Source organism: Musca domestica, unplaced genomic scaffold (assembly GCF_030504385.1).
Source record: "Musca domestica strain aabys unplaced genomic scaffold, Musca_domestica.polishedcontigs.V.1.1 43, whole genome shotgun sequence".
Taxonomy (NCBI): Eukaryota; Metazoa; Arthropoda; class Insecta; order Diptera; family Muscidae; genus Musca; species Musca domestica.
This window is the reverse complement of record NW_026712332.1, coordinates 1281214-1353302: the sequence shown is the minus strand read 5'-3', so window position 1 is coordinate 1353302 and position 72089 is coordinate 1281214. Positions and strand designations below refer to the sequence as shown.

General features: G+C 33.6%; 7 protein-coding genes and 2 long non-coding RNA genes across 10 annotated transcripts; 3 read left to right on the top strand and 6 right to left on the bottom strand.

The window, feature by feature from the left end:
• Positions 1-12189: 12189 nt before the first annotated feature.
• LOC131804426 (bifunctional phosphoribosylaminoimidazole carboxylase/phosphoribosylaminoimidazole succinocarboxamide synthetase-like) lies at positions 12190-28141 on the bottom strand. Its single transcript, XM_059127281.1, has 6 exons — positions 27981-28141; positions 27707-27910; positions 27484-27628; positions 20043-20155; positions 19847-19972; positions 12190-13022 (listed from the first exon to the last, which is right to left on the bottom strand). Exons 1-6 carry the CDS (start codon positions 27988-27990, stop codon positions 12334-12336), a joined length of 1287 nt encoding a protein of 428 aa, XP_058983264.1. The 5' UTR covers positions 27991-28141; the 3' UTR covers positions 12190-12333.
• On the top strand, positions 15413-17250 carry LOC131804425 (neuronal acetylcholine receptor subunit alpha-4-like). The gene has a single exon (XM_059127280.1). It carries the CDS (start codon positions 15852-15854, stop codon positions 17148-17150), a length of 1299 nt encoding a protein of 432 aa, XP_058983263.1. The 5' UTR covers positions 15413-15851; the 3' UTR covers positions 17151-17250.
• A 2327-nt stretch (positions 28142-30468) lies between the features above and the next one.
• On the bottom strand, positions 30469-33035 carry LOC131804386 (N(G),N(G)-dimethylarginine dimethylaminohydrolase 1-like). The gene is made up of 6 exons (XM_059127223.1): positions 32723-33035; positions 31741-31960; positions 31570-31672; positions 31415-31512; positions 31128-31352; positions 30469-31063 (listed from the first exon to the last, which is right to left on the bottom strand). The coding sequence occupies exons 1-6, from the start codon at positions 32755-32757 to the stop codon at positions 30938-30940; spliced, it is 807 nt and encodes a 268-aa protein (XP_058983206.1). The 5' UTR covers positions 32758-33035; the 3' UTR covers positions 30469-30937.
• A 1448-nt stretch (positions 33036-34483) lies between these two features.
• Positions 34484-36534, bottom strand: LOC131804395 (uncharacterized). The gene is made up of 2 exons (XR_009343112.1): positions 34830-36534; positions 34484-34766 (listed from the first exon to the last, which is right to left on the bottom strand). It is a non-coding gene; the product is annotated as an uncharacterized LOC131804395 (long non-coding RNA).
• Positions 36535-37925: 1391 nt separating this feature from the next.
• LOC131804382 (eukaryotic peptide chain release factor subunit 1-like) lies at positions 37926-39919 on the top strand. The gene has a single exon (XM_059127220.1). It carries the CDS (start codon positions 38119-38121, stop codon positions 39430-39432), a length of 1314 nt encoding a protein of 437 aa, XP_058983203.1. The 5' UTR covers positions 37926-38118; the 3' UTR covers positions 39433-39919.
• A 3558-nt stretch (positions 39920-43477) lies between these two features.
• Positions 43478-44133, bottom strand: LOC109612912 (uncharacterized). The gene is made up of 2 exons (XR_002194733.2): positions 43784-44133; positions 43478-43721 (listed from the first exon to the last, which is right to left on the bottom strand). It is a non-coding gene; the product is annotated as an uncharacterized LOC109612912 (long non-coding RNA).
• Positions 44134-45967: 1834 nt separating this feature from the next.
• On the bottom strand, positions 45968-49327 carry LOC101895491 (transcription factor grauzone). 2 transcript variants are annotated; one of them, XM_011294967.3, is made up of 2 exons: positions 49069-49327; positions 45968-48999 (listed from the first exon to the last, which is right to left on the bottom strand). In XM_011294967.3, the coding sequence occupies exons 1-2, from the start codon at positions 49201-49203 to the stop codon at positions 47302-47304; spliced, it is 1833 nt and encodes a 610-aa protein (XP_011293269.2). In that variant the 5' UTR covers positions 49204-49327; the 3' UTR covers positions 45968-47301. The 2 variants fall into 2 exon arrangements, with proteins under 2 accessions (XP_011293269.2, XP_005185330.2); XM_005185273.4 differs by having other exon boundaries at positions 45969-48999; positions 49078-49326.
• A 5719-nt stretch (positions 49328-55046) lies between these two features.
• On the top strand, positions 55047-58084 carry LOC131804398 (zinc finger matrin-type protein 3-like). Its single transcript, XM_059127235.1, has 3 exons — positions 55047-55729; positions 56710-56778; positions 57012-58084. The coding sequence occupies exons 1-3, from the start codon at positions 55376-55378 to the stop codon at positions 57816-57818; spliced, it is 1230 nt and encodes a 409-aa protein (XP_058983218.1). The 5' UTR covers positions 55047-55375; the 3' UTR covers positions 57819-58084.
• A 2799-nt stretch (positions 58085-60883) lies between these two features.
• Positions 60884-62465, bottom strand: LOC101894436 (small ubiquitin-related modifier 3). Its single transcript, XM_005185266.4, has 3 exons — positions 62305-62465; positions 61485-61604; positions 60884-61402 (listed from the first exon to the last, which is right to left on the bottom strand). Exons 1-3 carry the CDS (start codon positions 62320-62322, stop codon positions 61259-61261), a joined length of 282 nt encoding a protein of 93 aa, XP_005185323.1. The 5' UTR covers positions 62323-62465; the 3' UTR covers positions 60884-61258.
• Positions 62466-72089: the final 9624 nt, after the last annotated feature.

Here is a 72089-nt window from a genome sequence, read left to right as displayed (position 1 = left end):
GCACGAAGGAACGGTACATATTAAGAGAAAAAAATCTGAAAATATATTTTCATGTTAATGGAGCGAACCGTGAGCAACACAGAGGGGATTAATTTAAACAATGCCGAACATTGTTGTTCGACATGGAACATTGCGTTTGTCTTGGCTGTTTCTGTTGCTGCCCCCCACCGACCGGTGTTGTTGATGAAAAATAACTTGCAACGACTTTGTCCCAAAGTGCAGTGGTAGGGGCTGGTTGGCAGGCAGGTAGGCTGGCAGGCAGGCAGGCAGGCTGACTGCATGGCATCGCATGTTGCAAAAGTTGGTGTCGGTGTTGCTGTTGTTATTGCAGCATAAAAATTACTCAAGTTACGTACCCAGATTTTATGCCGGCTTGTAATGCAAGTATGCCGAGAAACAGAGGACAAAGTGAAAGACACAAAAATAAAACCACAACAGAAACATGCAACCATCCCAGCCGGAGAGTCAGACAGTCAGTCAGTCGGAGAAGCAGCAGGCAAATACAACTGCAATGTTACTGGGAACATATGATAGTTATGGTTATTGCTGTTGTTGTTGCTTTATTGACTTTCAAAAGGTGTCGGAAACTATACACAGTGTAGTGATTCCATGGTCTCGTGGAAATTCTATTATTTTCTACTTTTTGGTAGATTTAGCCACAATTTTTCAGCCGAGAGAGCTTTAGTTTGACATTTTGGGTTCACGTCATATCTTTATTTATACCCTCCGCCATACTAGGGTATATTAACTTTGTCATTCCGTTTGTAACTCCTCCAAATAGTCATGTCAGACCCAACAATGTATATATATTCTTGATCACCGTAAAATTCTAAGTCGATTTAGCAATGTCCGTCTGTCTGTCTGTTGTAATCACGCTATCACGAATTGAGATAGAAGGTTAAAATTTTGCACACATGTTTATTTTGCCAGTAGGCAGGTTAAGTTCGTAAATGGATCATGTAGATCCACGTTTTCATATAGCCCTCATGTAACGGTACCTACCAATATTCGGTATTTTGATGATTTTAGCGTCATTATTCACCAAATACCAAATTTGGTATTTTAAGTTCGTAATGGATACTACAGCCTAAGACAGAAAATTGTCTGTGTAGGTTAACGTCTTCGTATAGCTCCTTCCGATATTCAGTCTTTTGATGATTTTAACATCATTATTCACCGGAATTGTTTCAAATTTGGCATTTTAAGTTCGTAATTGATACTACAATCTATGGCAGAAAACTGTCTGTGCAGGTCCACGTCTTTGTATGGCCCCCATATAACGGCACCTCCCGATATTCGGTATTTTGATGATCTTAGCGCCATTATTCACCGGAGTAGTTTTAAAATACGTATTTAGAGTTCGTAATGGGAACTACAGTCTGTGACTGAAAATTGTCTATGCAGGCCAAGGTCTTCGTATAGGCCCCATATATCAGTTCCTCCCTCTATTCCGTATTTTGACGATTTTAGGTATAATACTCACCGAAATAATTTGAATTGAAAATAAATTGAATTTGAAAATTGTCAAATGGTGGAGGATATTGAAAGTTCGGCCCAGCCGAACTTACTGCTTTTTAACTTTTTATACCCTACACCACAAGGTTGTCAGGGTATTATGTCTTTGTGCATTTGTTTGTAACAGGCAAAAGGAAACGAGATAGACCCATAGTTCCTTTTGATGATCTGCATAGAATCACATTCTGAGTCGATTTATGCATGTCCGTCCGTACGTCTGTCCGTCTGTCCATTTATTTTTGTAAACAAAGTACAGTTCGCATTTATTGCCCTATCCAGATGAAATTTTGCACAAATCATTTGTTTGGCCCAAGGACGAACCCTATTGAAATTGGAGATAATCGGTCATTTGTTTTTTTTTTGTCCTCCGCAGCCGTAATATGCACTCTGTAACAACAATATTTGGGGAAATATATCAAATACAGCTCAGAAATACATTTGCTAAATTTTATCGAGATCGGTTCCGATTTGGATATAGCTCCCATATATATATATTTTTATCCGATTTCAAATGAATTGTGCACCATATGGGCAATACAAGTCCGAATTTAAAAGATACAAATGCTTCGGCATATTTAGTCCTTTGAGCTTTAAATTATAATTATAATCATAGCGTGTATGATTGAATTCTCCCATAAAAACTTTTAACTGTTATGCGGAGCTCTACTAAATTAGCAAAGTGGTGTAGGGCATCATAAAGTCGGCACCGCCCGACTTTAAGACTTTCTTCACTGGTTTTTAGATATGTATAATATTTAATGTATTTGGAAGAGAAAATCGTTATATAGATAAATAGCCCCTCCAAACATAATCGCTAAAAATACTTCATGAAATGCCGTTATATGCGGATTATACCAAATATTGGACCTATGTTTTAGCTCTTCCCAAATTTAAAAGTTCGTTCCGCTTACATTAGAGTTACAAATCCCCACACTGTGCGATCGGGAATCTTGGCCGTTGATAGCTATTACATATATTGTCGATGCCGATGGTGGGGATGATTTTGAAAACCACAGCAGCTTGACTAAAGGTACTGCGGCCGGCAACAGAACCATGCCATACCAATGACGCTGTCACAGAAAACAAATATTGGTCGTTTTTTTTATCATCATAACCCATACAATCATATAATAACGGTTCCTCTCTTAATGAAATAAAGTGCAGTGGACTCTAAAGTGCTAGGGACAGGTTCAATGTTGACAATACATGACGCTATGCTTAATTTGGTATGTGTACGAAATCGACGATGCTGGCTTGCAACTGTAAGGCATATTAAGTGTATACGAGAACTTTTCCCGTAAATGTCTCTCAGTAACTTGCATTGAGAGAATTTTTTGTGTCCCGTTCATATATTGCAAAAAGCTATAGAACGACATTCAGGAAAATCTTGCGCGAAAACAGCTTTTTCGAACAATGAATACGTTATACATTTTTAATTGTTGAGAAAATGGAATCAAAATTGAAATTTTGAAAAAAAAAAAAACAAGTAAAAAAGCAGTAAGTTCGGCCGGGCCGAACTTTGAATTCCCTCCACCATTGGAAATTTTCAAAAAATAATATTCACCAAAAATTCTGTTAAAATCTTAAACATAACGAATGTAGCTTCTATATTGGGGTCTATACGAAGGCGTGGACCTGCGTAGGAAAGTTTTGTCAAAAGCCATTACAATATTGAAATACGAAACTTCAAAAAAAAAAATCGGTGAATAATGTAGCAAAAATTTTCAAAATACCGATATTCCTCTTCCAGGGAATAAAGTGCTTGGAAAGAACTTCTAATATGGATTTTTAGACAATTCCATTGAAAAAATTATCTAAAATCATCAAAATACCGAATATAGGGAGGTACCGTTATATTGGGGATAAACGATATCGTGGACCTATATAGACAGTATTCTTCCAGGAAATGAAGTACTCAAAAGGAACTCTTTGTGTGGATTTTTAGACAATTCCATTGGAAAATGTGTCTAAAATCATTAAAATATGGAATATCGGGGGTACCGTTGTATGGGGGCATACGATAGCGTGGACTTATATTAACAATTCTCTTCCAGAGGGTAAAGTACTCAGAAAGAACTACTTGTGTGGATTTTCAGGCAATTCCATTCAAAAATGTGTCTAAAATCATCAAAATACCGAATATCGGGGGTACCGTTGTATGGGGGCGATATCGTGGACCTACATGGCCCATTTACGAACTTAGCCTGCCTACTCGAAAAATAAACATGTGTGCAAAATTTTAGCCTTCTATCTCAATTCGTTCGAAAGATAGTGTGATTACAACAGACGGACATCGCTAAATCGACTTAGAATATTACGCTGATCAAGAAAATATGTACTTTGTTGGGTATTTCGAGGAGTTACAAACGGAATGACAAAGTTAATATACCCTCCATAGTATGGTGGAGGGTATAAAATTGTGCATCCGTGGAACACCACTGCCCATTGCCGATATCAATTGAAGATGCTGGAGTAATGGATATTTTTTGTAAACGGTATATTTGTGCATTTTTATACCCTCAGCCATTTGGCTAGAGGATATATAAATCTTTGATACGGCCAAAACGTGCCTCATCGAAATAACCGTTTTAGACCTTCGGTCTCTTTGGAGCAAATCCGTTTCAGGATATTTATAGTCGATCTAGCGATGTCCGTCCATCCGTCCGTCTGTCTGACTAGCTGGTGCGAAGGAAATATCCAATTTGATTCAAATTTGGTGCAACGTAATATTTTTTATCAAACTTACATCGAGTTCGAAGATGTGGAATGTGGACATTTTCAAAGAAAATAATTTACTTTTTGTTGTTGCAAAGTATTTTGTTGTTGCAAAAATCGTCAGGCTTAATCCCATTATTGTTATTTTTATAAAACAACATTTGTTCATTAGTGGTGAACGATGGTAATGTTTACCAGGCAGGGAATACCTAGGTTTCGGAAACAGCCACCAATCCTCATCAGTTCCCTTGTTTTTTCTCCACTAATAAACAAATGTTGTTTTATAAAAACAACAATAATGGGATTAGGCCTGACGATTTTTGCAACAACAAAATACTACGGTATCCCAAACCAAAATGCCAACACTGTTCTGAAAATAATTTACTTCACAGAAAGAGAAAGGATAATCTGATTGTGCTCCAACTTTGCAAATCTTAATATTTGCACAGTGCTAGTTAGGTGCGAAAATAAACAATATCGGTCTACTCCATCAAGTACTTCCCCCACAAAGGGTCTAAATTTTGAATAATTATAACTCTTATAAAATGTGGTGTAAGAGTCCGATTGTTACACAATATGCAATATTTTTATTAACCCAAAGTCTGGTGTGAAGATGGGATGTATCGGTCCACTCCTTCTGGTACCTCCCCCACAAAGGGTCAAATTTTTAAAAAATCATGAAGATCATAAAACACGAAATTAAAATCCTTTCCATTCAGACTTCAGAGACATCTCAATACTTCTATCAACACAAGATCTGTCAAAAATATCGTAGAGATCTGACCATTACTTCTGGTATCTCCGCCACAAAAGGATAATATTTTGAATAACAACATTTACATTTTTTACAGTAAAAAAATAGATATTTTAACGGTTGCTGATTGCTTATTATGTGAAAAATAATTTAAAAGAAATAAACATAAAAGAATAATAATAAACCTATTGTTCCCAGGATTATTGATACTGTGGAATGTGTCGCTAGTAGCGACTCTTTACCCGTTTAGATATGCTCTCCATATTTCGGTATGCTTATGTCACACTTTCCTGTCAAATTTGCTGGAATTTGATATTTCGCGCTATCTTTAGGTAAATTTAGTCCTCCTCAATATTATTCAATATAGACCCCATATCCTGATTTGTAATCATTTTCCTGCCAAATCAACTGACTTTTTTATTTTGGGTTTCATGTTGGATGATTGACTGATCTCAAAAATAATTCACTTCCGAATAAGGGATTACAGGGACCGAACCGATTTTAACTTACTAGTATTTATTGAATTTATAAAGGCCGACAAATCGTTCTGTTCGATTTAAAGTTTATTAACAGAATAAAATATGAAAAACAGAAATACAATTTTCATTACATTAAACAAAATTCAAAACCTACTAAGGATGAAATTTAACAAGTGAATGTATTCAAAGTATAATCCAATACTCCTCCTCATTCACTTTAAATTGCATTTCTCGCGTAAAGTTACATGTTTAGGTGCTGTTAGTGGTTTCGTTAATATATCGGCAATCATCTCCTCCGTTGGACAATATGTGCATCTAATTATTCCTTTCTTGACTAGGTCTTTTGTTAATTTATATTTTGTATCGATGTGTTTAGTTCGAAAAGAAAATTTGTCATCATTTACTAGACGCAAACAGCTTTGGTTGTCATTATAAATAAGAGTTGGTTCATTAATAGGATAATGAATTTCTTCTAATAGTTGCCTTAACCACTTTGCGTCTTTAGAAGCTTCAGATAATGAAATAAATTCAGCCTCGCATGTCGATGTTGCCACAATTGATTGTTTCTGGCAAGACCATCCTATCGTACCTCCATTATAAAAGTAAATTCTACCACTATTAGATTTCCTTTCGGTTCTTTCTTCTGCCCAATTTGCATCTGCATATCCAACAAGACTTTGTTCATTTTCATCATTGCTCAAATTAAGTTTTAACTGTGAAGTAGACTTAAGATATTTCAGAACCCTTTTACATTGAGACCAATCCTCCATTGTAGGGTTGGCAACCTTCTGAGCCAATATATTTACTGCAGCTGAAATGTCTGGTCGAGAATTGACAGAAATATATAAAAGTTGTCCAATTAATTTTCTATACTTCATATTTGTTTCAAGAAGTGTTGAATCTTCTGATTTTCCGTAACTAACATCCATTGGCGTTCTTACATTCTTAGAGTCCTGCATACCATATTCGTTTACAACTTTTCCAATATACGAAGATTGAAAGAGTTGAAAATTTCCTTTGTAATCTTGTGTTATTTCGATTCCCAGATAATGTTTAATTTTTCCTAAATTAACTATAGTGATATTCTTTGACAAAGTATTACCAATATAATTCATCTGCGTCGATGTATTGCATGCTACAATTATGTCATCAACATAAACAAGAATGTAGCTCAATTTCCCAGAAATATTACCATAGTAGAAACATAAATCATTTATACACTGTTTGAAACCCATTTTTTCAAGCGCTTCGTGTAAAACCATATTCCATGATCTAGCAGCCTGCTTGAGGCCATATATACTTTTCTTCAATAGACAAACCTGCTCATTGTTATCTTGAAATCCTGGAGGTTGTTGCATAAAAATGGTTTCAGACAGCTTACCATTTAAAAATGCAGTCTTTACATCAAAATGATTAACCATCATTTTTTCTTTTCCAGCAATTGACAGCAGAATTCGAAACGAGGTATGTGTTGCAACAGGTGCAAAAACTTCATCGTAATCTACGCCGAATTTTTGAGAAAATCCTTGAGCAACGAGTCGGGCTTTAAATCTATTTACTTGTCCATCAACATCACGTTTCACTTTATATACCCATTTACTTCCGATTGCTGTTCTACCTTCGGGTAAACTGACAAGTTCCCATGTTTGATTTCCCTGTAGAGATTCTAGTTCATCTTGCATAGCTTCCAACCACTGCGCACGCTCGGTACTGTTAATTGCATCGTGGTATGATTTCGGTTCTCTAATTTCATTCGCTGACCATATTTCTTCAATTAGTCTTTTCGGTGCAGAACCTTTGTTGCATCTTTTGGATGTTCTAATATGTTGCTCACAAATATTGCTGTCTTGTGTTGAGTTAGTGCTTTCTTCATTTGGAATATTTATTGAATTTTCCTCTATATTATTTTCATCCGGTAAATTATTTCGGCCCTCAATTGGAATATTGATTGTATTTTCTTTTACTGAATTATTTTCGGGTATCTCCTCCTCAATCAATAATTCCTTAATCCTTGGATTTAAAGAAATGGAAACATTTTCAGCATCTATCTTGATAAAATCTGTGAATATCACATCGCGACTAATAACAACCTTCTTAGCATATTGATCATAACAACGAAAAGCCTTTGACTTCTCATCATAACCAAGGAAAATCATTTCGGTTGCTTTGCTGTCAAGTTTACGCCTTTTTTCAGTCGGAATATGTACAAAACATTTAGATCCAAAAACGTGAAACTTATCTACACTTGGTTTTATTCCGTACCATAGTTCATATGGAGTAGCATTGGTTGTTCTGGTTAAAACTCTGTTTTGTATAAAATTTGCTGTTGCAACTGCTTCTCCCCAAAATGTGTATGGTAAATCTGCCTCTGATAACATACACCTTGCCATTTCTATTAAAGTCCTATTCTTTCGTTCCGCCTTTCCATTCTGTTGTGGGGAATAGGGAGCAGTGAGTTGGTTTTCAATACCCTCACACTTGAGATAATCTTCGAATGCTTTTCCTGTGTATTCTCCACCTCTATCAGATCGAATTTTCTTAGGAATCTTACCGAATTTAGTACGACACAACATTACAAAATCTTTGAATGTCTGCAAAACTTCCGACTTTTGTGATATTAATCTTATTACAGTGAACCTAGAGAAATCATCTATAAATGTCACTATGAACCTTTTTCCAGATGGTGTAGTGGTTTGCATTGGACCGCATACGTCACTATGGATTAATTCCAAGGGAGCTGTAGATTTCGTCATTGATTGCCTTGGAAATGACAAGCGAGTCATTTTGCCTTTAACACAACTTTCGCAAATTTCCTTTATACCACAACCCACAATGTTTAAACCTTCAACCAATTTCTCATTACACATTTTTCTAATTGCTTCTGGATCACGGTGTCCAAGCCTCCGATGCCATTGATGTATGCAATTCTCGTTGTGCTGCAATACTGCATGAACAAAATCTGGTTGTCGCAAAATATACATTTCACCGTCAATATCCGCAATTCCGATATTATTATTTCCAGAATTTATGCAGCAATTATTATCTTTAAATGCAACGTTGTAGCCAGATTTCGTTAGTTGCCTTACCGAGAGAATGTTACCAACTAATAGCATGTTTCCATTGGAAACCGAACAAAGTTGTTCGCTCTCAGAATTAGGTACACGAATTAACCCGTTCATACGGCACGATTCGTAATTCATAGTAAAACAATTCCCTTTTTCAAAAATTTTGTTTGTAGATTTTAATGGGAATTTATACGAAAATACATTAAATTCACACTAATATGAATAGAAGAATTATTGTTTTCCTCCCAAAGATTTATTATATCATTAATTTTACAATTTTCATTCATGTTTTCAACTTTTTGTGTAAATGTTGACATTTTGGACATATTTTAGTATTTTTCTATTTTTAAATTTTGCTGGAGAGACACTTGTCAAACATTTTTTCTGCCGACACAAACATTTTGAAAATATTGCATCTTTTGTTTCCAGTTTTCTGTGGAAATTTCAACTCGTGGACAAAATGCGCACCTCGGATGAGAGAGAAAACAAAATGTACTTTCGTTTGAATGTACATACGCCATTCAACATTGTAGTTTTCATTCATAATTTTCAGTCTTCCCAAAAATTTTTAAAATTTCATTAAATTGTTCTATTTTTAATTTTAAAATGTCATAATTTATTTTTTCGATAAATGCTCTCATTTGTTAGGGATGGGACATATTTTTTCGTTGTTCTGAGAGTGATTTGATTTGAACAACGTACAAATATGAGTGTTCGCTCAGGGAATTTTGTGTGAAGAATTAAGTAGTTTTTTCATAGTTAAGGGTCAAACAACGAATAGAGAGCGAATCAAGTGCAGTGGAAACGCCACATAAACAAGGAGCATATAGTACCTCTCTTAACGTTATTTTATGTTGGTTACCAAATTCATCATTCGTAATAATCTCACCCTCACCAATACCTTCAATAGCAATGGTTTGACCATTTGCTAATTCGATCGAACTCTTGTAATTGTGATTGAGATTCTTGAAAAACTTTCTTTCATTTACTGTATGTCGTGTTGCTCCAGAATCCACAAGCCAACAAAACTTCTTAGTATTGCCAATCTTGAATAAAAAATCTTCACTTTTGTTTTCTTCATTTACCTTTTCTTCGATTGAATTGATTTTATTGGGATTCTTTCCAGAATTTTGCTTTGTTTTCCAATATTTGTACTTGGTGCAATTCTTCTTTTGATGTCCGGACTTCTTACAAAAATAACATACACCATTTGTCCCAGCCACCACTTTTAAAATTGAGTCGTTTCCCTCATTGACTGAGTGTTGTTTCCTTTCAAATTCTGCAATTACACGTTGCTGCACTAATGCGAAGGTAATCTCTTCTTCCTTGCGAGATTCAAGCGATGTAATTAAGGCATCATATCCTTCCGGAAGACTGCTTAAGAGCATGGCAGCACTCCATTTATCTGACAAACCTTCTTCGCCGACATCCCGTAGTTTAGTAAATAAATCGTTCATTGCATTTATGTGACTAATTGCGTTACCTCCTTCTTGAAGTTTTAGACTACATATTGACCTCATCAAATATACCTTATTGGTGAGTGTGTTCTTTTCATGGTAGTCTTTAAGAGCGCTCCAGGTAGCTTTAGCCGTTTTCGCACTTCGGATGTGCCCAAGCTGGTCATCCATAACGAGCAATCCAATTGTTCCCCGTGCCTCGTCATCTTTCATATCCCATGCGTCAAGTTCTGATTGATTCACAACTTCATTACCTTGGTTTCTTTTGGGTTCGGGACGAGATCCTTCTATTACCTGCTTCCATATATTATTCTTTCGCAACAATAATTCCATCTTGAATTTCCAGTTTGCATAGTTTTCGTTATTGAGTATTGCGAAATTTGGTTTTGAATCCGACATCGTATCCTTTTAGTTATCCGTTTTAAATCTTCCTGAAATCCGTGCAAATATTTCCTGATTTCTTTAAATTCAACTTGAAATCCTTTGATTATCCTTTAGATTTATTGAAAATATCCTTTATGTCCTTGATCCTTTATCCTTTACACAAAAAGAAGGCCCATAACCTATTGAATTTATAAAGGCCGACAAATCGTTCTGTTCGATTTAAAGTTTATTAACAGAATAAAATATGAAAAACAGAAATACAATTTTCATTACATTAAACAAAATTCAAAACCTACTAAGGATGAAATTCAACAAGTGAATGTATTCAAAGTATAATCCAATAGTATTCTCATTGTGTAATTTAAAAAAATCTATCTTTAAAATTAACCTTTTTTTAAATTAAGGCGATATCAGTAGATAACTAGAATAGAAAATCGCGTAATAAAACATTTTTTACGTGATTATAGGAAGAGAGATTAGCAGATACAATTTACAATTTGCTGTATACATTTCAAATTGTATTAGGATTGGCCTCAACACGCATAAAACTCTAGTTAAGTTTTGGGCTATTGAACAAGATTTTGTAATATTTTACAAATTATTACAGACTATCGAGCCATAGTACACACCTGTTATCCTAGCTTTAATATATGTATACTTTATTTACCTGTCTTATAACGTACATTTGCATCGATATGCCCAAACCCACTGCCAAAACATTTCTTTGGAAATTCTGCCAAGACATTCATCCCGAAAGTCATGCCCACGTCTTACATAATCTCTAACAGTAGAAAATCCACATAAAGGAACTTCACATTGGAATGGCATTGAATCTGCTATCTGCAAGGGATTACCTTGATTATATTATTATTTTCAATTTATTGCTCTTGCTGGAATCAATAATTCTTGATGGGGTTTTGTGTGTTCCATTTGGGAAGTGACTCCAATATTCCTCTTTTTCATAATTATCCAGGAAATGTTGGTAAGAAAAATTTGAATTAAAATGTTTGTGCAATTTAAAAACAAAATGAAAAATATGACTTGATATGCTTAGTTTACTGGGTAATTTTGATAGTTTATCATATTCTCTACAGTATTTTTGGTTTATTGTTAAAGAACTCAAGGTTTTCGAGCTGCTTTGGAGTTTATCCGTTATCGTTATTAGTATATTTATGACAAATGTCTAAAATGTTATAACAATATGTCTAAAACAACCAAAGCACCTTAAATCTGGCGGTACAGTTATATGGGGCTCTATTAAAGCTAGTCCACAGACGGACATGGTTTAATCAACATAGAATATTTTACTGATCAAGAATGACAAATTTAATGTACCCTCCATACTATGATGGCGAGCACAAAAAGAGAATATACCACAGCCTGGAAAGTCTGTCAATATTAAGGGAATCAACACAATGAAATCCAAATAGAAGAAATGAAGAGAGGGGATTTCATGGTCTGTATGGCATTCAACCATTTAATTTCAACTCAAAGAAAAATTTATTATCGGACGGATATTATGGCTTTAGTTCAGAATAATTAAGAATGATTTGGCACATAGAATAACTTGTAGAATAGCTTTGTTCTTCTTTAAAAGAGCATGACTCTAACAAGTTGGCAAAGTTTGAATTTTTAAACATTGGGCTGATAGGTCTGGAGATGGTGAAATGTTTCTTGCCAATCCGTCAGTTGTTTCATCCATTTTCAATCCATTCCAAAACAATTGAATTATATTATATTGAATAATAATTGAATCATTAAGCGGAGCGAAATCTGAAGACATTATCGATTCTGAAGCATTTCAATAAAATACCCATAAATTTATTTGAGATTTTATGTAAAAACAATTTAATTATATTGAAATATTGTCTTTTTTAACAAAACACAGGAATATACATATTTGTTTGAAAATCAGAATCAACGAATTCATCAATATGTGAATAACATGGCAATATACGATCCGATCACTTGCTTTCATCGGCATTACGGACACCGCGCATTTTCTTGTCGGCCACCTTCAACGAAGTGTAGTTCAACAGTTGTTTTGTGCGCAATTTGGCCCAAATCATAAAGTTGTGAAGACCCAAAATTTGAGCAGCATGCAGGGCAGCAGTTTCGGGATACACAACTGTGGGACAACCCAATCCTGAGGGTACATTTAAACTGGACCACACATCCAACGATTTATCTTCGGCCTTAAGGGGTGGACAATTGATGACGGGGTATGGAGTGTTGGCCGACAAAACTGGACCCAAACCATTTGAACGTCCTGCTACAGCAATGAATATCAGATTGCTCAGACGACCTTCATATTCACGTAAGATGCGCAATGTTTCTTCGGTTCCTTTGTGGGCTGAGGTGACGCGCAATTCGGTGTTCAGGCCAAATGATTTGCAATGTTTGGCGATTTTTTCACAGTGCTCACTGTCTGAGGCACTGCCCATTAAAATGACAACCAAATGATCGGATTTTGGCATAATCTGTTTCAGTTGATCATTTGTCCAGGTGTAGTTGCGTATTACTGTGTCCAGGGATTCATCTGTGACAGTGGCACATTTACGATAGACATCTTTGTCGACCATAAGACGTTTATCGCCGGAAGGCCACAAACGCCAAGAATCCGAGTCGATAATGTCAGCCAGTATAATTTGACCTACAATGAGAAAGAAACGAATGGAGAATTAGTGTTGAGAAATGAGCATCGAGGTTTTAAAATAGGATTGAGAAAAAGGAAGTCTAATAAAAAAGACGAAATCATAAATTTATTGAAACATATACATATTATTAAGACTTTCAGATACGATAAACATAAGGTAAAATTGTCTTTTCATATAAATTTTGGACAAAATTTTGTATGATGAAAATCTCCACCATTATGCGAAAAAGGGTTAAATTATAAAAGTCAAGTAAAAAACGACGGGCCGAAGTATTATATCCTCTACCATGTGAAAACTTATATTAAGGTCTAAACTGAATGAGCGCTTGCGTACAAAAATATCGACAAAACAACAGCAACATAACTGACTGACTGAGAATCAATGCAGCACGGCTGCAGCTAGAATCTTAACCTTAATCTTGGAGCGTAGGTGTTGGATAAGGCTGGGTTTTTGAACATTCGTACTAAGAGGTTACGTCAGACTGAACTAATCGCACATTTTGAGTACTAACAAGTAAAAAGCAGCTAAGTTCGGCCGGGCCGAGCTTTAAATACCCTCCACCATTTGGAAGGAACTTGAAAAATTAAAAAAATGACAAAAAACAACTGAAATCTTCTAAATACAGAATCTAAATACCGTTATATGGGGGCTATACGAAGACGTGGACCTGCATACAAACATTTTTTGTCGTAGGCTGTAGTACCCATTACAAACTTTAAATATGAAATTTGAATTAATTCCGGTAAATACTGTCGTTAAAATCATAAAAAAACGAATGTTGGGAGGTACCGTTATATTGGGGCTATACGAAAACATGGACCGACATGGCCCATCTAGGAACTTTACCTAAACTATGAATTTATGCAAAATTTCAGCCTTCTATCTCAATTTGTTTGAAAGAAAGCGTGTTTACAACAGACGGATATCGGAAATTCGGCAATGCGCATTTCAATCGATAATTTAAAATAACCTTAACACCAATTTTTATACCCTCAATCACGTGGCTACAGAGGGTATATATCATTTAATACGGCCAAAACGATTTCATCCAAACTTGGTACATCATAACATTATTATCAAACTTAGATCAAGTTCGGAAATGTGCAATATCGAGCCGGTCCTTCCGGTACATCCCCCACAAAAGGTCGAAATTTTCAAAGCAAAAAAAATATTTTACTGCACAGAAAGAGAAAGGATAATCCAATTTTGCTTCAATTTTGCAAATCCTAATATTTAGTGCTAGGTCTGGTGTAAAGATGGGATATATCGGTTCACTCCTTCTGGTACCTCAACTACAAAGGGTCAACATTTTTAATAATTTTAAAAATTTTAACCGAGTAAAAATTTTAATAATTTTAACTGTTATAACATGTGAAATATCCGAGTCCGATTGTCTTCTGGTACCTCCCCCACAAAGGGTAAATATTTTGAATATCCTTGAAGTTCTTTAAACGCTAAATTAACATCATCCAGGCTTGGTCTGAATATTCTCAATTTTCCTATCAACACAAGATCTGTTATAAAGATGGTAGAGATCGGATCATTTGTCCTGAGTTCAAGGTTTTAAAAAACAAAACGCTTAAAGAAAACGAAATAAGCATCCAACTCTCTTCAAATTTCACAAATATAATCTCTTTTTTAAAACAAGATCTGTTGTGAAGAGGATATACATATCTGCGAACCCCCTCTGGTAACTCACCCACAAAGGGTCACAGTTTCCAATACTTTTTCTGTCATAACTCGCAAAACTAGTCAGCGATTCTTCTTTACAACTTACCATATCAAAATATTTCTCTCAACCAGGAACCTGAGATGAATGTAAAATTTATGATTTCGCATTATATTGGATATAAATGTTCGATTTCCTTGTAATTTTGCGCAAGTCAATATTTTTATCTGTATTAGATGAAAATATGAAAACAGAATACTTCGGTCGCCCATATCTGGTACCTCACGCACATTTTAACATTTTCTAAAAATTATCACATATCTCATATAAAGTGAAGAAAATAACCAATATAATCCAAACCTTGCACGTCGCAACATTTATATCGCATCGGAACCTACTCCACAGATGGTCAACAATTTGAAAATCATAAAACAAGTCAAAATATACTTAAGTAATCGAAAATTGGCTGAGAGTATACATCTGTCGGCCAAACCGACTGATACTTTTTAATTAGTTTAATTCTAAGAAATGTTTACAAGAAATACCCTCTACCCCTATTTGGAATTAAATAAACAACTACGAATTTTATATTTTTAGGCTCATCAAATCGTGAAATTGGAATATTTTTGCCATTTAGTTTTTTGTCCAAGTCACACCGATTGCTCTAACCACCTTCACACATTCGATGAGGAAATCAGTGGCTCGGGCCCAAGCATAATCCCCAGAGAATTACTTCGCCACCATACACAAATACAAAACCTCAATTTCTAAATTCTTAAAAGAAAGAACAATAACAAAAAAAAAACGAAAGATAAATTTAATAAACACAACTCATACAAATGCGCTCAAATCTGGACAAAGAATTTAATTCGATATGTGCATATGCCCAGATGTACATACGACAATAATCTACGGCAGTCGGGTCTCAACGCCACCAGTTTCATAATTCACTTTCTGAAAGTGGACTCGCAGTTTTAGTTTGAATCTCCTACACTCAGCACCGTATTTTTCGTGGATATTGTGCGGCGTTTAAAAACTTGCCGCAAACAATTGTGGATTTAATTTTTGTCGCCACGTTTTCTTAGAGAAAGAAAAAAAACATAAAAAGAAATTAATTTGTTATTGTGATAAGAACAACGAAATCCCTCAACGAAAGATGTTTACTTCCTGCCGTCACCGCGCCACCATCACAGTCGCTCTGTTCGTGGTGGCAGCAATTCAGCTGGCTGCCTGCACTGAGGACGGAAATGCCTCATGGAATATCAGCACAATGGACCGTCTGCGTGTACAACTGTTTACGAACTATGATAAGAGCTCGCACCCCATGGTTACACCCACGCAGCGGACGAACATAACATTGGGCATAGCCGTCAACTACATCGATATCGATGAATTGAAGGGCAGAATGACGCTGCATGGCTGGGTCAACATGCGCTGGCGCGATGGAGGAAGGACATGGAAGCCGGAATATTTCGACAACATAACCACCTTGCATATACGTTCCAAGGAGGTATGGAAGCCGGACATTACTCTGTTCAACAGCGCCGGCAGCGAGGGCGATTATGTTGGTGATACACAGACTATGCTCTCCTACGATGGTAGCTTCATGTGGGTGCCTCCCGTGGTTTATACGGCCTACTGTAATCTGAATCTCAAAATGTGGCCATACGACCAGCAAACGTGCAAACTCAAAGTGGGCACATGGACTTTGACAACAATCGATCCAAAATTCCTTGACTTCAAGGAAAGCATCGATTACAAGGATTTGATTAAATCCACCGAATGGGACATCATCGACGCCAAGGCCACATACAACAGTGAGGAATTCTACAACTATATAGAGTACACGTTCCAACTTCAACGCTACTCTTCGATGTACACAACGGTTATTTTCACGCCAGCATCCTGCATTATACTAATGTGTCTATCCATATTCTGGCTACCACCCCAAATGGGAGAGAAAATTTTGCTCAATGCCGTTTTGATTGTAATTATTGCTGCATTCCTGATGTACTTTGCCCAAATGTTGCCCATATTGGCGGAAAATACCCCACTAGTGGTACTCTTCTACAGCGCCAGTTTGTTGCTTTTGAGCATATCGACAATCGTTTCGGTAACCGTCCTCTATTTGTCCACAGCCAAACATAAGCAACGTGTACCGGCATTTTTGAGAAACCTTCTCAATGGCGGCTTGGGTCGTGTTTTACTGCTAAGCGAGTTTTCCCTAGAAGCCGAACCGCAAACCCTGCTCAATAATGGCACCAAGGAGATGGGCGAACACGTCTATGACGAACCAATTGAGACAACAAACGAAAATACAATGTTCAATGCATCGAATCAAACACCGAGATCATTGCAATTCGATTGGATCCTATTGGCAACAGCCATTGATCGCATCTTCTTCCTGGTGTACTGTTTCATTTTCATTATTTTGGCCATTGTCTATTCGGTGTAGGATGCAGGATTGAAATTTCACCATTAGAAAACCAAAAATATGTCATTTTTGTATTGCAAATTTAATATGTAAATAAAAAAATTGTACTGATATATAATAAGTTCAAGATTTTTGTGTTCGGTAGGTTGAAGAAGTGGGACAGATTTTCTTTTTCAGGTGTTTATAGTAAGTATGGTCTTTTTTAACTTTTAATAATCTAATAATATTTACATGGTTTTTTTGCAGATCAATTATTGTAATTTTTCCCAAAACCGATTTTACTGACAGACTCAGATCAAAAACCCAGTAAAGAAAGGTAAAAGTCATACAGGGACATCGATATAAAACCCTACACAATTATGCATATTTATCAGATCTACCCGATCGCGATATAATTTGATAGAGGTCGCATGTGCCAACATCCACTCAATTTGGGCTGATATCACACATTTGGTACAGAATCAAATTGAAATCGGACGAAGACAAATATGGAAGCAATATTTATATTTAGCAGAGAATTTTATGATCTTTATCTGGTATCTGGTACCAAACATCTATGTTGTGGAGTGCATTTTACGAATGTAGGTGTCTTCAAATCGGATGAAATTTATATATGGGAGCTAAAGTTATACCTTAACCGAATTTTGCCAAATTTGACACTCTTGATTCCAAGCTGAATTCAGTTAGATGTGCCAAAATCCATCCGATTTCGACTAATGTGCATATTTATTAGATCTACCCGATCGCGATAGACAGTGGTCGCATGTGCCAGCATCCACTCAATTTGGGCTGATGTTACACATTTGGTGGATAATCTACTTAAAATCGGACGAAGACAAATATGGAAGCTATATACAAATCTGGATCGATCTCGTTAAATTTAGCAGATAATTTTATGATCTTTATCTGGTATCCGGTACCAAACATCAATGTTGTGAAGTGCATTTTACGAATGTGGGTGTCTTCAAATCGGATGAAACTTATATATGGGCACACTTCCAAACACAATTGGACGAAGTTGTATATGGGAGCTATATCTAAATTTAGACTGATTATCACCAATTTCAATAGGGTTTATCCCTGGACCAAACATACGATTTGTGCAAGATTTCATTTCGTTCGGGCAATAAATGCGACCTATACTTTGTTTACAAAAATACAAGGGCTCATAAATTGACTCAGACCGTGATTCTATAAGGATCCTCAAAAGTAATCGTATTTCATATTTCCTTCTCCATTTTAAAAAGAAATGCACAAATACATAATACCCTGACCACAGTGTTATACCCATGGTACAATGAATTCAAGGTAGGGCAGAACTACCATATGATTTAATTTTTTTTGTTTTTCTGGCTTAATATGTCAACTTCATTTGCTTATGTGTGTGTCTTCTTTTCAATAATAAAAAATTGTTCAGAAAATATTCAAATTCGGGTGTTTTCAAAATGCTTATTGCAACAAATGCATCGACAAAATGTACAGTTATTGTCGCGAAATAAACCATAAGAGATATATAGAACATGATATTGAAAAGAAATTTTGACCATTCATTCAGTTTTCGCGGTTTTAAATTATTTATTCAAAATCAATGCAACAAGTTGTTTGCTTTTTTATTGTTTTGATAGTAATTCTGACATTACAAGCCAAACAGGTAGACCTCTATACTTGCAATTTTTTCAAAGTTGACCTACCTTCTCTTCATTGTACCATGGTTATACCCTAATAATGTTTTGATAAATAATTTATTCAACAAAAGCAGGTATCTTCGCAAACGGGAAAACGTTGTTACCACGATTTTAGAATTTTAAGGGTCAAATTATATTCTTAAAATTCCCCACATTAAAGTTCGTTGCTATTTAAGCGAAGATTTTTAAGACATTTTTGATATTTTTAGGGGGACTCGGCCGTGATGTATATCTCGATATTTTTCCAACAACATTTTCATTTATTTATTCTTTAGCGACTATCCTACATCAATTCAATACAGAGATTCAAAATGAAAAACCCGAATTAGTTTTTTTGAAGAAGAATCATATTAGGGGTTGACATAAGTTAAGTCAGGATTATTTTAAATGCTATGAAACTCGATTAATTGACTGACTATGAATGAATGACTATACTACTAACATTAAGCATAAAATTTGAAATTCACCAAGGGACGCTATCGCTAACCAAAACCCAATTGTAATAGTCAAAGAAATACAAAAAAAATTGTACTAGGAGTATAAGACGAGATACAAAAAGACTACTCCATTGACAATATTTCAGAAAAATAATTAATTATTTAATATCCTTATTAATTGCAATATTTTACATAGGGTGCAGCAAAAGAAAAGAAGATAGTTCCACAAATGCTAGTCAGTTCCTTTGGAAAAAAACACCTATGGCAAAACCTTTTTTCTACACAAGTGATCGTAGGTTCAATAGAAGATTAAATAAAATATAAAAACTATGTACAGTATTCCAACAAATAAATGTTAACACTGTTCTATTTATGAATTTGTCCAAATCTTTTAATTATGGAGTTTAATATGGATAGTTTGCGAAGATATTCATTTCATTAATATTGTAACTTTTAGTTCAAGTTATCTTTTGGACAATGTATGCTGTATTTAGACCAAATTATTTAAAAATAAAGTTATTGTCACAAAAGTATTTTAGAAAAGACTTTTGTATCTTCAACATGCAATACCCGAAACAAATAAATTCATACATACCTTCCTCATCGACGCCAAATTCAATTTTCATATCGATTAGAGCACAGTTCTTAGTAGCCCAAGCTCTTTCCAAAATTTCAAAGACTAAAACGGTGGTTTTCTTGATGATGTCAACTTCATCTTTGCCTAAATGAATTAATTACAATGTAGAAGATTATCCTTGAAAACCTTATTTCAAAATTTAAGTATACTTTACCAATTTCAACACCATTGAATTTAAATTTGGCTGAAATAATTTGTTCGTCTGACCATTGTGGATCGTGATTAGCATCATCCTTGAAAAAGGTTTCTTGTTTGGGAGGGGAGAAGCTTTTAAAGTGGATGAGAACAAACATATGTTAGTGGGAATTTTATTTTTAATTGAAATTTATTATTGATCTACAAAAATTTAATGTGAAAATAGTTAACAACTGGATGTGATTTGGCGTTATTTGGCAGGGTCATGGTCTATAGCAGGTCAGCCAGTAAGCCCATCTGAAAACTACGTTTGCTGTCGAAAAAAACTTATTATGATTTGAAATTTAATGGGAGTCAAGTCACAATAGTCCAAAGTCCAAGTTTATTGTCAAACTACAAAACAAGTCTTCCTGTCCGACCTTATAAAGGCCTTGGGTTTTTTGATTTTTCCCTGAATCTTTGTTTCCCTGGATAAGGGAAGGTAAGCGGTCTCAGACCTTAATATACAAGTTATTACTACTTTAAACCTCTAATTACTTATATTTATTTATATTTATTTCATTGTGGCTGTTGGGGGCTATATTGGATATGGGATTGGAAACAATGATCAAGGCTTACATACATTTGAGCTTTCAATAAAATATTAACATTTTAGAAAATTTATTTTAGACTGCATTATTTATTATTTGCTGTAAATTTGTATTAATAATATTTATTAGTTGCTAAGCCATTACAAAAATGAATACAACATAGTTATCACTGACTTGATTGATTGATACATATTGATGATGTCTATAATATTCCTCATGGAACATCTACTGGGGGTAAAAGCAGGGTCACTGACGTAGCTGATAACATTTGTATACTATATTATCTGAGTTGCATTTTGTAAAAAACAATTTTACAATGACCATTTTAAATGAGACGAGCACAGGAGATATAAAAAAGTTTGATTTAATCAATAATATTGTGTATATATTATTTATTCAATTATATATTTCAGAAAATGGCATTTAAGCATTTTCCAAATTTTAACTGTTACAATATTTTTCATTATAAGAGGAAGAAAAAGAAATTTCGATCTCCTTCTATAAAAATATAAAATAGTTTTAAAATACTTCATTTGGCAGTGTTTCCAATTTCAAAAGTTTTTATTTCACATTTTCATAGAGCTAGAGTTGAACCCCAGGCTCATGCAATAAATACACATTATTTTATTAAAACCGTTGGTATCGGTCGAGCTTCGTTGTATACATTTTTGTAAAAAAAGTTTCTAATAACAAGTTAAAATGTTTAAATATATTTTGACTTCTGTTCTGATTATTCTAATTGCTACCCTCTATGGAGTAGGTTCCGAAGGAATGGGCCAATATTGTCCATTACGTATCGGACCTTGTTGGTATTTGCAATTGTACATCACATGAGCACGGTAACCCATGAGAATACCCAAATGATTAATAATAGAATTAGATGTGGCAACATTGTTTTTATGTACATTGTACAAATACACATATACTCTTATACATGCATCACATACATCATCCTAACATTCCATGTAATAAATATAGTTTACTGTTGTAACGTTCAGTTAGTTGTCTTTTACTTCTTCTTAAATAAAGAACATGAATTGTTAAACTGAAACGATCCTCGTGCCTCAACAATCATTTCTAATAGGTTATGGACCCAGGCTATCGCATCTAGAGAGGATTTTGTTTTTTTTTTTTTTTTCGCTGTTTCTTGGAGAATTGAATTAAATATTCTTGGTACCTGGATTCTGCTATTTGTTCATATTTGCAAATTTTATTGTGAAATTTATCGTGAAAATTACCTGATTGGAGCGAATCATGGCAGACTCAAAATTGTTGTTCACAAAGCTGAACAGGGATAATTATGAGTTGTGGAAATATAGAATGCAGCTGTTGTTGAAGAAGGAAAAAGTGTGGGACGTTATCAGTGATCCTGTGCCGGCGGTTCCTGATGAAAAATGGATAGAGCGTGACACTGAAGCAACAATTCTGATTGGATTAGCTGTTGAAGACAGTGAAGTGCATCGCATTGCAAATTGTGCAAATGCAAAAGCAGCTTGGGATACACTTAAATCGTATCATGAAAAATCTTCTTTGAGTAACAAAGTGAAACTTATGAGGAGTATTTGTGAACTCAAGCTACAACCTGGGGAAGATATGGATTCCCATATAACAAACATGAAGTTGATGTTTACAAAGTTGCAATCGTTGGGTGAAAAATTGTCTGAGTCATGGATAATATCTATGCTGTTGAGTAGCCTGCCTGCTACATATGACACTCTGATAACTGCTCTTGAGGTAAGGGATGAAAAAGATCTCACAATGACTGTTGTGGAAAATAAATTATTGGAAGAGCACGAGAAATTAAAGAAAAGGCAAGTGAGCGAAGACTCTGTTTTGAAAGCAACAAATAAGTTTGCACACAACAAAAGGAAAATTATTTGCCATCATTGTCACGGTGTTGGGCACATTCGTAAGAATTGCTGGAAGTTAAAAAATAAGCAGTCGGATCAACACAAAGCTAAAATCGCACAAGAAAATGTATGTATGGAAAATGCATGTTTCATAATGAACGGTGCTGAAGGTGAATGGGTTGTTGACTCTGGAGCAACGTGCCATATTTGTAGCGATAAATATCAATTTGTGGAACTTGATACATCGTGGTGTGAGAAGGTGACCGTAGCAAATGGTGATGCCGTTTATTCAAATGGTAAAGGTGTTTGTAAAGTATCGATGGTGAATGCCAAAGGGTCTGAAGTAGTCATTACTGTTGGCGATGTTTTATACATTCCATCATTTAAAGGAAATTTATTGTCGGTGAAAAAGTTGTCAACTAAGGGTTATACATTTACGTTTTCTGGTAATATGTGCAGAATACGCGACGATAAGGATTTGGAAATTGGATTAGCGGATTTGGTCAACAATTTGTATCAATTGCGTTGTAAAAGCACAGAGAAGGTAAACGTTGTTTCCTGCAAAATGGATCGTTGTCAACATTATTATCATAAATTGTTTGGACACAGAGATATTAATGCGGTTAGATCTATGCAAGTTGGTAAGCTGGAAAATAATTTTAGCATCGTGGACTGTGGCGTAAGAAAGACTTGTGAGGTATGTACCAAATGCAAATTGACTCAAAAACCCTTTCCAAAAATGTCAAAGTCAAAAACTGGGGAAGTGTTGGAAGTTATCCATACAGACGTTTGTGGACCCATGCAAACAATAACACCTGGAAAGAAGAAATATATCCTGACATTTATTGACGATTACAGCCGTTACACCGTTGTATATCTGTTACATGAAAAATCAGAAGTTTTTGTAAAATTGAAGGCATTTGTTGAAATGGTCAAAAATAAATTTGGAAGGTATCCAAAATGCTTCAGATCAGATAATGGTGGGGAGTATAAATCTAGACGATTGGCTGATTTTCTTTCTAGTCGTGGCATAAAACCTCAGTTCACTGTTCCCTACTGCCCGCAACAGAATGGCGTTGCTGAACGAAAAAACCGGTATTTATTGGAAATGGCCCGATGTCTTCTGGAAGAAGCTGAATTACCTAAACAGTATTGGGGCGAAGCAGTGATGTGTGCTAATTATCTGCAAAATAGATTGATTTCAAATTCTGTTCCGTGTACCCCGTACGAAAGATGGGAAGGTTCAAAACCGAATATAGCCAATTTTAAGGTGTTTGGAACAAAGGCTTATGTTTTGATACCCCATGTGCAAAGAAAAAAGTTGGACAATAAATCCAAGCTTTTAACTTTCATGGGATACGACGAAGAAAGCAGAGGATTGCGGTTTGTTGATACCGATACCAATAGAGTGACAATAAGCAGAGATTTTAGATTTGTAAATTCAAATGACACCATTGAAGATAAAAGCGATAAAGTCAAAGAACCAAGTCAAATAGAAATCAACCTTTCGTCAAAACGGGAAATGGAAGAGGAAGAAGCAGTGGCGATTAACTCTCCTGTTGGCTCGTACAGTAGTTTGAGTAGCGATTTGGAATATTTTACTGAGGATGAAGAAGAGGTGCCTACTACAAGCAATGGTAATCACGAAAGTACCCTTCGTAGATCTTCAAGGAAAAATAAAGGTGTCCGCCCTGCTCGATACTCAGCATGTGTTATGGAATCTGAATCATTAATTGAACCAAAGTCTTTTAAGGAAGCTGTTTTGTCAAAACAAAAAGAAAAGTGGTCTGCTGCAATGCAGGAGGAGATCGATTCTATGATAAAAAATGATACATGGGAGTTGGTTACTAAACCTGAAAAAGCCAATGTGATAGGATGCAAGTGGATTTACAAATTAAAAACTAATTGTGACGGCAAAGTTAAACGCTATAAAGCTCGCCTTGTTGCAAAAGGATTTAATCAAAAATATGGGACTGATTATGATGAAGTTTTTGCGCCTGTAACACGGCAATCAACATTTCGTATATTACTTTCAATTGCTGGCCAAAACAAGATGCATATTCATCATATGGACGTCAAGTGTGCATTCCTGAATGGTAATTTAAAGGAGACAATATACATGGCACAACCACCTGGTTTTGTGAAGGGCGATTCAAACAAGGTTTGTAAGCTGAAGAAAAGTATTTATGGTTTGAAGCAAGCAGCAAACGTTTGGAACAATGCTCTTAATGATATTTTGATTAATAATGGTTTTTCGAGAAGCAAAGCGGATCCTTGTATATACACCAAAATCATCAATGGGGAAGAGTTATTTATATTGCTGTATGTTGATGATTTGTTGGTATCTTCGAGAAATGAAAATCATATTGCGGATGTTGGTAAAATGTTGAACAATCATTTTGAAGTTAAGAATCTCGGTCCGGTAACAACATTTTTAGGAATTGAAGTCAAGAGGACAAGCAGTGGTGAATTTCTAATTGGGCAGAAAGCATACATCAATGAGGTAGTTAACACATTTGGCCTTAAAGATTCTAAAATCGCAAAGTACCCGTTAGAACCTTCATATGGAAAAGAAGATTCAGAACCCTTGTTAAGAAATACTGAATATCAAAGTTTATTGGGCTCTTTGCTGTATGTTGCTGTTAACACTCGTCCTGATATTGCTGCCAGTATATCCATTTTATCAAAGAAAATAAGTTGTCCTACTCAAAAAGATTGGATTGAGCTGAAGCGTGTGGCGAAATATCTTAAAGGCACTGTAGACATGTACTTGAAACTTAGTTGTGAGACTGTTACTCCGAATACTTTAATCGGATACGCTGATGCTAATTGGGCTGAATGTCGAATTGACCGGAAAAGTAACTCTGGATATTTGTTTTTATTGAATGATTGTCCAATCAGCTGGGCTTGTAAAAAGCAAACACTTGTCTCTCTGTCTACAACCGAAGCTGAATTCATTGCTCTGTCGGAAGCTGCAAAAGAAGCAAAGTGGTTGAGAAATGTTTTAGCAGACTTCGGATGTCAACAAATCCAACCGACGACAATTTACGAAGATAACAGAAGTTGCCTAAACTTAATCAAGGAGGAGAAATTAAGTAATAGAACAAAACATATTGACACGAAATATCACTTCGTAAAGGATTATATTGATAAAAAGGTCATCGAATGTAATTATTGCCAGTCCGAAGAAATGCTTGCTGATATGCTGACTAAACCATTACCATTGTCAAAGCTGGAGAAATTCAGAACCTTGGCACAAGTCGTGTACAATTGAGGAGGAGTGTTGGTATTTGCAATTGTACATCACATGAGCACGGTAACCCATGAGAATACCCAAATGATTAATAATAGAATTAGATGTGGCAACATTGTTTTTATGTACATTGTACAAATACACATATACTCTTATACATGCATCACATACATCATCCTAACATTCCATGTAATAAATATAGTTTACTGTTGTAACGTTCAGTTAGTTGTCTTTTACTTCTTCTTAAATAAAGAACATGAATTGTTAAACTGAAACGATCCTCGTGCCTCAACAATCATTTCTAATAGACCTAAATAAATATGATACAAATATTGCGACGTGCCAGGTCCAAACTTTTGGAACATGTGGTAATATGTGAAAGGCAACAGATATAGGGGACCGAAGTATTCCATTCTCATACTTCATCTTATCTTCTTATTTCGCATTTTTTGAGCGTTTTGTTTCTTTGATCGTTTTGGTTATTCAAAACTTTGAACCTTTTTGGACCAATCTCTACCATCTTTATAACAGATCTTGTGTTGATGGAAATATTCAGATGTGCCAAGTCTAAATGGAATCTAATTTTAATTTCGCTTTTTATAAGCTTCATAGATATTCAAAATTTTGTAAGGAATGTACAAGGAGTAGACCGATATATTCCATCTTAGCACCAGATCGTGATTTTATAAAAATATTGGGATGTGTGAAATTTGAAGAGTTGTAACTATTCAAAATTTTGACCCTTTGTGGGGGAGGTACTTGATGGAGTGGACCGATATTGTCCATTTTCGCATTTGACCTAGCACTGACGCAAGTATTAGGATTTGCAAAGTTGGAGCAAACTCGGATTATTGCTTATTTTTATGTACAGACAATATTTTTCTTTTTTGAAAATTTCAACCTTTTTGTGGGGGAGGTACCAGAAAGAGTGGACCGATGTATTCCATCTTTAAACCAGACCTTGGGGTAAAAATTTATTGGGATGTGTGAAATTTGAAGACAATCGGACTCTTACATCACACTTTATAAGAGTTGTAATTATTCAAAAATTTGACCCTTTGTGGGAGGTTCATTTTCGCACCTGACGTAGCACTGTCGCAAATATTTGGATTTGCAAACTTGGAACAAAATCAGATTATCGTTTCTCTTTCTGTGCAGAAAATAATGTGTTTTTGAAAATTTCGACCTTTTGTGGGGAGTTACCAGAAGGAGTGGACCGATATTACCCATCTCCAACCTCGATGTAAGTTTGACAAAAATATTACGATGTACCAAGTTTGAACCAAGTCGGATACTCCCTTTAAGAGTTATCGTGCGCACCAGCCAGACAAACAGACAGACGGATGGACATCGCTAGATCGACTCCTAATGTCCTGAAACGGATTTGGTCAAAAGACTAGGCACATTTTGACCGTATCAAATGATATATACCCTCTCTAGTCATATGGCAGAGGGTATAATATAATCATTAATTGGAAGTCGATTTTAATACTTGGATTTGATTAACTACTTTGAAAAAACGTAAAAAAAAATTATAATACAGGTATCAATTTAAGCCACTAAATTAATAGCTCTTAGTGGAGGAATTTCTTCACCGATTTAATATATAAAATTGTTTTTACTATGAGACGAAATGAACCCACAAAGTACTGGAGTCTTATTTTAAAATTAGAAATATATTATTGTATGATTTTGGTCATTATTAGAAATATGACCTTGAATACAACATGCAGTAATTGCTGTCACTAGTGTCAATTGGGAACTTACCGATAACCTTCTGGAACACCAGGATTGCGTTTCAAAAATGAACCAGTTGCCAAACGTCTTGTTACCCATTCAATGGGTATCATTGCACACTTCTTGGCAATAAAAGCCTTGGGACCAGCCTGTTTCACGTAGGCAGTATGAATACCTACACATGAAAGTAAAAAAGCAAATACGCACATGAGATACGACATTGTCACCAGCCACATTTAATACGTTTAATTACCTGCATCGTTGAGGATTTGGAAAACTTGACCATTTGTGGAGTTCGAGATTTCAGCTTTTCCAGCCAAGTCGTGAGCACGGGCACCATCTCCAGCTGTTATGCGATCCTTGCTCAATATCAAACAATTGCCAGGATGTTCAGGTAAATCAAAGACCTGTTTGGTCTTACCCTCGATGATTAGAGAACCAAGTGTGTATCCTGCAACTGTTCAACAAGTTAATTATTCTCAATTTCCTACATAATTAACAAATTGCGTTAATGTTACCAAACTCACCTTTACTCATTATGATCTTTTCTTTTGCTTTTTATAACACCCCAACACGTGTTTGTGTCTTAATTGCTACCCGGCTAGAATGTTTTCGATTCGAAAACTTGAAATGTTGAAAACAGACTGATCCAGACGCCTGCGAATGGCTTGTTATTTACCCCCACAATGATTCCCAACATAATATCAAAGACAACAACAACAACCTCGTATGTGAACAGGGATGCCATCTTTCTCAAGTTTACAAGTGGCTTGTTTCTGGGGTGGAGTAGGAAAATGTTTCACGGCATGAAAAGTACAAGCATAATAAACTAATGAATACACAGACAACGGAATGCTCTTACCGCTTATCGAAAAAATCCGAATAAGCAGTGATCGTCTATGTCGTTTCAGGGGAATCAGTGAAAATATTAAAGTCACTGAAACCTACAATTTTAAACATATTAACAACAGTAGGGTAGTTGACTGTTAAAAACTATTCCATTAATCAAGGAAAATCCTGGAAAAGGGAAGAAATGTGTTTTCGAAGTCAAGTAGGCCAACTGGATCAATAAGCATGTTGGCTATACAAGCGCGTGCTGAGAGCTGTCCGAATAAAGACTAACTAACTAAAACTAACATTACGTTGTCTATAAATTCTATGGAACAAGTACTATTTTATATTTACTAGTTGATATGTATCTAACAAACAACAATTTATTTTTTCGAATACAAGAAAATGTTAAATTTATTACAAAGAATGATACAACAAAATTATTAAGTTGGCATCCCTGCTGAAGAACTATTCTTCTGCTCTTTGCTGAGTCTCCGCTCTCATATTGGGGATGAGAGCTCCATATAATTTGCTGGTTGCTCTCTTCTCCATGCCGGTTTTTGCTAATGGCTCGTTGTGGCTAGTGGTGATCGTTTTGCGGTCTATGGCCGCCGTCTTTGGTCTTGTTTTTGTTATTGATCTTCTTTTGAATTTTAACAAATATTTTTGTTTATTATGTTTCTTATCAATAGGTGTATGTCTGATTCGGTTCACTTGTTGTTAAATTGTTGTTGTCCCTGGTATGGTTACAAATCCCAAGTGACGTTATTATCATATTAAAATCGTCTAGTATCACTAAGCGATTTGTTAAATATTTTTACATCATAGAACTATTATTTTATGCTAGACTTCTAGAACGTGTGAAACGCATTAACCCACTGAGATCCAATGTTGCCCATCATGTGATTTACATGATATATTTATTTGATGTGAGTATTTATAGGACTTAATGCTCTACATTGAAATTGGTGTGTCCAATCAAACTAAAGTTAGACTTGTACTTTCATCATAAAATGGAAGAGATAAGATTCTATTTACTCCCAATATAGATTTATCTTCTGTTAGTTTAAATTTCGAAGGTTTAAATCACATTTATTTAACTATAGGTTAGTTAGTTTGTTAGTTTAAATTTCAAAGGTTTAAATCACATTTTATTTAACTATAGGAGTTACAATTTGGTATTTGTGTTCGCAACGGGTCGCAAGAATATTTAGTATTTTAAAAGGTTTTGACATATCTCCCAAGTTACAGTAACCCCATTGTAGAGCAAACCGATTTCACTATAACTTACGTCTTACTATTTCCTACTATCGCTATAACTTACGTCTTGAAAATCATCATTAAAAACTTAAACAAGTTAAAAAGCCTTAAGAACTTTGAATACATACCCTCCACCATTTGGAACGAATTTGGAAATTTTCAAAAAATAAAATCCGTTAAAAATTCTTTTAAAATCTTTAAAATATTTAGGTCTTTACCATTACCATATTCAAATTCGAAACTTGAAATAAACGGTGAATAATGTAGCTAAAATCGTGTACTGGGATGTACCGTTATATCGGAGCTATACGAAGACCTGGTCCTGCATAGACAACTTTCTTTCACAGGCTGTAGCATCCATTACGAACTTCAAATACGGTATCTCAAACAATTTCGGTATTGTACCTAAAATCATCAAAATTATGATAAATGATTTTTGAAGAAATTCAGTGAATTGTCCTAAAAAGCTGATTAAGATTGTTTCATTTCTCCCTGAGACAGTAATTTTGGCTGCTCTATTTTTAAAAGATGGTGATAATGCGACTCCGCTGCTTTGATAATACTATCATCCCAAAGTGTAGTGTAGATGGTAGCATGGTAAAATAAGAATGATGAGAACAGCTTCGTAACCACTATATGCAACAAATTTTTCACGTTTATGTGGTGCATATTGTTTTTTTTTTTTTCAAAATCAAGGTTTTAAAGGTTTAAATATAAAATAGATAAATTATATGATATTATTTATTTATTTTTTTTAATGATGCAATAGATTTTGATGAATTCCCAAGTTTGTATTTTTCCTCCAACAAATATTTTTCAATTTTAGCGTCTCTTGACAGGATTGAAAACCGATTTTTCATAATATTGACTTAACATGCAAACGTGTAATAAACTACTACTATTATAAATCAAGGAACATATTAATTTGGTGTTATAATTATCAAATTTATTTCATCTAACAAACTGAGATTTGCATTCAATAGCATTTACATGGTAAACATATTTTATGTATACATTTAAATGCATTTTATTGATGTATGTATATAAAATTGTTTATAACAAAACATAGATATTGTCAATAGTAAAATTATATCAAATTCAAAACATAATAATATCAATTATTAATACGATTACTCTATAGATGATGTGCAAAATTGTATATTTGAAATATTGTACTAAACTTGTTTTCATATTAAATCTAGTTATAGAAAATTCTGCGTTTAAACGTTGATCGAAAGATCAATTATAAAATGTTAACAGTGCATGTGTAGTATAGTCTATTCTATTTATTCTATTCTATTTCTATTGCAATTAGTCTACGGAAGAAAATGTAATTTCAATGGAATTCTTTTGTCTACATTAGAGTAGATCTTGTTGCAGTCGTCTACGATGCTTAAATGTTTCGTATAGATTTCCAACGTCTCAATAAAACGCACGCCGATGTTAGTCCAGTAGAAAATTGACTAAATTCACTAATATTAATGTTGCGAGATGGAATGTCAATTTTTTCCTTAATTATCTGCAAAGCAATTGTAAAAAGTAAATAAATTTGCGATTCAAAAGCATATGCAATAGTTACTCACCTTATATGATTCTAAAATTTCTTCAGGTGAACGATAAACCAGTGTGCCGTTAATATATAGCATATTGGCGGCATGTTCCTCTGGTAAAGTAATTTTTAAATATTTAAAGCTGGCTTCTCGTTCCATGCGTTTAACAATCTCCTGACAAACAGTGCTATTGCTGACACTTAAGACATCGGGTCCCGCCATCGAGACATAATACTTCAGGGGTTTTGTGCCACCAACCTGTTCATCAGAGAAAATTATTTTCTATATATTTTTTGTTATGTGAATCGTTCAAATATCACCTTTATTGGAGTTACAGGATATTCGGGAAAAGTTGTTGCAACCGCTCTAGCTCCATCTTCGTTGGTAAAATTTGAAATACCAACGAAAAATTCTCTACCTTTAAACAGAAACTCAATTAGCGTATTCAATTTATAATAAACCACTCATAAATTACCTGTAAACAATACATCCCCACCATGTAGTTGTGCATTTGGATTCTCTATTACCTCCACTGGAATATCTAATTCCTTTTTTAACGTTATAGCTATACTGTTGGCCTTCACGGGTTTGAATAGAAAACATTAATTGTATTTTAATACACTTTATTGTGGTTACAAACATTTACCTCTTTCTGTCTCATCGGATCTTCAGATTTGGCAATTAATGCTACACCATTACATATGACAACAGATGTTTCCACAAAAACACTGTACGGCAATTCATCATCGGGTGGCAATTCAATGACATCTAAACCAATTTCTCTTAATAAACTGCAGAACTGCTTGTGTTGTTCTTTGGCCGTTTCTAGATCGAACTCTTCTTTATTCCTTAACCCATCTGAAATTCTACAATAATACAAAAAATTCAAGTTATGTTTTAATATAGATACCAGTTATTAGGATAAGCAAAAGCATTTTAATATTTCATTGTGCGTTCATAGAAACACATTTAGTGAAAACTATTGACAAATGTCGTTTTCTGTAATCTATCTCAAGGATATGTCGCAGTGTTTTAAAGTATTCAGAAGATTATATTAAAAATTGTATTATTACATTAAAAAAGGTTGACACGTTTAAACATAAAACCAACAACTAGTTTGCCGAGTCGCTATTGTATGAACAGTAATCTCCCACCCCCACAAATCTAGCTGAGCCACTACAACGTTATTCTCTTGCAAAACACTTGATTGCCATTAATTGAATAGATGAATGGTGAATTATTGTGTAGATTTGTTAAGTAAATTATGCTAGCAATTACTTGTCAAAGGACCACCACACCCAAACTATTAACGAAAATAATTGACATTAAAAAAATGACATAAGCTATTTTGTAATAAAATCTAGTTTACTCATTTATAGTACAACGCCCAAGTGGCCTACTTTTCACTATCGAGAAGGATATGTGCGAATAATTGTGCCCAAATAAATCCATTTTAATATTACATGTAGTTCTATATTAAAATCTAGTGTACTACCAAAAATATCGTTCGTAGCGTTTCTGCTTGTAAATAAATTTCAACACAAATTGCACGTTTTAATAGAAACATTAACGTAGCAGCTTTATTACCTGTTTATTAAGCTCAAGTACCTTTTGACAGGTTTACTTACCTGGCCACTATGGCATGGCTGTATTTCAACGACATTTTTATTTAATTAATTTGTTTTACACTAAAAAATAGTCTATTAATTGTTTAAAAAGTTTTAATAAATAAATTGTTATTTCATTTATTCAAACAAATATTTTTATTAAACCAAACACCCCACTCCGACAACAAACTAGAAATGACAACCAATCGATGGCAGTAGACAGTAGACTAGTTTCGAAAATTTGTACTATACAGTACAAGCAAATATAAAGGCCAAAAAGCAATACTTGATAAAAAATAAACAGAAAGCAAAGACTCCGGGTACTCTGTTGTTTACGAATGAGACATGAGAAAATTGAACATCTTCACTAAAGAGCGCGGAACTAGCTGCTACTATCGTTTTGTTTCTCTCCATTCACTATTTAGGAATAACTAGGCCGGAATTGGACCAATTTCTCTTTCTTCTTTAGTGGAATCGATAAGTAAAGGTCGATTATAGACAATTTTCTCGATAGCGGCACGTTAAACATACGTTTTAAAATGATAATTCAAAATTTTAATAAAGTTAGTTTCCCACGAGGTGGAAGGTTGGATCCAGGATTATAGGGTTCTTTATGTTCTGATTTTATTCCGATTTCTATATTATCGGCACTTTCTAAAGTCTTAGAGACTTTGATTAAATAACAAATACGTGTCCATCCTGTTTCTTTTAACTTGTATACCGTATAAAATTCCATGCTAGTATCTATGCAATTTTTTCGTCTTCTCAGATACTTTCTCAATGTATCCGAAATCTTGGTCAAGTTTTTTATTGGTGTATTCTTAACAACAAGACGAAATATCTGATATCGGTAGTCATGATCATTATGATCTATCAGATCAAATTATTATATTACAAAGTTGTAATGTAACATTCATATTAAACTCTGTCTTTTGTTTTTGGGTCTGATCAAAGTCAATTTCATATTTCATATTGCTAAAATGTGTTCCTGAAATTATCTTCTGTTAAGACATTTTTATACCTTTGATGGTTACTTTAGCACTCATCTGAAAAATCGTATATGGACTGAAAGTGCACACTAGTACCCAGCTCCGCGTAACGTAACATTAAAACATGCTGTTACAGCATTCTAAGATTTTTATATATTTACCGATGTCGTTTTGGACAAAGTCCATTTAATAAGGTCAAACAGTTGTTGTTCTTTTGAAACCTTTTTGTTTCTTAGATGTCTTCACTTTGTGTCATTAAATATGGTACTCCAGTATATCTATTTAACGACTATACATAAAGAAGAAGAAATCTCTCAAGGTATTTCTCCACACTTAATCTTTTTCTATACGTTTCATATTACCGCCAACAATTTTTCCTCATATTTATGTTAAATGTTTACCCCCTTTGGATTTTAAGGGACCGTGTGCTATGTATTAGATTTGTTTTTTTTTACATTAAATTAGATTCATTTTTATTATTCTGTTTATCAATATCTCATAATATATGCTGTCCATTAGGCATTCGTTGGTTGTGTAAATAAATAAAAATGGAATGGGGTTGTTAATCAATATCTAATCCTTATGACACGTTTATAGTAGACCATTGAGGACATTATTTCTGTGTCATACTACCATATACTATATGACTGGTATCTTTGGCTGCAATGGATAATAAATATTACAATTTAAGAATAAAACAATGTTGTCCTTCTCTCTTAGATTGAATTTTGTGAAATAACCCGGAATATACTTGACCATTTTTTTTAATTTGCCTTAAACTTTTACACATCTATGAGCTTCAAAGAAATTTTTATTTAGTATAGCTTATTCAATATATTTTAGGCTCACGATGGTGCACCAAGTTTTCGTTTTCCAAACTGCAACGTATCCATAACACCCAATATGAGTTCTAAAAATGATTGAGCTTGTTTTTGGGCAGCATTTTGTTGGTACCAGAAAGCTTGTCTTCTTTCGCGTATATTACTTTTTTGAACGTCATGTATCTGAAACACATCGAACGTATGAGTACTTTCTCCAAATTCCATAAATCCCAACAACTGTTTTTGTGGTAGTGGCTATAAAAAATATTTTGTAATTTAAAAATTGATTGATCCATCGATGTTTCGGAAACAACTTACATTTCCATATCCTCTGACTATGAATAATAATATCGTACACACGATTAGCGTTCTATCGTTGGCTTTCATAATTTTTGTATATTGTAAAGTGATGCCTTTAGCTGCGACTATTTGTTTTTTCAATTAAACATTGACGTTTTATTGCCTGCTTCGAAGTCAAATATGATTAATGCTCGCAGCGCGAGAATATACAACCAATCGAACGGAAATTGCGTGCACATTTGACATTAACATTCACGCTTGGAGGAGGAACAAATTGTTCCACTGCTGTCTTGTTAGGAAGGGCGCCTAAATGTTATTTGTTTAATGTAACACTTGATACGTTTGAATGAAATCAGTATGAAATTCTTTAAGTTGAAACAATGTCCGTTGAGTTTACGAAGATTGCATTTAAATAATAATACAATGTATATTTGTGACAAATTTTCTTGAATATCTTTTATACTAAGTTTTTATGTTGTTGCAAAATAGTCAGGCTTATTGTTGTTTTTATAAAAACAATGTTTGTTTATTAAAATTATTATTTTTTAATAATGAAAAATTGACATATAATTTGACATTGATACATATACCCCCCAGCAGGGAAGTCTAAAAATGAAATATCAGTAAAATCCAGCTGGAGCTGTAAACAAGTAAAAAAGCTGTAAGTCCGGCCGGGCCGATCTTTGAATACCATTCACCATTTGGAACGATTTTGGCAATTTTCACAATAATAACATCCGTTAAAAAGTCTGTTAAAATCTTAAAAATGCCGAATGAAGTCGTTATATTAGGGTCTATACGACGACGTGGACCTGCATAGGCTTTTGTCATAAACCATTACAATTCTCAAATGTGAAACTTGAATAAAAAATCGGCGAATAATGTAGCTAAAATCAACAAAATACCGAATCCTTCCTATGTCGTTATATTAGGAATATACGAAGACGTGGACCTGCACAGACAACTTTCTGCCATAGGCTGTAGTATCCATTACGAACTTCAAACACAAAATTTGAAACAATTCCGGTGAATAATGTCGCAAAAATCATGAGAATACCGAATATCGGGAGGTGCCGTTATATGGAGCTATACGAAGACGTGGACCTGCACAGACAATTTTCTGTCATAGGATGTAGTGCCCATCACGAACTTCAATACCAAATTTGAAACATTTCCGGTGAATAATGCCGCTAAAATAATCAAAATACCGAATATCGGGAGGTACCGTTATATGGGGCCTGTATGAAGACGTGAACGTGCACAGACAATTTTCTGTCATAGGCTGCAGTAATCGTTCACAGACTGTAGTTCCCAATACGAACACTAAATACGTAGTTTAAAACTACTACGGCGAATAATGACGGTACAATCATCAAAATACCGAATATTGGGAGGTACCGTTGTATGGGGGCTATACGAAGACGTGGACCTACATACAATTTTCTGTAATTTTGTCCGATATTATAAAGGGAAAATCGGTTATCGTAGTAAAAACTTTTGGCAATTTACAGCAAATTCTTGGCCTGTTCCAGAACAGCAAGAATGTAAAAGTGTTTACTACAATAACCGATTTTTCCTTTATGATATCCAATAACAAATGGTCTGTTCCAGAACTGCAAGAATGTAAAAGTGTTTTCTACGATAACCTTCCTCTTTTATGATATCGGAGAAAATTCCAAAACTGATAGATTTTTATAGGTTCTTGAACGGACCAAAAAGTACATTCTTTCAGGTACATAGGTACAGGTAAATTCTTGAACATAGCATCTGGATAAAATTATGCCAAACACCGCAAAAACCTTAAATCCGGCGAAATCTGGAAGAATTAAATTAAAAACAAAAATTTGTTCTAATTTATGTAATATTTGATCCTCATTTTTAATATGCGTGAAAATCCCGAATAGTGCATGAAATATCCCGATTTTCTTTTAAAAATTAGATCCAAACTGTTTAATAATTCACTTTCATAGCAAAACTGTTTAAAATCTTCCATGCGTGCCCCGTAATGTACTCTTTTTAATCATTGACTTAAGATTTATTTTTTTTCATTTTTCACAACAATAACATGTTTTAAAATATTCAAAACTGAAAACTCGAAAAACTTGTCGGGAATATGTGCAAATTTTTGTAGAATAGCACAATTATTAATGTCTACGTTTAGTTAGGCAGATTGTCGGATCGTTAATTGCTACAGAATCGAATACGGCTATATTTGTTACCTTAATTCGCTTTTTCGCGTGCCTTGGGGCAATTGAATGGCATCAAATCTAAATTAGTGGGTTAACGAACTAACCCTTCGTCGATTAAATGCACTTTAAAAAGTTAAACAAAGTTTAACGGAAGAATCTAATCGACTATGTAAAAACGCACATTAGTGCTGTGCTAACACTCATGCAGAGATAGTTTTACGCAACCGGTTCTTTTTTCAAAAAGTAGTCACCATCGCAACTTTATGTCACTCTGAAATGCACAAATTGACAACATTGCAACACATTTGAGCAAATCAAATCCCTACGTTTTGCCACAAAATGCTTAATCATTTTCCATTGAGAATGATTCATCACAGATGCCACATCTATACATATATTAACGAAAATCATTTTTCCTACGTAACTCTTTCAAAGGCTGTTCGGGCGTATGCTTAAACTGGCACAAACTGGTTACCTTGCAAAATGTCGATCGATAACTGTGATATCGAAACGTCACCATTTAGGTGTACCCACATTAAAAGATTTGCACGTATGAATACCATTTGATGCAAGGTGTTCACATTACAAGGTATGTTGACTCAATCCATATCACAAATAAAAATTTACCTTTTTTATAAGTCATCATTATTCAAATTATGTGTTCACATTTCGTAGAATATTTTCAAAATACATTGTCAATAGCTTAATAAACATTATTGAACATTCAACGCCCTTTTAGAGAACTTCGAAAAACTGAAATTATTTTCAAAAATCTTTTTTCGAATTCGTTTAATAGAAAAAATATAAATTATCATAAATATTAGTGAATGTTCGAAAATTCAACCTCACCCAAATACACATTCTTTGGGGAAAGAGTTTGGTTAAACCTTTTGATCGTGCCAATTTAATTCGCCCCGTGTGAACCACCTTTATGAACACGCTACACGAAATCACTCGTGTGGGCCTACCATTTTATCGAAGTAGAAAGTAAAAATCTATTTTATACACAAAAGAGGGAATCGTGGCGTTTGCAGACTCGATCTATCTGGCAAAAAATTCTTCGGACTAAATAAAGATCGAGATTTGGATTTGTGGTGATCGTAGAATATATTAACAAAATGTCTGAAGAAACGTCAGCTGATCGCAATGTCGAAATATGGAAAATTAAGAAACTGATTAAAAGTCTGGAAATGGCCCGAGGTAATGGTACCAGTATGATTTCCCTCATTATTCCACCAAAGGATCAAATATCACGTGTCAGCAAAATGTTGGCCGATGAATTTGGCACGGCCTCGAACATTAAGTCGCGAGTAAATCGTCTATCCGTCTTGGGTGCAATCACTTCGGTTCAACACAGACTCAAGTTGTATACCAAGGTGCCACCCAATGGATTGGTGATTTATTGCGGCACCATTGTCACCGACGAGGGCAAAGAAAAGAAGGTCAACATTGATTTTGAACCTTTTAAGCCCATTAATACTTCGCTCTATTTGTGCGACAATAAATTCCACACTGAAGCCTTGACTGCCCTCTTGGCCGATGACAATAAGTTCGGGTTTATTGTGATGGACGGTAATGGAGCTTTGTTTGGTACATTGCAAGGCAATACACGCGATGTTTTGCACAAATTCACTGTCGATTTGCCGAAAAAGCACGGCAGAGGTGGTCAGTCTGCTTTGCGTTTCGCCCGTTTGCGTATGGAAAAACGTCACAACTACGTGCGCAAAGTCGCTGAGGTGGCTACTCAATTGTTCATCACCAACGATAAACCGAATGTGGCCGGTTTGATCCTCGCTGGTAGTGCCGATTTCAAAACTGAGTTGGGCCAATCTGATATGTTCGATCCCAGGTTGCAGTCCAAGATCATCAAAATGGTGGACGTATCGTATGGCGGTGAAAACGGTTTCAACCAGGCCATTGAATTGGCAGCTGAGTCATTGCAAAACGTTAAATTCATTCAAGAGAAGAAACTGATCGGCCGGTACTTCGATGAGATTTCACAGGACACTGGAAAATACTGTTTCGGAATTGAAGATACGTTGCGTGCTTTGGAATTGGGTTCCGTGGAGACCTTGATCTGTTGGGAGAATTTGGACATTCAGAGATATGTTTTGAAAAATCATGCAAGTTCTACGTCAACCACAGTATTACATTTGACGCCGGAGCAAGAAAAAGACAAATCCCATTTTACGGACAAGGAGACCGGAGTTGAGATGGAACTTGTCGAATCCATGCCACTTTTGGAATGGCTGGCGAATAACTACAAAATCTTTGGTGCCACCCTTGAAATTATCACTGATAGGTCACAAGAGGGAAGTCAATTTGTTCGCGGTTTCGGTGGTATCGGTGGTATTTTGCGCTACAAGGTCGACTTCCAAAGTATGCAACTCGACGAACTGGACAACGAGGACTTCGATTTAGATGATTATTAGATAAATTTACAACGATCGATCAGGCGCTGCTTCAACTGAAGTCCCTATTTATACAAGTGTCTCTTCCAGCAAGCCACCACTCTTCTGATAAAATGCCTTATTGTCATCAGATTTTATTTTATTTTAATGTTATTTGAATTCAAATCGAAAACTAAAATATACGTATATTGGAAATGGAATAATGATACAAATGTACCACACACATACACACGCATATCTTTTAACATTCAATGGAAAATAAATTAAAAATTATACAAAACAGTACAATATTTAAAAAAAACCTAATTCACGCCCATAGGGAGGACGTACACATAAATATGTTACAAAGGTGTTGTTCTCTGGCAAAACAAAAAATTATGATTTTCAGTTTTAAAATTAAATATGTTATAAACATTTAAAAACGTTGAAAAATTAATCATCTTATTTGTACGTACTCTTCTCATATTATTTTTTTACAATAAAGGCAATGTGTGTTTACATTTGCATATTTCCCAATGTCTTTGTTAATCTTAAAGATGATGTTTGACAGTTGAATATAACACCACAACAATATATAATAATGTTAAATATATACTACAAAACAAAAAAGAAAATAAATATGAGATATGGGGTCAACTAACAAACTCATTCTTGAGAAAGAATTTTTATTCTGGTCATCGTATTTGTTACTAAGCAACGATTTTCGAATTTCAAAAACTAGATATTCCTTCAGTTACTAGGTAATAGGTAAATTTAAAAAGATACATGCGATTTCACGCAGCTGAAGAACTCATATTATTTTTATAATTCCAAGCTTCATATTGGTTTTACGGCCACTACTTTATTCGGTCCCAATTGTTCATTTGGTTTATACTGAACAACTTGTGAGACAAGGGCAAGAGGATAGTATAAATTATATGCAATGAAGTCAACAATCTGGGGTTGAAAAAACTGGATCGTTCTGCCACCAGAATAAAATTAGAAAATGTAAAACTAGAAGGGTCGTACAGGCTCTATTTTAGTAAGAAAAACTCCTCTCGTTTGTATGAACAATATAAATATAGAATTTCCTATGTCTTACTGTTATGCATTCGTCGTGAAACGGTTGCACGATTCAGGAGAAATTCCAATTTATTCTCGGTTAGATGACATATATTGGTTTCAGCATATGATTAATGTAATGGAAAATTATAATTAGTTTGTAATAAATAAATGTTATTTTCTAATTAGTGTTTAGAAATGTATAAATATTAATTTTATATCACATCAACCATGTAATACTTAACATAACCTATATACATACCAAAGACGTAGCCAGAAATGTCTTTTGAAACCATTTTGGAGGGGCTTAACAAATATGAAATGAACTTATCAAGCAAAAAAAAAAAAACTATAGAAATATCTTAAAATATTACTATTTGAGTAAGGCTGGGCCTACCACAGCACCCCTCTCTTCGTCGGTGATACACGCACATGTTTTATTATTTCGCTAATCTTATTTTTTACAAAAGAATTGCCTTTGTCACACTATCAGACTTGACTGTGCTAATAAACGACTTTCTCTTGCCCGGTCAATGGGATGAGCATTTTTTGATAATTATGATTATTGACTCTATTTTTAATTGTATGAGTATATTGATCTAAACTTTGACCAGAGTGTTTAGCACTATGGGTCTTTTTACTTGCTCCCGCTTTTTCACAATCTTTTTTTTTTTTTGATTTGAGTCTACTGTGCGAGGATAATTGTGCATTACAAAGATTACACGACAATTTTGGACCTGACTTTTTTTGTTTCATGAATGAATTGTTTGTGGACTTCTTAGGAGGCTCTGTTGCTATTGCTATTGCCCCCAATAAAAAGCATGCATTCATATCTGGATTTAGGTGTGAACGTTCGACAAGGAAGTAATGTCAGCGAATCTTTTTGTCGCATGAGAATACATAACATTTCTGTTGATGGATCTTAGTAAAGTGTGTGCGTAATGATCCCTAGATTGTAAAATTCTCCTTGCATAGATCACACGGATCTATTCAAGTTTAGTAAAAATTCTCAGATTTTTTTAATTTCTTCCAGAGGTATGTACTTGTACCCTGATTAAGCAATTTATTTATTTATTTTTTTTTTTTTGGGAACAGACCCAAAGTCGGTGTCTGAGAACGGTCTACTAAACCGATATAGACAATTTAGGTATCATTTGAAAGCTAACTTAAATATACGGAAAAGAAGCGTTGGGTTCAAATACCAATATTTCTGGATCCAATAATGATAATAACAGAAATTGTAGCATTTAGGAAAGGCTATACTGTCAACTAAAATTTGGGGGTTATTTCATGGAATCCAAAAATGGGGCATTTTTCGACTTTTGGGATTTTTTTAAATCCATATTCAAAAAATCGATAGTCTATATTAATAAAAGAGTAAAATAATTACCTGACTGACTTAACGATTCATCAACGCCCAGGCGGACGGCTGAAGCTAAAATATTGAAAATTTGGGTGAGGATAATTCTTGGTCCAAAAAGGTCAGATAAGGCTGTTTTTTTTTTTTTTTTTTTTTTTTTTTTTTTTTTTTTGAAAACCTTACTAAAACGGTACGAAAAGAATTAATTCGTCAAACGCCTACACGAAACTGCTAAAGCTAGAATCTTGTAATTTTAGGTGAGGATCACTCTTGGTCTTAAGGGGTCAGTTAAGGCTGGGTTTTTGGAAATTCGTACTAGAACGGTGCGAAAAGTATTAAATGGTAATAAATATGGTACCCTTTGTATTTGAGGATTTTTTTTTTAATTTCGAATGAGGGTCGCTGGTGGTGTCTGTGATAGATGTACCCAATGGTTCTTGGAAATTATAAGTGTACGATAATTACTAAAATGTACTATGTTTGGTACCATTTCGTTAGAGCTGAAAACTTGAATCTTGGGAATCAAGATTAAGGAATAGAGTCGATGTAAGGAGACAGTTTTGGAAGTGTGTACTTATGTATATGAAAAATACTAAACGGTACTAAATTTTGTACAATTTGAAGGAACGGATGGAGCTGGAACCCTGAAATTGGAAATTAACATTACTGGCGGAGTGTATGATTGGAATATGAAGGAAGTTTATCGAAAATTGTACATATGTGCACAAAAAGTAAATTTGGTAAAATTTTGATTTGGGTGGACCGATAGAGTTAGAATTCTGAATTTTAGAAATAAGATTGCTATTAGATTATAGAACAAGGGTGTTCAGGTAGTTTCGGAAATTAGTATTTATTTATGTGTACTAAGTGGTACTTAATTTGGTACAATTTTGATTTGGTGAACTGATAGAGCTGTAATGCTGAAATTTCGAATCAAGATTACTGTCGTATTGTAAGATTTTGATGTAGAGGCATCATTGGAAATTTGTACTTACATGTACTAAATTTCCAATTTGGATTTGGGTGTACCTATAGAGCCAGAATTCTGAAATTTGAAATTGGTATTACCGTGGGAGTGTAATACTAAATAGTAATAAATTTGGTACAATTTGAATTTGGGTGAACCGACAAGGCTGGAATCCTGAAATTGGATAATAAGATTTTTATTGAATTGTTTGATGCAGGTTGGTATGGATATTTGTACTTGTGTGTGCTAAATGGTACCAAATGGAATTTTGGTGAACCGGTAAAGCTGGAATTTGGAATGAGAGTCTCTGATGGAGTGCAGGATAGATGTACCATAAAGTGTTTGGAAATTCAAACTTTAAGGTTACGAAAATGGTACTAAATTTCTAAAATGGTACCATTTGGTATAATGTGAACCTATATAGCTAAAATCTTGAAATTCGGTTTGACAATCAAGGTAGGTAAATATGTTTGATATATGAAGATGAGGAAATGTGTACTAAGTGTGCGAACTGTACCTAAAGCAACTAGATCTAAAGTAGACTAGATTTAAAACATTCCCTTTGACTTCCCTTTTTATTGAAAGCCATCCAAGCCAAAATTCTTAAGCATGAGATAATTTTTCTACAAAACATTTTTAAGGAAATCGTAGAATTTCTAAGTATGATCCCAACAATCCACACAAAGAACATTGTTGCATTGTATAATACTCGCCCCATTCATATTTTCCAAAGCCAGTAATTTCATAAATAGTATACAACATATCAATTGTAAGCATACGCTGATATACTTCTCTCTAACCATAGGATCGAAAAATTTAGCGTTGTCTCATATAATGGGGTACATTTGTCATCGGCACCAATGAACTTCTGACTGCATCTGAAGCAAGTTTCACAACATAGACGATGCACATTGCTGTTCGAATTTTGCATGGTTTAATATTCTAGTGATAAATGTTTTTTTGAATGCGAAATGCTAATGTTTATAAAATATGTAAATATTTACTTTCTGTGGGGCTGCAAAAATCAAACAGCTGACACAAAATAGAATAACAAGAAAACACCATCGGCCAAAATTACAAAAAGCAAAGAAACTTTTTTATGAGAATATAAAAAAGTTTCCTTGTCAAAACAATTAGTGACTATTCATTGATTTGAGTTGAGTTGGCTATTCATTCCACATTGAATTTTGGGCTCTGCGAATAGTAGCCCCCATCGTCTGTCAATATGTTACACAGAAAACCCAATTGACTAAAAAAATCAGCTACCAAAATGAATTATTGTTTCGTATTTGGGATATAAGGGAGAAATTTTCGATTTTTTATATTTTGGACTAAGGTATAATTAATAAGTCGACAATCAGCTGTTTTCAAAAATAGACTTTCAAAATTTAATTTGGGATCTACCTAATACTCACCTTCCCCACTATGATATTACCAAATACGGCAGGTGCATACAATTAGGCCAACTAATTTTTATTATATTTTTGTATTGTTTGTTCTATTATCAACATACAAACACACAAAAAGGTTTTGTCAAAGCTAATTTTGTTAATCTTTGACATTTTGTATGTCCGACGTTTTTCTGTAACATTAATTTAAATGAATGTGTTTAGCTTTCTTGCAAAAAAAGTCGAATTTTTTTTAACACTAGAAAACGGACAAAAATTCTAATTATTTGACGTGGAAATATCATGTACCATTAAATATTAATACAACTGTAAAGGATGACTGCGCCATTTTAGTTTGTATTTTTATAATATATTGGTAAGATATCATAATTTATTTTAGATTCAGTATAAATTAAACTCTAATATTACATACATTTTTGTAATTCTATGATTAGATGCTAAAAATCTTAAATGTTTATAGGAAAGTTTAATTATGGGGACATAAAACAATAATACTGAACAAAGCATATATTTCCGATACAACATATGTCCAAAGAACACTTAGGGACAACACATTAATTAGGACATAATTTTCCAGCCTGGGTGTAGTCTATCACAAAGTACAGGGTGAGATAAAAAAAAACTGCAACAAAGTCAAACGCCATAATTTTTACTTTTTTTAAATTTCATTGAATTAAAGCAAAATTATCGGAAATAACATCAAATTTTAGAATAAGTTTAGATTTGTTCGAATTGGTCACCTTTGGCACGAATTATGGCCTTCAAACAGCCAATGAAACCGTCACACGCTGCCCGGATGATGCTCTGCAGTATTTTGGCCCATTCTCGGCAAAGCGCGTGCAATTCACCACTTTCGACCAAGCGAAGCAACTCTTTAGCTCTTTTGGCACTTTTTGAAATTTCAATGGCTTTACCTCGAGCTCATTTTTCAATATTTGCCAAATGGAATATTGCGATATGTTAAGCTCACGAGTCATTTTTCGACCACTGCGACGCGGGTTTCAAACAAGTCGCCTCAATTCTTTTCGAACTATTTCTGCTGATGATGCTGTTTTCTTCCGTCCACTTCCTTGACGTCGGGCTACGCTACCGTTAGATTTATTCACATTTAAATGCTGGAGTGCTCTAGCGATAGCCACTTGTGATTCTCCAGCCAAATATAAAGAAATCACTCTATCACGCTTGAATTCTATCACGAATAACTTTTTTTTTTCTGGAAAATTCTTACCAAAATCTTTTTGTACCCTTGTAAAAAATAAAATGAGCTGTCAATGGAATAATTTTAACAGCAGCCGGACGAGTGGCTTAGACGTAACAGCAGTCTGAAGTTGGTTTCAGTTTTTTCATATCACCCTGTGGATACCAATATGGCAGTGAATATTTTGTTCATTAATATGAGAATATTTATATAGATGGGCAATGATGTGAGTTTTACCAAGTTGTCTTTACGATGTGATACTGTCTGCTATTGCTATCAAAACACCGTTTTTTAATTTAAAACTATACACAAATTTTTCTGTTTTGACATGTCCTCTATTCTTTTCTATGGAGTTCCCGCAGAAACAACAAACTTTTGACAGCAAGAGAAGACCACGGCCTAAATTGTTTATCTGTGTCGCACAGTTTATTAAAATGGCTTTAAGTTTTACAAAAGTTTTGTAATTTGCTCTCTGAATTGAATACTTCTTAGACAATTATGTGCGTCTCTTATGATGGTTTTAAATTTGATGTACCCCCTATAGGTGATTTGACCAGATTTTAAGACAAATTAAAATATGTTTTGGTTTTTAAGCTCTTAATATGTAAAAGTGGCTCAAACAAAGATAATTATAGTAGAATTTGGATATAAGAGTTTTATATATAAGGAACTACGCAAATCGAACCGGCCATTTTATTTACTTTTTTCCCTATACACATGAATCTTCTTAAAACGTTTTATTTCACAACAAATTAAAAATTTGACTCGACGTAATAATTTACTGGGCTACTTTTGAGCAAACGATGTGTTTAATAAATGTTTATTTTATTTTAATAAATCCGCAAATAGAACATTTTAGTTCAATCTACTTGTTTTATGTGTTTTCATTGTAGTCATAATGAGGGCGAATTATAACAAAATAAAATATTAATGTGCGAAGATATTTTCATAAACATTTATTCTTTCATAAAAATTGTGAAATTTTGAATCCAGTAAAACAACTTATAATAATAATAGTAAATACTTTTTACAGAAGGTAGAACAAAGCAACATTTTTTTATTATGTCAAAACATATACACATTTTGTATATGTGTGTGTATGGTTTTGAATAAAAAACACAATAATTTTAAATTATTTCAAAAATTAATGAATGTTTTCGACGTTGATGGACAACAAATTGTACATTTTCGGGATTAATCTATAGTCTTACTATTTTGGATTCAATTTTGTATCAATAAGAATTTTGTTTAAAAACTAGTAAAAAAGCGGCTATGTTCGGCCGGGCAGAACTTTTAATACCCTCCACCATTTGGAAGGAACTTGAACATTTTCAAAAAACTTCCCGAAAAAATGAAAACTGTTATATGGAGACTATACGAAGACGTGGAGTTGCTTGCGAAATTTTTTGTCATAGGCTGTAGTACCCTTTAAGAACATCAAATACCAAATTTGAAACAATTCCGGTGAATAATGTCGCTAAAATCATCAAAAGTACCGAATATCGAGGATACCGTCATATGGGGGATATACGAAAACGTGAACCTACATACAAAAAATTTTGTCAACGCTGTAGCACCCATTACGAACTTCAAATGCGAAATTTGAAGTAATTTCAGTAAATAATGTCACTAAAATCATGAAAATAACGAATATCGGGAGGTACCGTTATATGTGAAGTAGGTTATAATAAACATTAAGATCTTCCAATATGAAATTTTTTTGAGGCAAATACTGATTTTTGCCTCAAAAAACTTGCCAAATAGTGGGGTAGTTATCAAACTTTTGAGCACAAACAAGATTTATTAAGTAAACAATTTGTTTCCTTAATGTGCCTCCACTATTCTGGAGAATATCTACGTATTGCGGAAATACATTCTTCATCTTACTATTACTAACTATAGTATGTTCTAAAACTTACATAACTATTTGATTTGTTACCTCAAGAATATTCACTTTAGGCAATTGTAAGCGATTTTTTCTCGCTTCTTCCCATTCGATGGGATGTGCCCTCTTGCGATGATGATGCATATTTGCACTAACTTTAAATGTTTGCGGGCAATGTGGACACTGATACAAGTCGACACCGGTGTGCGTTGCTATGTGTTCTCGCAGGTCTTTGGGCCTTTTGAACGCTTTTTCGCAGTAGGTACACTTGTGTTTTCGGTTCTCTTCGTGTACACGTTTTTTGTGGGCTCGTAATGCGTTCTCACTAGATGACACCTTTCCACAAATGCTACAGATGTATGCCGTAGTGCCATCGTGGTGATAGGCGGCTTTGTGTCGTCTTAGGTTATTGTTGGTATTTAGTTGAGCGCCACAAATGTCACATGGATACTTACGCTTTGGGACTCCAGCATGATCCAATAGATGTTTCTTGAGAGCATTGACTCCATGAAATGTTCTGCCACATTGATCACAAACACAATCGACACCGTGAACAGTTTTGATATGAGAATTGAGTTGTAATTCCAAAACATATCCTTTGCCACATTCTTTGCAGAAGAACTTGTTCTCTCCTTTAACATGCGTTAACATATGTCGGTCCAATGTTGGCTTCTGATTAAATAGCCTGTGGCACACCTCGCATTCGAACTGATTCAAATTGCCGTGCATAACCTGTTTGTGTAACTTTAAATTATGTTTTGTCGTGCTGGACCTGCCGCAAATATCGCACTTGTGTGTTTCTGGATTTATGTGCAGGCGTATGTGATCCATCAGAACACAACGGCGGTAAAATTTTCGATCACAGCACTTAATGTAACACCTAGTTTGATGCTCTTCACGGAAGTGCTCTCTCAGGGTATTGAAATTAGTTGCTGTGGCCGTACACAAATCACAATCCAAGTTCGGTTTCCACTGGGCTATAAATGCGTCATTCTCTCGACATTTATCCATATATGACGTTCGCTTAGGGTCCTTTCCTTTTTTATGTGATTTTTCCATTTTGTTTTTATCTTTAGAGCTTTTTAATTTTCGGACCGAAGGTTTTCCTTTTGCGGTTTCACTGTTTATCTCATTTTTTGATTTTCTTCCCCTTCTCGACTTTTTAATTGTATTTTCACTATCACAAACCATTTCGCTAATATCAATATCATTTTCCGGTGTATTTATTGCTGGAGATTTGACTTCTGATTCGAAATTGCTATCCATTGCATCCTCCTCTTTAAACTCGGACAAAATTGCGTTTTTTTCCTCTTTAGTTTCCAAAGTACTGTTTACTTCAACTTTGTCAAAGTTTATGTTACCATTATTTTCCAAACTAGATACCTTTTCTTCCTTACTATCATTATCGGTGTTTAAAAGCAGAGCTTTTTCATCTTCAGCCTGTTTCTTGATCGGTTTGTGCAGCAAAGTTTCATTGTTAAACAACTTGGTCAGTGGGATATCGTCGATATCAGAATCAGTCTCGTTTCCTTCCATACCTCCCCTGTCGGAGAATTCATCTTCACTAACAAATTCCTTGCTAGGTCCTTGCACCAACATCAGCATTTCTGTCCGAGTTTTATGTACCTCCAATTGAAAGTCATGGAAATCGTTTATGTGAGTCCAGCAGTTACTACATAAAACTTTTGTTGAAGATTCAATTTTTCCACTTTGTTCCTCGCTTAGAATCTGAAAGATTGATTTTAAAAACAGTAGATAAGGATCCCTTTTAAACTTGTGCCATAGGAAACTACAAACCATACAAACCATTATGGGATCAAAATACTTGACTGTAATGTCGTACACCTCCGTACTTTCTCCTTTATCATTCTGCATTAGTTTGTAGTTGTAGCACGGTGAAAAGCACAAGCAACAACAAACCTTCGTAGTCATTGTATTGCCAAATTATTTATATGATTTCAATTACAATTTATAACATTACAACAAATCGGAGACATACTATACAAATTGTTTGTAAACAATAAAATATGTCGCCCTGGAGCGAATTGTTACCTCGGCCATAAAAATGAAATCTTTTGAAATGTCAAAATTTCTGATTAAGGCGAAAAAATTACATCAACTGAATGAATTTCATTATATCATGTTCCCACGGTACTTGATTCACTATCAAATCACTTTTGATTTGATATATGTAGTGGAAATCTCTGACTGACCAGGGCCGATTATTACAACTTTCCGATCGATAACAAAATTATGTTATAGCATGTTTCCATTGGAAACCGAACAACGTTGTTCGCTTTCAGAATTATGTACACGAATTAACCCGTTCATACGGCACGATTCGTAATTCATAGTAAAATAATTCCTTTTTTCAAAAATTTTGTTTGTTGATTTTAATGGGAATTTATACGAAAATACATGAAATTCTCACTAATATAAATAGAAGAAATGATTGTTTTTCTCCTAAAGATTTATTATATCATCAATTTTATAATTTTCATTCACGTTTTCAACTTTTTGTGCAAATGTTGACATTTTGAATATATTTTTGTATTTTTCTTTTTTTAAATTTTGCTGGAGAGACACTTGTCAAAAATTTTTTCTGCCGATACAAAGTTTTTGAAAATATTGCCTCTTTTGTTTGCAGTTTTCTGTGGAAATTTCAACTCGTGGATAAAATGCGTACCTCGAGTCAGGGAGAAAACAAAATGTACTTTCGTTTGAATGTACATACGCCATTCAACATTGTAGTATTCATTCATAATTTTCAGTCTTCCCAAAAATTTTTAAAATTTCATTAAATTTTTCTATTTTTAATTTTTAAATGTCATAATTTATTTTTTCGATAAATGCTCTCATTTGTTAGGGATGGGACATATTTTTTCGTTGTTCTGAGAGTGATTTGATTTGAACAACGTACAAATATGAGTGTTCGCTCAGGAAATTTTGTGTGAAGAATAATAGTTGTGTTCCAGAACCTGCAAATTAGTACTAATTACCACTAATTCTGCTACAACGCGTTCCCGTACTCCAAAAACTAGCAAAACTTGCAGCTCTCTCGAGAAAAAAATGGCGCTGAGTGGTGCACATTTCTGCTTGTTTTAGCTACATGAATTTGGCCGAGCAGAAATGTGCATATTGTAAATTTGACATTTAATTGGCAGGGCTAACAAGGTTGAAAAATGTATTGATACATTTCAATAAAGAAAATGATCAACTTGAAAACTAAAGGAAAAACTAATATTTGTCGTGCAAAAAACAAAAAGAGAAAATATGGAGTAACTGATGTATTCACTTTTGGATGATTCCAGCAGTGAAAAGGACTGGCTGAATGAGGAATCAGATTATTAATTATTATTATAAATTATTAATTTTAACCTATCGTCTTCTTTTCTTTTCTAGGATGAACACAATGGACCTATAGGTCTCCGAGTGGAGCGGTTGCCATATGGCAATCGCGCGTCCTTTAACCTAACCTAACCTAACCTATCGTCTTCAATACTCATTTTTTAAATGTTGGCGCTCTTTTCAGTAAGGTTTCACCAGTCCGATTTAGGCTGTTTACTTTTGTAATTTTGAATTTTGACATTTTATCGCATTTCTGCTAATTTTCCGTTCCCTTTTTTTTTGAGCAAACCTTAATGAGAATGACATTTCGAAGTGTTGTCTTTTCTGCTAGTTTTACTACTAAAAAAGTACTGGAACACAACTAATGTAGTTTTTTCATAGTTAAGGGTCAAACAACGAATAGAGAGCGAATCAAGTGCAGTGGAAACGCCACATTAAATTTCGTTTAAATATCAACTGTCCGATTAGAAAAAGGTCAGATTAAATTAAGGTAGGGCAAAATGCGTATTACAACATATGTATGAACAAAAATTACATTTTTTGTAGCGAAAATAATCTTTAGAGAAATAGAATACATATTTTTTTGTTTATTCAAATAATTTGTTTTGTTTATTTATAATAAACAACTTGTTGCATCTATTTTGATAGTAATTCTGGCATTACAATCCATACAGATAGGCCCATGGTACAAGAATATAGGTAGATGCATCAACGCTTGGGAACATTAATACGTCCAACATTTTACTATGTTTTTTCAAACATTAGTAGATTTTTATATGTTTTCTTATACGACGCCACTCGGTGTTTATTATAATATGCGTTTTCAACACTTTTAGAAATTTAAATACTTTTTCATTAAAAAAATTGCAATTGCAAACTTAGTTTGACAGTTCAGCTGTGTCGATGCGTCTGCCTGTATTCATCTACCATGAGATAGGCCCATGGTAAAAGAATATCTAGATTTCCCATCAATATAAAAAATGATTCAGAAAATATTCAAATTGGGGTGTTTTCAAAGGGCGCAAACAAGGTTAAATGAAGAGAAGGTGGGCTATGTTTGAATATTTTGCATGTAAAGAAGCCTACCTGTATGGATTGTAATAATGCTAAGTTCACATGGCACGTGATTCGCTCTATATTCGTTGTTCGATCATTAATTATTAAATATCTACTTGATTCCCCAGACAACATTTTCTGAGCGAACAAAGATTTTTGTTATTTGTTCCATTCAAATCACTTTCAAAACTACGGTGAAATGTATGCCATCCCTAACAAAGAGAGCACTTATCGAAAAAATAAATTATGACATCTAAAAATTCAAAATAGAAAAATTAAATGAAATTTTAAAACAATTTCGACGACTGAAAATTAAGAATGAAAAATATAATGTTGAATGGTGTATGCATTCAAACAAAAGTAGATTTTGTTTTCCCTCATCCTAGGTACTCTTTTTTCCACGAGATAGAATTTCGACAGAAAACTTTAAGGAAAAAATATGTGTAAAATGTCAACATTTTGGAAAAAAAAAAAACATTTAATGCTAGGAACACAATTGGAGCGAACGACGAATTTCGCCCTACGCGGCGACAAAATGAGCCGCGAAAATTCGTCGTATGGAACACAATACCGACGAAATTATAAAACAGCTGATGAAGTTGTTTACTTTTTGCTCATTTGTTGACTACAATGAATTATACAAGAACACATAATTCTTTAAGTTCTCTATTATAATTTCACTTATGTCTATCTTCTCTATTATAAATTCACTGATATCCATCTTCACTCAGGCGCAAGTACTCAAATAAATAAACAAATTAATTATGTTTTTTTTTTTATACGAATAACAGATAGTAGAGTGACCATAACAAATTTTAAAGTAAAAAGTAACTTTATTTACTAAAACACATAAAATTCGTACAAGTATGGCCACCTTGTACTGTTTTGTTCGCCGGTCGCCGGCGTATGAAATAGAAATAGAGCTAATTGAGTTCGCGGCGACCGACGAAATTTTCGCCGGTGCCATGATTGTGTGCACTTCCATATACACATATGTGTTTTATTTTTCACGACGAACATACGCCGCGAAAAAATTCGTCGTTCGCTCCAATTGTGTTCCTAGCATAAGGGTCTAAGAAGCTTGAAGTCATGGCTAGGCATATTTTGTGACATTTCATAAAGGGATTACAGAGCCGCACTAAAATCCTGCCGTCCTTTTCCATTGTAATTTGACATTAATATGCCTAGCCATGACTTCAAGCTTGTTATGTACTTAAGCTGCAAATACATAAAGATTAATCAGATCAGATTAATTTTTGTATGACGAAAAAAGTGATTTTCAAAACAAAGTGATGTGGCAACACTTTGTTAACAATTGCCTTATTTTGAATAAAAAGTTGTTGCGGTGGCGCTCACAATAAGTAAATGCCATGGCGCAATAAAATAAGCAAGCCGGCATTAGTTTTAGCCGGCAATGATCGAACGCCAAACTGAAAATGAGCCGGATATGCAGGTCTTCTGATTTATGAAAAAAAGGTAGTGCCAAGTTTGTGTTGATTTTTGCTGAGTCGATTCTTTTAAATCGGCGTTGGAAAAATGCAACTCTGTGCGTATGATTATGTTTAGTAGAACAGTGAAGTGAAGAAAAGTAAATAAATTTGGAAAATTGTGGGAAAATCGAGGAGAAGGGGAAATTAGTCTTGGCGTCATTTTTCCCGTATAAAAGCGTAGAGATAACCAAAAGAAAATCAGATTTTGTTCGTGCGCTATAGAAAAAACAACATTTTATTTCGTTTGCCAAAATCGACCATTTGAAAAAAGTCGGCATTTAACAACGGTACAAAATTAAGTTTTATTGACGGGTTTATACGGCTGCGTGCCTTGCATTTATTTTTTATGTTGGATGGATAAAAATCATAGATATTCCATCAGCTTGCAAGCCATTACGAGGCCTTCCAACAGGTTACGCGGAAGGTCGCCTTGTTTAAACCAGCCATATGCCATAGAAAAATTTGTGTCGACATTTAAGTTGCAGCAAGCCAGCAGATTGATGCGACAGTGTCCGTTGTGCCAGAAAAGAGCCATATAATTTCCGCCGACATTAGTTCCCACAAGCCAATTAAGTATCTGGCCAACCAGGTAACGACGATAAAGAATTTTTAAATAGTTACCTCAGGTTAATTGGAACCGGCACCGTAGCGCTTTATCAACGAGTGTGAGGCGACCGTTAACCAATCTGAAATAAATTAACAAGGAAATTAAAATATTATTAATTGATTTGACATTAAGTCCAAAAAAACTAACCAAAAACCAAAAATTTAAAAAAAAGAAACTCTAGTATTAATTTAATGTTTTAGAAATGAGTTGTGTTGTTTAGTAGTTAATACTCGTTTATGTTTTAATTTAAGTATTATTATTGTGAGGAGAATTAATGCCACGAAACTCGTTCGACGTGAGTGAAGGAACACCCTCAACGTTCAACGACGAAACGTTTTTCTTTTCTTTTAGACAGGTTAAAGAAATGTCTAGCCCTACCTAATCGAGCTCCATTAGGCAGAATACCTTAGAGTAGTAAAAAATAGCCCCAGTTGGCCGAATACTTAGTGTGAAGATTGTTGTCGTCCCGAATATTGACTCACATTCCTCGTGTTGTTTGGTGTTAATAATCCATTAAGAGACCATGATAAAAGCAATGTTAATAAATGTATATGTTTGAATGTTAAGATTAATTATCATGTCTTTCTAACTTGAGTGTGAGAGAGGGAAGGAAGGGCGTGTTATAGGGTGAAATAGTGTGTGTGGAAAATGGGGCCCTTGAAACAAATGAGAAAGGATACGAAGGGTCAAGGTTGGGTGGGCAGAGTGGAGGAGTCATAACCACCAAGCTCCTTTGCCATGAGTGTGTGTCGTGTTTGTGATCGTGTTGTTTTATTTGTGTTTTTCCCCCTTTACATTGATTGTTAGTCCCCTAGGCCTGAAGGTGAAAGGGTTGAGAACCCCCTGAGAGTTGCACTCCTGAGCTAGATGGAACCCCACCTGAAGCACCACTGTAGGCGGTACATAACAAAGTTTAAAAATGTAAATTTAATTGTGTATTTGTCATTAAGACAACATTTTTATTACTTAAAAGTATTTTGAGAGTATTTTAAAGTCATAAGTTTCCATAAAAATACAATTTCACGTGCAAAAACCAAAATTAGTTTCAAATCGAAAAAATATTGTTATTTACTTTTTCTGAAGATGCTAAATACGAGAGTAAAATCATTTTCCTGCCGAATGCATTCTTGTGACATGCCTGTATATCTTTCATTCATAATTTTCAGTATTCCTGAAATGCCATAATTTATTTTTTCAATAAATGCTCTCATTTATTAGGATGGAATGGAACAAAGAACAAAAATATTTGTTCGCTCAGAATATTTTGTGTTGGGAATCAAGTAGATATTTCATAATTAATGGTCGAACAAAGAATAGAGAGCGAATCACGTGCAATGTGAACTTAGCATAAGTCGAACAATCGACTATGAATAGTCGAGTACTCGGTTTTTACCCAAGTCCATAGTCGAGTTTGATAGCATTTGGAAAAACGATAGTAGCAGCTAGTTCCGCGCTCTTTAGTGAAGATGTTCAATTTTCTCATGTCTCATTCGTAAACAACAGAGTACCCCGAGTCTTTGCTTTCTGTTTATTTTTTATCAAGTATTGCTTTTTGGCCTTTATATTCGCTTCGTTGGGACGTTTTTCATTTCAAAGTGCAAGGATGAGCTACCCTACGGGATACCTACAAATGGGAGCTACTTCACCAGATAATATTCCCCCGGTCAATAGTGAACTATACGGATATGGAAATGTTACATATCCTTCCGCTGAGGCCGGTTTTCAAAATCAGACTACAACAGAAAATAGTCCACATACCTACGGGGAGTACAAGACCTCCTTGAAGCGAAAATATTTGGATTCTTTCCGTGTGCCAAAAAAGCAAGAAACCGTTGTCGAACATGATGATAAGGGCAATCTGGTTATGTTTAGTGGGCGACATCCGTCATATCCAGATGAACTGAATGCGCTAATACATCCTTCTACATGTGACTTGTGTAACATGAAAATGAATTCGGTGAGTCCAGTTACGTTAAAAAATTTAATAACATCAAAATCTCCACTTTAAGATGAAGCTCCTATGTCACAAAATATAAAAATTGAGTTATCGGGAACATTCCATTAACATCGTAATTTAACAACATGCAATAAGAGCGCCGGACTTGGACCGCCATTATATGTACACTTTTAATATGAAGTTATATAAACCAAGATATCGGGAAAATGATGCATGCAAATCAAAATCTCCAGTTTGATATAAAAATATAAAATATGTGTTATCTGGAACATTCCATTAACATTGTAATTTAGCAACGTACATACGAAAAGAGCGTTCTGAGATGGGGATCTAGGAATGTCTTCTATGGGCAGGTACAATTGTACTAAACGAATAACATTTCCTTTAAACTTTAGGTCCACTCTTAAGTTCTTTTTTCATTCCATTTGAAAGTGAGTGGTTTTCTATCGCAAAGATGAACCTCGTTTTTCTAGATACTAAAAAAATGTAGACCCATTTAAATTCCTCCCTAGAATTGCATTTTAGGTGTATGATGATTGTCCATAACTTCAGAGATATCATTGTTCGATATTACATTGTTAAGTTAATTTTACATTTTTAATTTCAATTTTACATGTGGGTATACAGTATGACGGATTAATATTTACTCATAGAGCTTTAATAATTACTTACAATTTTCATTCATGTTTTCAACTTTTTGTGTAAAAGTTGACATTTTGAACAAATTTTTCTATTTTTCAATTCTGCTGGAGAGACACTTGTAAAACATGTTTTCTGCTGATACAAACATTTTGAAAAACTTGCCTCTTTTGTTTGCGGGTTTTTTAGAAGATTTGAACTCGTGGCCAAAATGCGCACCTCGGGTGAGAGAGAATACAATATATACTTTCGTTTGAATGTACATATACCATTCAACATTGTAGTTTTCAGTATTTACTCATAGAGCTTTAATATAATATAAAAAATATTTATGTTTGTAGGTAATATCGGCAAAGGATCACTATGAATCGAAATCACACGATAGAAATATTACAAACTGGATTACAAGGGTAAGTAAAGTTCAAAGTTCACAAAAATATTTTGACTAATTACTAATTGGCCTGACGTTCAAGTCACATACTTACCCCGGTTTTCAATAACTCTGATTCCTAATTGTGTTAATGGGCTTTGGCTTAAAGAAATAATTTTAACTGACTTTAAGCCTACGATAGTTTCAGAAACAGAAATACTTGTTACAAATGTATGAAAATGTTTGCCATTAATATATATCTCATAATTTCAGAATTATACTGAAAAGGGCCTTAACCCTCCCGAGATAGTGCGTTATTATAAGCAAGGGCCCGTGGGACCAAATGCATTCCATTGTGACCTGTGTGATTTAAAGTTAACTTCGTTGACACATGCTCAACAACATTTTGCTGGCAGAAAACATCAATTGGTTCTAAGTCAACGATCGAAGCCTTCTGGCGCTGGTTATTACAATAATGAAGGAAAATGGGTTAGACTTTCCACAAAAGCTTTTCCAAAGAGTGCAGATCGACGATTCGGAATTGGCGAACAATTTCTTTACTCATCCAATGATAACGTCACAACAACCACTGCCAATGAATCTTCTAACTCCGTCATTAATTCACCAACACAAACGCCAGAAGAGAATGCTGCGGCCAAACCCCCAAAAATCCCTAAAATGAATGAGCATGATCCAAATCTCTTTTGTGCGGTATGTAATGTAAGTGCAACATCAGCATTACAGATGACAATGCATTTAACTGGAGCTAAACATCAGAAAAAACTAAAGGCTAGTGGCGTTGAAATCACCAATACTGGCCACGCTCCATCTTCTACTACTGCTGCTGACTCAAATCAAAATGCGGATAATCTTCTTAATTCCGTTATTAATGAACTGAAACCTGATACAACCGACTTGTCAATGTACCGCACTCCTAGTGGTCAATATTATTGTCAAACGTGTAATTTAACTATTACCAATCTAAGTAGTTTGCAAAAACATCTTGAAGGAAAGCGTCACCTCAAAGTTCAAATGGAACAAAGGGCATTAGCAGCAATATCCAAAGTAAAAACAAAATAAGCAAATGAATTTGTATACCAATATCATTATTGGTCTGTTCCAGAACTGCGAGAATGTAAAAGTTTTTACTACGATAGCCGATGTTTTCTTTATGATATCGAAGAAAATTGCAAAACTAGTAGATTCTTGTAGGTTCTGAAACAGAGCGTATGTGTTTTTGATAAACACAAAATAGTCTTATTAATTTATTATGAAATCCTTATATTTTATTAGAATAACTCTCTTGAACATTAAATAAAAAATGTTCCTTATACACACACACAAAATCATTTGAAATATATTTTACTTAAGAAGAGAATCTAAAGGTAAGTGTGCAAAAACACACGAAGCACTAGGGAATCGACGAATGACATTAAAGAATACCTTTTTATAAAGGGACTAGACAAGTAGGTATTACTTGTGAGTGACGCATATACATATATTAATATACAGAATTTGCACTGTTTTTGACTGAAGATGAAAACCAAAAACATATGATCTACAAAATAAAAAAACAGGAAAATGAAGACAAAACTTATCCAACTGCTTTTCACCTACCGATTCTAAATATAAATTGATAATTATATGGATATTAAATGTACTTTGCACTTTAAAAAATGTTTTATTAATGTGTTTAAAACAACATAGTACGGAATTGCGACATCTTCTAGTTTTCGAATGACAAGTACTTAAAAAAGTAACTTTTTTATATTTACTGGAAAAATTACATATTTTGGTTTTATGTTTTGAATAAATAAAACTAGTAAAAAGTTGTAAGTTTGGCCGGGCCGAACTTTGAATGCCCTCCACCATTTGGAACGAATTTGGCAATATTTAAAAAAAAAAAAAATCCGTTAAAAATTCTGTTAAAATCTTAAAAAATGGTCTATACGACGTGAATCTGCACAGACAATTTTCTGTTGTAGTATCCATTACGAACTTCAAATATCAAATTTGAAGCACTTCCGGTGAGTAACGTCGCTAAAATCATCAAAATACCGAATAGCGGTGGTCAAAATATTCAATACCAAAAGTCCTGCAAACAAAATAACATTTGTGTAAAATTTTATCAATCTACTTCAATTCGTTCGAAAGCTAGAGTGACTTACACAGACCGGCGGACATCGCTAAATCGACATAGAATTTAATGCTGATTATGCTGTGGGGTATAAAATGTATATTTCGAGGTATTACAAACGGAATGAAAAACTTAATATTCCCTCCCTACTATGGAGGGTTATACTAACAATGTGTAACTCGATAATCATTTTCCTTGTTTGTTTGTCTGTAAGAAAGTTTATCTTTATACCCGACACCACATTGTGGTACAGAATATTGTGTATTTGTGCATTTGTTTGTAACATGCAAAGGGAAACGAGATAAACCCATAGTTCCCTTTGATGACCTTCATAGGATGATATTCTGAATAGCTTTATACATGTTCGTCTGTTCATATATTTTTGTAAGAAAAAATGCAGATCGCATTTACTGTGTGATGAAATTTTGCACACTGTGGTGAAATTTTACACAGTCCCTGGGCCAAACAACCAGGGACGAACGCTATTTAAATTGGTAATAGACTTAGATATAGCTCGATTTCAGGTTTATTGTACACCAAATGCATAATACGATTGAATTTAGCCTTTGTACGAAAACTTCATAGCAATTATATTTGGTTCGTGAGGTCACGTCAAGTTTAGTTGTAATCGATTAGGATATAGCTTTCATAGGTTAGTTTTAACCGATTTCTAATTTAAACCGCTCTAACGCATTTATATTCAATTTGTATTTAAATTGTCAATATCGTTTATTTGCTACAGGTGACTACTAAATATTCACAGTGAATAAAGTCGGCTCGACTTTTCTGCTTACTGGTTTGTTATATTTTATAGTGGTCTGAGCCAAAAATTCGGTTTTCATGATTCATATGGCCAATATACTGGAAAATATTTTAGTATATAATGGCTACATAAAAAGGTTTAAGTAACATCATAACTGTGTAAATAGTGACTGAAGCGACTTTTAACAACCACCTGTATCCGTATACCTATCTACATAAAACAAGGAAGCTTCCTACACACCTATTTTACAAATATATTTTGAAACAACTGTACTTCATCTTCTAATACATCACCGCAAAACTCGTTACTGGAGAATGAGTCATCGCACCGTGGCTGAAAGCTGGAAGAATAAAACCACCTTAAACAACTATGGTAACTATGTCAAGGGTCAGATACTTTGACGACATAAAAAAACACAAATTTATTAAATTTATAATTTTTAATTAAAACATAACGTTTTGACAGAAAATAATAAATGGCATCATCATACGATCTTTATGGTAACATTATAAGCAGAGACATGCCTGTGATCTATACTAAATTCCTCTACCTTTAAACCACTGTGCGGTGACTCATTCTAAGTCATCAGTGTTAGATACGAGTACAGTTGCCTCAAAATACTTTTATATAACATTTTAAGGCAACTGTACTCGTAGCTAACTTCGACAACACAGACTGAGTCATTACACAGTGGTTCGGTTCAAGGCTCTTTACGTAGCTGATCGCCTATCTGTTAAAGAGTAATTTGCTAATTGTTAGGTATAATCTAATATTCCACATTACTATATTCTTTTTTGAAATAAAAATGCAGCCATTATTCAATTTCATACATTCGAAAACAATAGTTCCAATCAAAACTATGCAAGGATTTTAGGAAAAATTAAAATTTCAAATACGTGCTGATAAAAGCAATTACATTCATGAAGTTCCTCCTTAATATTTAATGAGCCAGAATAATACTAAATATTTCAAACTGAAATAAAACCTAGAACAACAGCTGAAGAAAACCGTTTTGCACACTAAATTTACCGGTCATAGAAGTTGAAATTCCATTGTATTAAAAAGTATTAGCCAAATATCCAGATCACTTCCTTTCGTTTTTTTTTTTTACTATAGCTTAAAAAGCTCTACTACAGCTCACATTTTTTGCATACGTAGGTAATTAAAAAAAACATGTATTTTTTTCTCGTCCATTTACATTTGGATCTAGCATTTATTAGTTGACTCATTTAAAATACCAAAACATTAAGTTCTATTAAATTTATTTTTGTTTATATTTTTTTACAACTAAAAAAGGAAATCAATTGAAAAGGTATGTATATAACGCATTTTTCTTGTTGTAAGACAAAATTAAAGAATAAATCTGCGGGAAAGTTCAACGTGAATTTTAAATACAAAAATTATGACAAATAGATGATGAAGAATGTGATTCGACAAAAGTTCAATTCACTTTCAACAGTTCCATACATTGTTTCAATTGAAGCTGGCTGATTGATTGGATTTGGACATACTCGATCGACTTTTATATTTTTTAAATATATATTAAAATTATTACTTTTCATGAGTTTTTAATATTTATTAAGAGTAAAATTAGATTTGTTGTGTTTTGTATGTATAAAATTAATAGTAAATGTTGTAGCCACCCGTCTGTTGTTGATAAACTTCAATTGTATCGCCTTCTTCCATTTCCAAGGAGGTTGGTGTGTCGTTCTCGTTTATAGGTTGGCCATCAAAACGAAACCGAACCACTTGCATGGACAGACCCTGGAAATTGGACAAAACAATAGGGCATATATTAGAATGGGCATAAACTAAGGTTGGGTGTACATAATGTGAGACAACTTACCGCTCTGTCACAGTAGGCATTCATCAATTTTCTGAGTGGTGTATGTTTCTTAATTTTGAATTGTACCACAGCATTGTCCTGTCCCAAAACTTTAAGATTAATATGTTCGGTTTCTGATCCCTACAAATGAGAAAGAATAAATATTTAAGTTGCATTTTATATTTACATCCATTTAGACCCACTGTGCGCAAAATACGTTTAAGGCAAAGTGGGTACGTTTCGTTCAAATAACGCTACAGAGGCCCTAAACCATAACAATAATTATATTTCGACCCATACAAAACGTGTATACACACATATAAATATGGATATACAACGTTGTGGACAAAAATAATGCAAAAACAATGTTAACTGAAAGGCAAGAAGTAACGCTCCGAAGATTTGCAAGCCTCGTTTTCTAGCATTGACGCGGAAGTAGAGGGCAAAGAGTAGACACTGTGTGTAGGGTGTATAGTCAACGAAATCAAGAGATAGATGAACAAAAGCCACCAGAAAATGTTAGGTTATGTTTTATACGTATATTTGTCTTGCTAGAAATTACCGGAACCTTTAGTTCCAAGCACAACTGGCGTCCCAGTACATCATTGGGTACTGTTGGAGATATCTCTGAATTTGTTGAAATCACAACGAAACGTTCGGCATTTTTTTAACATACAGATGGTGGAAAAGCCGCATTGCGTCTCTGTTGCCGCGCCATGTTTGTCGGCGTCATACACACATTTTTCTTGTTCTTTTGTGCAGTTTTTTTCTTTTTCACTAGAAAACACTCGTTTTTGATTTGTTTCTCTGAACTATTTTGTTGCCTCAGTTGCACACATACCTTCTTTTCGTCAGACATTTTTATTTAATTTGTTTGTTTTTTTTGGAATTTACAATGTAAAAATTAGTTTTAACACTATTGAATTTTTGTAACTGAACAAATTTTTAAGTCTCCTCGCTTCTTATTCGTTCAACACTTGCGGACAATCAAATACTGCTGCTGCCTTGCAAAAATTTTTCGTTAAGCAGAGCCGAAGAAAATGTATCAAGAAAAAAGCCGCCGCGACGCACCAGCCATCTTCTATCAACGCCAGCCATGTTCGTTAAAATACATCACTGCGTCGATGTTGCCACATATCCCTAATGTGATGTTATCGTTGTACAACATGTCGCATATCAAAATTATATTTCTTTAGTACGCTGTCAATAATATTAATAAAATTACGAAAATAAATTTTTGATATTGGGGCTAAAATGTTAGATTACAAATTTTATACATATAAAAATAGGATAAGCTATTACGTATTTCAAATATATATGTACAGTTTGCACAGACGAGTACTCTAATTGTATAAATTCGCATTGCCTTGTTAGCTGACTTATCGTACAACAAAGTAAGATGACAGTAAATGCAAACCCAAACTATCATGGTAGAATTAAGAAGGGGAAAAATTATGTATTATTAATAATAATTGTTATAAAATTATTCATTTGACAACATCTCATTGTCAAAATTTTTATTTACAAATCCAAATCAGAAATTGGAACAGGTTTTCTATGCATTGAAATTTGAAAATGTAAGTTATAGAAAACGCAGAGATGGGCAGACTTATTTCAACATCTTCTTAATTTTACCATGCAAATTATATATCAAGAAGAATTACAGTTTTCTAAGCTGTATTTACTACTACTGTCACAACTGTTACTGTCAGAAACACAATCAAATAATAAAAACAATATTGTCGAAAAACAAAAGAACAAGTCATACAATAGAGTGGGGGAGCTGAAGATAAATAAAACTACATTATTTGATAATTTTACAATGGTTTTCGCAATTGTCGGATCGATTAAAGCTTTCCCTTTAGATTGTCCCTTGATTATATGTAAAATAATTTAGGGGTGGCTGTAAATCAAGTCTTACTTTACCGAACATATTTTAATAAAACGTGTTATTTATATAGTCAATTTCATAGGTTTCACGTCAAATAAACGACCAATCTTCGTAAAACTCGTAATTTATGTGCCGGTGTAAATAAGATTTATGTCACAAAAAATTTTTATGTACTTTCATGGTAGAAGAATATAGGTAGATACATCAAACATGTCAAAAATTTTAAAATGTTTTGTCAAAAATAAGTACATTATGGCCCGTTCTTTTATCTTCCCTTTACTTTACTACATCTTTCCTTTAAAATATATGCATTTCTTACAGAGATATGGCAAGCTTTTTGTAAAAGTAACTGGTAGTCACAGCATTGTTTTTTCACAATGACATCTTTATTTTAGGTTGAAAATAATAAACAAAACGAATTTGTAATTAATTTTGTGAAATAAATTTATAATTCAGTTCTTCAAAATAAAATAAATGATTTGCGTTTTCCATTTCTTTATTTAAATATATTTTGCTGTTATTGTCATATTATCAATATAAAATATGACAACATGAATTCAGTAAACTTTACGTTAATAGATAAAGGAAAGATGGTCTGGGACTGGTAATAACGAAAAACGATTTATGTGTCCGACAACATCACTTTTTTATCTATCGGAAGGATGTAATAACCGGCCTATGATATGTATTTTCCAACAATTTTTACAAATATCAATAATTTATCATTCACAAAATTTCAATTCCAAAATCGGTTTGACAGTTCATTGTCCCAACAGCTGTGTCGATGCGACTACATGTATTCTTCTACCATGGGTCTTTTGTAATCGAAGGGTAAGTATGTCAAAATAAAAACTAACAGCGTTACCTAAAATTCGACGTACTTGGATGACGTTTTCCCTCACACAAATTAAACACATATATTTATATGAAAGTTACCCAAATACGACAAGCGTACAAAATGTCAAAGCTGAACAGTTTCAACTTTGACAGTTAAACAATTTATTTTTTTCTGTTAAAAATCGATATGAGCAACGTGGATCGTAAAATAGAGATCGTAAGGAGAGATCATTTCATGTTTTCATAGAACATGAGTTCAGCCCCTGATCATGTGGATGTAAATAACTAGGAATTGTTCCCTTCAATCATAGTGATACATTTACAAAAAAGTAAATAAATAAATAAGTAAAGGTGGGAATACATAAAGCGCTTATTTGGCTGACTTAAGTCATCGGCTAGCTTTTCGTAGAGGAACAAAAGAGTTTTAGGTTAACTTAGTTCGATTTTGTCCCTAGACTCTTTTGTTCATTTCCGAAGAAGCTGGCCGATGACTTAAGCCAGCCAAATAATCGCCTTATGTATGCCCGACTTCTTAGACAAAAATGTAATCAGCTGTAAGCTCTACTTTACCTTCGTATGCAGTGAAATTTGACAAGGTAAATTACAGAAAATGCAGAGATGGATGTGCTTATCTGAAATGACTTTACCTTCTTTATTTTATCATGGTTTTAAGCAAGTATTAATCCATAGCGGTGTTTGCATGGAAAAAAATGCATACATTTTCAAGCCTCTTATTTTTTAAATTTTTGGACCCACAATGGCATTAAGAAGGTAAAGTCATTCAAATTAGAAGAGATATAAATAAATTGTTTTATTTCAAAAAATCAAATTTTCTTTAATTTGTTTTTCAATTTGTTCTGTTCTTCGTTGTAAGCAAACGCTTTGCGAAAACAGCTGATATTTTTGGCAGTGCTTAACATGCGATGCTTTTTTAAATTAAAAACACAGTTGTATACCATTAGTATGTGGATTTCGCACCGGATTTAAGATAAATCCGGTCGTGAGGAGATCTAATTTGTATGTTAAATCTGGTTGAATAAATCCATATTAATAATAAATCCTGATAATTTGGGTTAATCCGGATAAAATTTTGTATCTAAACGCGCTAAAAATTACAAATTCATAGCTGAATGTTATTACTATTTGAAATGATATCAATTGTACCATGGTATTATCATGAGCAAGTACAATTTACATTTTTTTATTGTTCGAATGCAAAATTTAAACAACAACATCAATGCGGAAACATATGCGACTTTCGAGTGTTCCGCAATATCAAAGTCATACCCAGCGATGCTTTCAGTAACTATGTAGATTCAACATCGGGTTTATTTTAAATGAAGTCAGAAGATCTGGGTTTTTATGGTAGTAGCATTGTAGAAGAATACAGGTAGATGCATCAACGCTTGGGAACATTGATATGTCAAAGTTTTTAAATTGTTTTGTCAAAAATAAGTAGATTTTTATATATTTTCTTATACGATGCAAATTGGAGGTTGTTGTAATATGCATATCTCAAAAATTTTTACAAATTTCAACAATTTTTCATTCAACATTTTCAATACCAAAATCGGTTTGACAGTTCATTGTCCCAGCAGCTGTGTCGAAGCGACTACCTGTATTCTTCTACCATGTATAGTAGTAGGTTTACATATGGCACAATGACGGAAGTTAGAACAAAGCTACCACCTAAATACAATTTTTTTCTTTTGGTGCCCTTATTCTGTCGATACATATACACATTTTGTGTATGTGTGTGTATAGTTTTCAATAAAAACTAAAATAATTTAAAATTTTATTTTCCGTTGCAAAATAAATGTATATTTTCGATGTTAATGGGTATCGCATTGTACAATATTGGGATAGAACTGTATTGTCCTACTATCTTGTGGAACAACCCCAAAATTTAATTATTGTTTCGCTGGTTTTTTCCCAATATAAGAATTTGGTTAAAAAATGAAAAGTAAACAAAACCAACTGCTGCATATTTAAAAGTCTATTTGACACTATAACACTTCAGCACAGAGTTGCATTTTTCTAGTTTCTTTGAAGTTGAGCAACCTTTCTTATTGAGCCATGAGTTTACATACATAATCTCTAACCGGATTAACCTGATAATTGACCAATCACAATATATATATAAAGTATGTTTTATATAGTCAGATTTATTGTGATTTGTCAACTAAATCTATATTCTTGATGATATGGATTGATCAGGATAACATTTTCTAAGCGCGCTATCGGAGCCCATGCTATTGAAATAAGAGTAAACAACGTGTCATATCATATATATAGTATATATTTATCTTTATTTATTAAGATACATTTACATACATATGAAATTTAGGAAAATCGTATAAAAGAAAAAAATATATGTATATAACATATAAACACTTATAATTTTTGCGGATTTTTTGTTAGATTTTTAGAGTAGATTATGGGTACTCAGATGTTAGGTTTTTGTTCTTTCATTCATTAGAGAGATTTATTTGAAATAATTGTTTGTGTTTTTCTCAACTGTTCTCTGCCCAGTTGTTGGGAAAAATATAAATTATGGTGATAAAATATATAGAGCTTTTTCTTTTCTTTTGTTTGTTGTTGGATTAGATTCTGAGATTTTCATTTGTTTGTTTGTTTTTTTTTGTTTGTTTTAAATTGTCCTGTTAGTAACGCTATTACAACTATTTGACTGTTTAATATAATTATTATTTTTTGTAGTTAATTTCGTGTGTGTGTTTTGGTTTTTGTTTCTGTAATATTTTTGTTTTTGTTACAATATGGTAAGGTTATGTTTTACTTTTACTAATGAGCTTTTCGGGGGGTTTGAAATACTTTTGCTTTGCCAATTTTGTTTTCATTGATATTTTGTTTTGCTTTTGTATTATATAAGAGTATGCACTCATTATTAATAATATATTTTAGTTTTTTTGTTTTTACAAAATGTTTATAAGTAATCATGTACATATTGTAGCGCCTGTTGCGGTTGTGTTCTTTTGTTTTGGTTTTTGTTATTATTAATATATGTATAGTATAATTAAATTTTACTTTATCCTTAATACATATAAAATGTTTTTGGTTTGTAATCAACATAACAACTTTGCCCGTTATGAATAATAGATCCTTATACTTTGTTATCGCTTTTCGCATAATATTATTTATTAGGTTTTGATAGTTGATGGGTTATCTTTTTATTTATCCTAGTTTTTGTTTTATTAATTTCTTGCAATAGTAAGTTGATTAATATACTTTTTTCTTTACTTAGTTTTTCGGTATTTATATTAAAAATTTCTCTGGTGGGTCTAATCTGAGAGTTTGTGTAAGTTACTTATATCGATTCATTCTATTTTTCATTACAATTTTAATGGAAGTGTTTTTCTTTTTTTAAATTGGTATGATCGCATTAGGTCGTGTAATTCTATTGGCCATATTTTAAAACGATTTCATTTCACTAAGCGCTTTATAAATCAAGTTATTTTTTAAAATTATAAATATAATGGATGTGTAAACCCTTTATTATTACATATCATTATTATATGAAATGATATTATGTTGAATTAATTATACAGTGTTTTAAAGTACGTTTACATACCACTCGTTATCCGGATTGATCTTAATGATTGGCCAATCACAATGAATTTGATAATTGAAAACACACAAAAAATTACTGTGATTGATCAACTGTCCGGCTAAAGATTTTATATATAAACGTGCTATAAACCATGGTACAATAAAAAGGTTTGGCAGAGCTACTAGCTGATTACAATTTTTTCTTAAGTGTGCCCGACTTCTGCCAATTCTATGTATTTGTTGTTTTGAAAAATATAAACAAAATATTTTAAAAATTTATTAACTAGATTTACCATGGAATTGAAAAATTGAACACTTAGAATCATATTTTTGAGAGAACGTCCAGGCATTTTATTCATCTTTGCGCTATTTGACTCGTTTTAGAAATGAACAAAAAATACCATATAAATGAAATCAACTTGTTGCCTATAATTTTGAATAAATCTGACAGGAAGCGGGCATAGCCTCAGGACTGTATTTCTGTAGTTTTACGAAGCCTTTCTACCTCCTTATTGTACCATGCTATAAACCATGGTACTAAAACTTACAAGTGTTGTGTTCCCGTATTTATTTTAATCTAGCTAAAGAGAGAATTATTAAACTCTTTCTTAGAGAACTGAACCGGAACAAAAAACAAGCAAAAATTGCAATTCTAGATGACAATCTCTAATAATCAATAATAGTCTCTATATTATCTTTTTCCTTACATTATTTTTGGCTATTTCTTATATTATCCTTTGGGTGGCGTCTATATCCTCCAACAGATGCATATAAACGCTTAATATTAACCCATTAGGGGCATATAACTGTTACGTACCTGGGAATGCCGAAAATAATAAATTATTTATTACTTTTCTAAAATATGCCACTCGTCATACGTAAATATTTCAGATATGAAAATAAATTTTATTTGAAAAAAATGACAATTTCGAGTACTTCAGAAAATGGTTGCCATATTAAGCAAATGAGTCTACCTCTTTATCATTTCGCTCCCTTACTTTACACAATAAAATTTTTTTTCAATTATATATACACATTTTTACATGGTAGAAAAATATAGGTAGACGCATCGACACAGCTGCTGGAATAATGAACTGTCAAACCAATTTTGGAATTGAAAATGTTGAATAAAAAAGTTATTAGATTTGTTTAATTTGTGGAAAAAAACATAAAAATCTACTTATATTTGAAAAAAAAAAAAAAAAAAACATTAAAATTTTTTTTATATATCAATATTCCCAAGCGTTGATGCACCAACATTGCATCATTGCAATAAATTTGTCGCAGAATTAAAGAGGACTTTTTTGTATTGGAACTTATGCATTTATTTCACATATAATTGAAGGAAATGTCAATCTAATCACATAAACATCTTCGGGGTAAATAAGACTTAAAAGACAACTCTGATTCAAGGCAATTTGTTTTGTGTAAACGCCATATTAGAAATTTATAAATGTCGCACAGCTGTAACAGCTGTCGCCTTTTTTTGTAACTTTGGCAAAATACCCTGTATATACCACAGGTTCCCATCTCTGATTTGTGAATATACAAAGGATTTGTAAATAAACATTGTGACAAAGAAATTTTGTCAAATGAGATATTTTGAAAAAATTGTAAAATTGATTGCATGACTTTGCCTTTTTAATTCTACCATGGGGCAACAAAAAAGGAAAGTAGTGCTACCAATTGATTACATTTTTGTCTGAGTGCCCCGTTATTTAAAAAAAAAAAATTTTAAATATTTCAACATGGTAGAATCGAGAAGGTAAAGTCATGCAAACACATGTTTAAATTTTTTTTCAAAATTATTTGTTTGACAGCATCTTAGTCAAAATATATATTTATAGACCCATTGCAAATACAGAAATCAGAGATGGAAACCATAGTTTTTGTGCTGTCGAATTTGACAAGGTAAATTACAGAAAATGCGCAGATGGGTATGCTTACCTTCTTCATTTTATCATGGATTTCAAAATCAATGATTGCAAAAAAGTACCACAGTGGAATTAAGAAGGTAACGTTATTTGACAGCATTCCATTGTCAAAACTTCTTTTTTACAAATTCACTGCACATAAACCAATCAGAGATGGGAACCTGTTATGAATTAAGTTAAATTTGATAAGGTACATTACAAAAACTGCAGAGCTGGATATTATAATTTGAAATGAGATTACCTTGATCTGATTGCACCATGAAAAGTACATTGCCGAGCGTGCATTAATGATTATATTTTTAATAAAAAAATTAAATGAAGGAGGAAAATTATAAAATAGATGTCATTAACTTGTAGCATCTCATTTTCCGTAATTCTGACAGGAAGCGGGCGTAGCCTCAGGGCTGTACTTTAGCAGTTTTAAGCTGGGAATACATAAAGCGCTTATTTGGCTGGCTTAAGTCATCGGCTGGCTTCTTCGGAAATGAACAAAGGAGTCTAGGGTCAAAATCGAACTAGGTCAACCTAAAACTCCTTTGTTCATCTACGAAGAAGCCAGCCGATGACTTAAGCCAGCCAAATATGCGCTTTATGTATTTCCAGCCTTACTCTTTTGCCACATTATTGTACCAAATAGAATTTGACATTGAAAAGAGACATCAAATGAAAAAGTGAAACACGATTGCACGAGTCTAACTATCTATCATGCGTTTACATTTATTTGATTTAATCTCACATATAATGTACCCAGTTGATTTCAATTGTCAATTACATCGCGTATACGACAAATATCATATATTCTCGTAATGCCAATGGAATTGACATTTGAAATACGCGTTTCACAATCAAAGAAATTGATTATCTAAATGATAAATCACGTCATTTAACAGTTCTTAAGATTTATAACTTGTTTTATATAGCGTTCTGTGTACTGCACACACCATTTGTTGTGATGTTATTTAACAAATTTAATTTTTCAATATTGTTTCGCATTTTCAATTTTGCAATACATTACCAATAACACGATCATTGCCAAGTTTATTTTAATGTATGATTCCGGGGAGGTTCAGCTATGAATGACTTTATTATTAAGCTTTCTATCATTCAGCGTTATGCTTTTAATGTCTCTACTTCTGGTAGATATTTACTTCTAAACATTTTTTTCTTTTGTTGGGTTTTACAATTTAAATTACACTGAGATTGATTTTTATAAAAAAGTTTCATTTGGTAAAAAAGTGTCATGTTTGTTTATTGTGTGTATGTGTGTTTATTTTTGTTTTCAATTTCATATTCATAATTACATATATGAACTTTAAAAAATGTTTAAGCCAATTTTTGTCATTGTTATAAAAATAATTTGATTAATTTTTAATTTTGTTTTTTTGTTTGTTGTTTGTTTAATAAGTAGAAAAACATTTATCATAAGTATGAAAAATTCGTTATTAAAAGTTATTAAAATAAATACGATTTTTTGTTGTTGTTTTTCTCCATTCGGAAGTAATTTTTTGTGTTTTTTAATAGTTTTATGATTAGTTGTTTGGTTTTTTTATAAGCAGTATAAGGTATAAATATACAATGATCTCAATTTCTAAATATGTTCTATATACGTCTTTACTGTTATTGTGACATTTGTGTTTTGGTTTGTTTGCCATATTAATTATTTTTTATATAAAAATAATATATTTTCTTTTTTGCATTTATTTGAATTTTACTTCGAAGTAACACCGATTAAATAATTTAAAATCACATTTAGATTAGACAAAATTAAATGGAAATTTCGAAAGCCAATTTGAGTTGATTGCTTTTTCCGGTAAATATAAATACATACATATATACAAAGGTATGTACATACCATTCATGTGTGAACGCTTTTTTTATAAACATTTAAATTAAAAATAAAATTTAATAAAGTAAAGAAAAATATGTCATAATAAAATGCGACAAAAAAATTTTTGTTGGACGAATGTAGGGGAATTTAGCTGTCAAAAATATAATTGTGATTTGAAATTCAAAGAACGTCAGATCAAAATAGTGCAAAAACTATTAAGTCTATTGCCAATTTGTTGTTAATAGCATGGTTCAATAAGAAAGTTTGATCAAATTCAAGGAAACTAGGAAAATGCAACTCTGTACGGGACTCTTATTGTGTCAAATAGACTTTTAATTGTTTATTTAAACTGTGTTCTCACAAAACTATTATAGTGGGTAGGTAAAATCCACAAAACATGAATTGAAGATCGGGGTTTCTACACAAAATTGAATCCAAGATAGTAGGCCAAGATTGTTTTAGCCCAAGATTTGGCATTTTGTTGTCCGCTAACGTGGAAAATATGAATTTCTGTTGTCTCTGAATTTGAAATAATTTCAAATTATTCCCTTTTTTATTCAAAATAATAC

Excerpts from the sequence above, each read along its gene's own strand:
- LOC131804425 (XM_059127280.1), top strand. The coding sequence starts at position 15,852 with ATGTTTACTTCCTGCCGTCACCGCGCCACCATCACAGTCGCTCTGTTC.
- LOC131804426 (XM_059127281.1), bottom strand. Across the intron at positions 20,156-27,483 it reads GGTGTTCCAGAAGGTTATCG|CTTCTCCCCTCCCAAACAAG; the intron begins GTAAGTTCCCAA and ends CCACTTTAAAAG. Across the intron at positions 19,973-20,042 it reads ATTCAATGGTGTTGAAATTG|GCAAAGATGAAGTTGACATC; the intron begins GTAAAGTATACT and ends TAATTCATTTAG.
- LOC131804386 (XM_059127223.1), bottom strand. The coding sequence starts at position 32,757 with ATGTCGTTGAAATACAGCCATGCCATAGTGGCCAG. Across the intron at positions 31,961-32,722 it reads AGCCATGCCATAGTGGCCAG|AATTTCAGATGGGTTAAGGA; the intron begins GTAAGTAAACCT and ends GTATTATTGTAG. Across the intron at positions 31,064-31,127 it reads AAATTTTAGAATCATATAAG|ATAATTAAGGAAAAAATTGA; the intron begins GTGAGTAACTAT and ends ATTGCTTTGCAG.
- LOC131804382 (XM_059127220.1), top strand. The coding sequence starts at position 38,119 with ATGTCTGAAGAAACGTCAGCTGATCGCAATGTCGAAATATGGAAAATT.
- LOC101895491 (XM_011294967.3), bottom strand. The coding sequence starts at position 49,203 with ATGACTACGAAGGTTTGTTGTTGCTTGTGCTTTTCACCGTGCTACAAC. Across the intron at positions 49,000-49,068 it reads ATCCCATAATGGTTTGTATG|ATTCTAAGCGAGGAACAAAG; the intron begins GTTTGTAGTTTC and ends TCAATCTTTCAG.
- LOC131804398 (XM_059127235.1), top strand. The coding sequence starts at position 55,376 with ATGAGCTACCCTACGGGATACCTACAAATGGGAGCTACTTCACCAGAT. Across the intron at positions 55,730-56,709 it reads GTAACATGAAAATGAATTCG|GTAATATCGGCAAAGGATCA; the intron begins GTGAGTCCAGTT and ends TTATGTTTGTAG. Across the intron at positions 56,779-57,011 it reads TTACAAACTGGATTACAAGG|AATTATACTGAAAAGGGCCT; the intron begins GTAAGTAAAGTT and ends TCATAATTTCAG.
- LOC101894436 (XM_005185266.4), bottom strand. Across the intron at positions 61,403-61,484 it reads ATGCCTACTGTGACAGAGCG|GGTCTGTCCATGCAAGTGGT; the intron begins GTAAGTTGTCTC and ends TCCAATTTCCAG.